The sequence below is a fragment of the Pterocles gutturalis genome, unplaced genomic scaffold, assembly GCF_000699245.1.
Source record: "Pterocles gutturalis isolate BGI_N339 unplaced genomic scaffold, ASM69924v1 scaffold25206, whole genome shotgun sequence".
Taxonomy (NCBI): domain Eukaryota; kingdom Metazoa; phylum Chordata; class Aves; order Pterocliformes; family Pteroclidae; genus Pterocles; species Pterocles gutturalis.
Window position 1 is genome coordinate 69,875 of NW_010103774.1, and position 66,771 is coordinate 136,645.

At 36.4% G+C, this 66,771-nt stretch overlaps 1 protein-coding gene across 2 annotated transcripts; it reads right to left on the bottom strand.

The window, feature by feature from the left end:
• Window positions 1-16,928: 16,928 nt before the first annotated feature.
• Window positions 16,929-60,188, bottom strand: DICER1 (dicer 1, ribonuclease type III). 2 transcript variants are annotated; one of them, XM_010086834.1, is made up of 28 exons: window positions 60,121-60,187; window positions 59,110-59,210; window positions 50,998-51,187; window positions 49,894-50,056; window positions 49,344-49,474; window positions 49,098-49,232; window positions 48,100-48,260; window positions 46,562-46,730; window positions 44,050-44,522; window positions 40,043-40,175; window positions 38,815-39,057; window positions 38,562-38,716; window positions 38,260-38,392; window positions 37,696-37,771; window positions 36,433-36,572; window positions 33,863-34,042; window positions 32,792-33,005; window positions 32,268-32,421; window positions 31,293-31,475; window positions 30,931-31,036; window positions 30,663-30,838; window positions 29,589-30,369; window positions 27,991-28,146; window positions 23,263-24,145; window positions 20,983-21,251; window positions 18,208-18,370; window positions 18,046-18,121; window positions 16,929-17,747 (listed from the first exon to the last, which is right to left on the bottom strand). In XM_010086834.1, exons 3-28 carry the CDS (start codon window positions 51,139-51,141, stop codon window positions 17,582-17,584), a joined length of 5,763 nt encoding a protein of 1,920 aa, XP_010085136.1. In that variant the 5' UTR covers window positions 51,142-51,187; window positions 59,110-59,210; window positions 60,121-60,187; the 3' UTR covers window positions 16,929-17,581. The 2 variants fall into 2 exon arrangements, with proteins under 2 accessions (XP_010085136.1, XP_010085137.1); XM_010086835.1 differs by having other exon boundaries at window positions 16,936-17,747; window positions 50,998-51,190; window positions 60,121-60,188.
• Window positions 60,189-66,771: the final 6,583 nt, after the last annotated feature.

Below are 66,771 nucleotides of genomic sequence, written 5' to 3' on the forward strand. Positions count from 1 at the left end.
TTATAGACTGGAGCTTCTCACCCAGGTCTGAGAGACGAGACAGACACAATGTCCCTGCTAGACAGGATGGACATTTTTTTGCAGACCAGAACACCAAAGCTGTTAGCTGTGCTTAATGTCACCAACCTTTCAGTCTTATCTTAATGGATAGGAGGGTCCTATTTTTAGAATCAGTCAAGAATCTAAGAAGATCAGCTCGAACAACGGTTTCCTCCAGCATTACATTGTTCTGACTTTGAGGAAAAAGAATAAACCCAGAGACCACAATTTCAAAATAGAAACAAATGAACAGGGATATTTTAGGATATAATTTTCACAGGTCATGGAGTGCTTGATGGATGTGGCTGAACGTGTGCTAGCATCAGAACTGCTGGCTTCTGACCCAGTAGCCATTTCTTTCCATATTTCCAGATGCAGAACATTTTTTTCCATAGTCTTAGTGCTACACAGAGGAGGGCAGCACAAGGGCTGTGCACCTACTGGATCTTTCCTAGGGAGCGAAGCAAGGACAAATTTACCCATTCCAGCCTCAAAGACAAAGGGACAAAGTCTGAAAACCTAGCCTTAATTCTTTCCCTCCGTAAATGCTGGGGTTTTTTAGCAAGCTGAAAATTATGGCACCTAAATACTTTGGGGAGAACAGTCATTAAGAACATTATAAGCACTTCTGCTACACCTTGGCATTAGTAGTGGCTGCACTGTTTTCTTTAGAAGCTTCTGAGTGGCAGAAAAGTGGATATAAAAAAGAAGAAATAGTTAGAAATTGTACAATATTCAAGCAGACTGTAATAATGTTAAATACCATTTTAAAGCCCCTAAACTACTTTAAAAACAACAAAAAAAGGACTGATTTACAATCTGCTTCACAGCTGAAGGGTGGAGTCCAGTAGGAGTATTTGCCTTTGGATATGCTAGTAAAATAACAAACCTATATTAATCCAGCCTTGAACATAACTGCCAACATTTTGAGTGTATCTGTCTGTTAGCAGTATAGCAAAGCAGTCAAAGCAGACTTTGTTTTAAAAAGGAATAAAAAGATGAAGGCACCCCAAAGAAAGAAGTTGGTTATTCATTATAATGCTTTTGCAGCAGTGCTTCACATCAGAAGCTATGGAGCTGGTTGTTTTCTTTTTGTTGTTGTCAGGTGGCTTGACAGGCAAATCATATATGAGTAAGTCCCAGTTAGACACACTAATGATTAAATTAGCAAACTCTTTTACTTGGGGAAGAAGGATGATGTTCCAACAACAAAAAATCATATTTTGGTCTTGGTTCATGGGCACACTGGTAGAATAAGGTCACCTACCACGTATCCTCTTTTGACCAGCTTACCCCAATGTCATTAGCTAATGGGCATTAAGCAGGAAAGCAACTATCTTCAAAGTAATTGTATTGAATAAGCGTGTTTGAATTGAAATATTACATGATGGGGCACAGCCATCATTCGCCAGCCGAAGAGGGAATAGTTACTTAATACCAGCAGCTCCTGCATTACGCTGCCCTGTAGGAAGATGAGAACTGCAGGAGTGATGTGGCTGTGAGCAACAGAATGGCTCAGCAGTGTCTCTCTGTAAAACTCAGCTGATCAGATCATGGTGCTAACAGGCTTGCTCAAAATTACTAACAGCCTAGCAATTATTCACACCATTCAGGCTATTACAGGGACCGTGCTGTCTCTTATGGAAACCGTTACAGAGCAAACCGTTGGGCCCTATGTGTGTAAATGAACAGAGCTCGACTCAGTCAGCAGAGGTTCTCCTTTTCACAAGAGCAAAGAATGTGGCCCCTCTGCTTTGAACCCTCCAAATGGTCCAAAACTGTCACCTTTGAGATCTTAGTGATCAAGGTTTGCTCTTTGCATCCAAAATGATTCTTCCAGCAAGTCCTCGAACACAGGTAAAATAAAATAAAGTAATTGAAACATTCCAACCCATACTTAAAAGAAAATTAAATAATAAAAAAGGCAGACTTACAGCAAGAGAAAGGATTGTTCCAAAGTCTTCCTTAGTGAGAAGTTTAACTTTTGACTATTTGGCACATAGTTGCAGACAGTGCGGCGGAAACTCAGGCCTAACCCAACACCAATACCTGGCAACATACACAAGACATGGGAGAGGAGGAAAACACTTTCTGTGGTACACTGGGGTCTTGGAGAGTCACATTGCTTATTGCCCCCACCAGTGCTAGTCATTTGTGAATAAATAATAGCATCCAAAGATGTCAGTAATAGCTTTTCACTGCACAGGTTACTCTGCAAACATGAGTGAAGAAACCTGCCCTGCACAACATCATTTCAAACACAAAAAGCAGAAGCCTAAGGGCATAAGCACGTGCAACTATAAAATAAAAACATGTTTTATAACAAACAGCTGACCTACATACCTGTTCCAAAAAGGACTTGTTGGACATCCCTCATTGTCCATGGCAGAATAGGTACATTCTGGGTTGAAGACGACTGCTATCACCATGCTTTTGCTCTGCTTCATAGCACAGAGAAGCAGCCCTCCACCCCAGCACCATTCTCCAGTTAGCTTTCTGCTGGTACATCTGTGTTAAATTCAGGATGACACTGACAACCCAGCTAGCTAGCTCAGTCAGCTCCAAAATGAGAGCTCTCCTTTTAATGAGGAAAGCTTATAATTTTGTGGCAACTCAGTCATGACTTGGGATCCTGAGCTCTCTCCTCATGTAAAGCAAAAAATGTGCTGGTGAGCTCCTGACAAGACTGAAGCCAGTGGGATTCTCACCATCAGCATCAAAGGATGAGGATTTCAGTCCAGGATTTAACTCACTCTGTGTCTCTGTCTGGGCAAATCACTTAATGAACAATTTAACAATTTATTGCTTTTGGAAGTTACTTATTTGCCTCTGCTTTTGTTTTCTCCTCTGACAGGGGTAACACTGGGAGCTTTATAAACCATAATTAGCAAGTTTTGAAGGCACTCTTGAGATCCTGAGATAAGATCACGCTACAGGTGCACAGTGTATTTATTTTTAACGCTTCAGGCTAGTGGTCCCTGACCTAGGAGCTGCAAAGCCATAGCTTACAGAGAGGGTCTGTAAGTCCAGTGGAAGTACAAATGGCGAATTAGTGCTCACAAGTAGAAATCGTGACACGAACCCAGAAGTGGTATTGGAAGTGAGGTCATGAACCTGGTAGTGAAACCAGAAGACAGGTCCATCAGCTTTGCTTGTTCCAGAACAGCTTAAAAAGGCATGCTTTGTACTGATAAATATGTTTCCACTCAAGGCTAAAATGTAAAGTCTCACAGATCTGCTTTTCTGTTGAGCTCTCCCTCAAGAACAACAAGAGAAAGTTCCACCTATGCCAGTGATCTACTCAATTAGATTTTACTTCAATATGTGTTAAGAGATTGGAATAAGATTTTGAACAGATGTTTACCCTGAAAAAAGCCTTAACAGGGTCAAACCTATATTCGCTGAGGGTACACATAATCTGAATAATAATAATTAAAAAAAACCACACTGGGACATACTGTGAGCATCAGATTGGCTACAAATTTAACTGCATTGAAAACTTCCCAGCAGGTGGTTGTAATCCTTCTAGAAAGGATCAGGGCTGGATCAGCAGCACCTTGGGGAGTGAGGTGCCCATCTCTTATTGGATTTGCACTATGATAATCTAAGCACAAAACTGTTGCTTCTTGAGTTACTTCATTAAAAAGCTGAAATTTTGTGTCATCATGCCATTTCTAATCTAAGCACTTGGCTTGCAGTCAGTTTATTTTTTGGGTTTATCAATGGTAAATGATAATTGTCTCCAACTTTTACAAAGCCTCCTGGGTGCTGGACTCTCTTTTCATCCTAAAAAGCATATTTAATTTCTCAGGAACATTATGTTCTGGAAAATGTTTTTCATAGGGCAGTAAAAAAAAAACCCCAAACCAAAAAACAATCCCCCCCCCCAAGGGTTTTCATTTGTCTAATATATGTCTTTTGCCCACCTAAGATTCATTCCTTAAAATAAATACTGAAACCTCGGAGAAAACCCTTCTGTGGGGTTTGCAAAGGAAAAAAGTGCCGCGTAAATGGGAGCAGTGGTTCACTGCAGCTCGAGCCCCGCTGGTATCCTCAGCAAGCAGAGCAGCAGACCGGGGTTTTTACTGGCCTCTGTTGTGTCTGTTGAACTGTTGCTCCGTCTTTAGTGAAATCTCAAGCAACAGCAATCCTCTATTAAAACCACCTGCGCGGCTTTGTCAGCCGAGCTGCGTGCTGTCAAGTAACTTAGCTTCTTAAGCCAATACAAGTCATTAAGAAGAAGGTGAATTAGAGATTTAGACGTTGCCGATAGTAACTATCTCTGATCAATTGATATCTTCCTCTGATAAAGCAGCGCTCCTCGGCCGACCCCCTCCCCTGCCTCATCCGCGCAGACCCCAACCACTGGATCTAATTACGGGTGAGGAACACCAGGCCCTCGTCAGCGCTGAAAGGCCATCAGTAGGCCTATCCATTAATAACTCTCCTGTGCGCTGTACATTGTAATTGTCAGACTGCAATTTACAGTAATCCTCCAATGCAAAAACTTAAATAGCTGCAGCTGATTTGAAATTCATACAACCAGTTGAAAGAGAGAAAAACAAGATGCACGGGTTAAAAGGCCAAATTGTGCAAGTGTGTGCGCTGAGTGACAGACATTTTAGTACTAGCCTGGGACCATATTTTAAAAGGTCACTGAAAACTTTTGGCTTGGACCCTCTGACAAACAATGAACTTTCCATATATTTATTTGCCATCTCTTTGTTTTTACAGCAAGCAGAATAAATGAGTTAAATGACGTTGTGCGGGTCTGCACATTGTCAGCACAGGTTATAAGTCATTATTAAACTCCATCAAATCAGACCAAACCCGGTCTAGGCAATGAGACTAAAAGTTATTTGCATTCCTTCTGTCATAAAAAATCATATCCCCTTACCCAAGACTTTCGTTTCTTTATTAAATGCAGCCACAAGAGTATTTCAGGTCTGGCAATGTGAGCTCAGGAAAACCTACTCTGTATAACTCAGTGTAACAGCTTAGAACCGATTCCACTAAAATGTCCCAGTTGAGTGTATCTGGGCACTCAATCAAGACACACATATTACTTTTAAATAAGATTAGCCTTTATATTTTGCTGCTTAAGTTAAAACTTTTCATGTCATTCTCTCATTTTATGTAAACTCCAACATAATTCGGTTTTAGAGAATACTTCAAACAAATTAAAACCCTCAACTCGAACGTGTCTAGCAAAACTTGCCTAATGGCATAGCAAGCTGTTTGGTGACACTAAAACACTTTTAAATAAGATGAATTTTCCCTGCATTGCCCTGGCTTTGTAATTACTGCTGCTGAACAGCATACGCCTTTGGTTACAATGGCAAAAGCAGCGGCTCGCCCTCTGAAACTTATTTGACAAATAACTTACAAGTGACCTGCAACATCTGTTTAAAAAATTGTCCTTTGGTATCTGCCCCAAGTTGAGTTCAGCATTAATTATGAAATGCAAACATATCATCTGGGACCAAAGGCAGCTTTTACACATACACAAGGTACGATGCGGGGAGGGGGTGGGCTCCAAATGCCTTCCTTACACCAGTCAAGTGGAAAGAAAACGTTTAAGTAAACCTCCATCCGAGCTACCAGCTTGTAACGTTGCACTAGTGAGATCCAGCTCTGCTCAGTGATGGGCCTGGTCCCAGTGGTGCTGGGCTCCTGGGCGCTCAGGGCGACACAAGCCGCAGTAGTACGGGGCTTGGGGAGGCAGGCAGTGACACCCAGCACCTTCAGCCACCGTGGACATCAGCTGGAGCTGTGGGAGCCCAGCACCTCCGAAACCCGGCCCTGAGCCTCGCTCGTCTGGAATATGCCAGCAACAGCTTCGGAGGTGCGTAAGTCATGGCAAACCCCCAGGAGCTGCAAACACCTATGTGAAAAGCAAAGGGCTCCACGCCCCAAAGAAAGCCAGCAATAGGCTTTAACAAAACTAATGACAGCTGTATTTACATTCACAAAATCCTTTAGTGATGGAGAAGATGTGTTCTTCAGTCGTTAAGTTTTAAAACCTCTACCTGGCCCTACCTCTAGATAGTTTACTGCTCTGCTGCTTGGTGTAACGTCAGCTCGGGATGAGATTCAGCTTGTAGTACAAAAGCAGATGGAAGAGTGAAATAGAGCACTTCTCTCGTCTTTGGAGAAGGGAAACATTTTTTCAAGGTCTTATAAGTCTTTTTTATGTGGAAGTCAGTAAAAAATAAAAATAAGAAATTCCAATCGTATGTAATCCTGAATTACATTATTTTGGATCTGATTTAAAAACTATACAGCAAGGTTTGATTCAAATAACATGTGCAGTACAGATATCCCTTCACATCAATAAATATTAAAAAGTATAACTATTGAATATAAACTTTTAGAGAACGATTTCATTATTGCAATCAAAATAAACTGCTTCTAGCCTATATGGAAGCACATGTAAAAGACAGTTGGACAAAACCAAAATTATTGATTTCTGCTGCTTTAAAAGATATTTGCTTGTAAGAGATCACAGACAGATCTAAAAGTTTACTTGTACAGATTTCTTTTCTCCATGCTGCTGTTTTCATTTACCTTCTTATACATGAACTTAATCAGCATCCAAGCTCAGCCATCAAGTGATAACATTTCTGCAGCTAATTGTGGCATATTGGAGTCTAGTAAGGAATATTATTAAACTGTCCTATAATTCACATTTTGTGTGAAAAACTGGGACTTGAAAAACACCTGCCCAAACAATTCATAAACACACTGCACAGCAAATACCTATGGTAATTCACTGGATTTACAACCGTCATATCGTATTAAACATACAGTATCAAAATTTATCACCCATTACACAGATTCCTGTTTTAATAATATCTTGTACAATAGCACCTTCTCTCCCAAAGGGTCCCAAAGCACTTTAAAATCATACGTACAGGAATTGCTTCATTCGCTGTGCAAGTACAGCTGCCTCTGGGGTGGAGCAGGGGTTAGGGGAGGAGAGCAATTGTGCACAGCGGTTATAAACACTGACAATTGTGAGCCATGGTTGGGATGGGGAGTGGAGAAAATTATACCGAAGTCTCAGGAGCACCATATAAACGGCATAACCCCAGTTGCAGGCGAGAGAGGTGCGCAGCAGCTGTGGCAGGACACGCGCTGATTCAGGGTATCCTTGCAGCAGCCATCACTGGTGAGCAGTTCTGACCACAGGGCCAAGCTGCAGCCTTTGGCTCCAGCCCTCGGGCGGGGGGTCAGGGAATGGGATGAGCCTCACCATGGTGCAGTCCCTGGCTGCTGAGGGAGTTGAGCCAAAGGCTGGAAGGCTCTGTCTCCTGTATCACTATGCTGCATTGCCCCAAGATAAACCCAGCTGCGCTTCCCTGAAACCACAGCACAGTAGGATCCCACTGACCAGAGACCTCTGTGGTGGGCAACTGGGTGAAAGTGTCCAAAAGTAATGCAATATTAGGAAAAACCAGGCAGATGCATGGATTTATGGCTAGGCTGTTGACCCAGTTAGAACTTGGCTGTCAGAGACTGCTGTTACCTACACTACTGAAAAACATTTCTGTTCCTCAGTTGACTGCAATTGCAGCTTCGTCTGCTTCTTCATACTCGCCATAATTGCCAAAGTAATCTCCTGTGGCTTCGTGTCATCCCCAAATCTCTCCAACCTGGTCTCACTCAGGACCTCAGAACCTCTTTGATCACAGTGAGGAATCAGCCTCTGAACATCAGATTAGATTCAGCTTTACTAGAAAATCAGTGCAAAGCTTAAAATTGTCCCCTGAAAATCACCACTGATGGGCTTACTCTTGCCTGATAGACTTCAACCACAGAACCGAAACCCTAAGCTGCAATTGCTTCTCTTTAGTTTGGGACGTTATCCTGGTAAAGGCTCAGGGCAGAGATGCTTTTTCAATAAAGATCACGCCAATGTGGGGTATGAGCAAATGTGAACAATCGCAATGATGTGAAGAACAGCAGGGGATTGTAAACCAAGTGGTGCCAGAAGGTCACAGCTACAGTTTTACCTCTAACAACAAAAGCAGTTTCCTACCTTTTGAACACAACCCTACCGTGCCTGCTGTCTGTGGCATGGCTGGCACAGACACTGAACCCTTACTGTTGGTACAGTGGACAGACCACAGCTCTTCTCACCACAAGCCTGCTTTGGATACAAGGCAGAGCTCTCACTAGTGCAGTTAAGACATGGAGTCCTCAAAGGGGCAATGTCAAAAGAGTCACAAACTCCACACAACTTGCTTCAGACCTCAGGACTAAGTCCAGGGACACTTGAAGCTTAAAGTTTGTTGGAAGTGGCAAAAACTGAGAAGTGACTTCTGCAGTACACAGTGGACAAGCTAAATCTCTGCTTCTTGCAAGGCGATACTTCAGTTGGCCTCTTCTTACCAGTCCCTCCTGCACATCCCCCTGTCACCTTAAAACTTGACACTGGAATAAGCAAACTTTGGCTCTGCCTGTATCCACCGCTGCCCAGCCCTCCTCCGCCATGCTCACCCCTTTCTGGGAAGCTGATTTAAGAGCCGAGTTGCCCAGGTCTGTTCCCTTTCCTCTCTGTATTCTAGGTGTCTCTGAATCTTGGCATTTCTTCCAAAATATTTCCAGCCTATAACTTTCTCTATTTGTTGACACACCTCAGGTGTTTATGCAGGTCCCCCATCACTCTTTGCCTCAGTCCCTGCAGTTTCTGGGACTTGCTGACACACATCAATGTACCATATCCTATGCAGAAAGCAGCTGCTATATATCTAGCATAGGCCATGTACTCATGCTTAGTTTAGTTCCTGCAGCCTGTGGGCCATAGGCTCTGTTATGACTTATTTAGCTGCTGCATTAAGTAACCCTTCACCTCAGCTAAACTACCAGTAAACCAACATTACTTTACAAGAAACCTTCCACAAAGGTTGCTGTGTGGTTATTTTCACTAATTTAGTGACTTGCAACTAAACTTTAAGTAAAATAAGGAGTATCCTCGCGATGCACACACACAAGGACGTGTGCTTGATTCAGCTCTACAAGGTGGGCTAGGAAGGTTTGGATTGCCCTTCTCCACCGCCTTGCTGTACCTGCTGGGGACGTTGGTCCTCTCTGGGAATTCAGCCCTCCACGGCAGGCAATGCTCCGTGCTCAGCGCAGGAACCCTTCTAGCTGATGGATTCCACAGAAAGGGCAACTTTTTAAAGCCCAGCAACAGCATTTGGCCCAGGAAAAAATGGTTACTACATCTTCCATAGATCCCTTCCCACCTCTAGCACCAGCAACTTCAACACTGTTGTTGAGGCAGAGTCCTGGGAATTTTTGCTTGTTTTAAGCAAGCTTTTTGCTGGCACAGCCTTGCACAGCAGCCAGTTGGCCAGACAGGGAGTAAGCTGCTTGTGCCATGCTTGTTTGTATAATGAGATCTCTTTTGCCTGTAGCACATGTGCTATGTAATGCTGGGAGGAAGGTGATGAGTGTTGCTGGCAGGAGCATAATGCCCTGCTATTCCAGCAAGAATCACCCTGAAAGCAATAATTTCTAAACTTAAAATTGGTGCTGCAAAATACTATTAATTGCTATAGATGTGTGAGAATAGGGCAGATCTTTGCTGTCAAGATACTGAGGCTGTACTGAGTTCAGGGGGGGGTTTGTTCTGACAGCAGGGTCTTGCCTAAATTCAGGTGACTGAAATACATGAAAGCAAAAATAATTGCCAGAGGAGGCTGCAGCAGAAGAACGTGGAAGCAGATTTCTATGCTTAATGATCTCTGTGTTCACTGATGGTGGTAGCTGTAAAATAGGCAACCATAGCATGGCTCCTCTAGGTTACTTAAGACTCTCATTTTAAAACAAAGTTAAAAACCTTATGCTAAAATTGATGCCAAAGTGCCACTCAAGTACTTTTGTGAAAACTGCTTTCTCAAGGGAATATCTAGTTGAGGACTGGCGATACCCCAGCCCCCTCCTGTAGCTCAGCACTTCAGGGTTAGGTGAGCAAAGTCTGCAAACGGCATGTTTGTTACAAATGCTGGAACGGCTGTGACAGTTCATACTCACTGCCCTGTTTCAGGCTAAGTAGCAGTAAAGAAAAGGGGGTCATCGCCACCTCGGCAAGAGATGAGCATGACCCTGGAGCAACTAGTGACCCCCTGGCCAGGGTGCAGCTAGATGAAATATCCTCTTCTCCTTGCCCCATCACTTTTCCTGAATGAACATTTCCAGCTCCTAGCTACAGTGTGGGATTCACCTCATTGTCTGATTGCCAGCCCTGGGTGGGGATGAAGGGTCCTCTTGCTCATGCAACTCACCTTATTTTGCAAGGGTCAACTAAGGGCACAAAAACCCAACAGTGCCCTGCAGCTGCTGACCTGCCTCCACCGAGAGCAGAAGAAATGGGTGGGAGTCAGGCCAGACGCAGCCGTCTGCAAAGCGCATGCCTGAAGTTAGCTGAAGCACCCTCGATATTAGTAAAAGCTCTGAGGAAGACGGCCCTTGTTCCTCCCCTCTAAATCTTGCCCACCTGACAAAAGAAAATAGAGCAAGCAGTTGGATATTAACCACAATAGGTGGGATGTTGCAAAAGTAGGTAGCTGGCAAACGCGCCACCCTTTTTACTTCAGAGCCTGAAAAACAGAAGCAAAACAGAAGAGGCTGCCTTGCACATAACTGCATTTCTCAACTTTTGCTTGATGTCTGGAATTTACAGTTATTATATCCGAAGAACTTTTAAGTTCAAATGCACACAAATTACAGAGCCCAAGTGGATGTCTTCCCAATGACTTCAGTGGGAGCTGGACAGGAACCTAAAGTACAGGAAATTTTCAAGTTAACAACAGAAAATTACTTCAATTTAATAGTTAGCATGAAGCTTCCAATAAAATATTTATTAAAAAGTTAAAAAAAAAAAAAGAGTATAAGCCAGGTAAGTGGACGTGGTTAAAGTAAGTGATACTGTTCTCATGACATATGGAAAGTCCTTGGTTATTTTACTCACCAAAATTAAAGTATTGTTCACCTTCTACAACAAGGAAGGACATAATCACAGCTATGAGAAAAATAAAACCCACTGACATGTCAGTACTGCCTGCATCCACTGACATGGAGATTTCCTCTAAGGAATAGATCCTGCATGTGGACTCTAGCAGAAGTCTCAGGGAAAGCCCAGCCAAGCATCAAATTTGCTCTTTTATGCTTCTGGACTTGAAGTTATGATTAGCATTTTAACTACCTCTTTTCAGGACAGGCATATTAAAAAACTTATTCCCCTCCATTTTCACTCAAATTCCTTTTTCTGTATGGTTTTACAGAACAGCAGCTAACCAAATATGTATCTTAGCTCTACTAATACAATTATGAAACAGATTTATTCTTACAGTATTACTCCTTACAGTAAGGAGATGAGAAAGCAGTACCTGTAAATTCTTCTTCAGATAGACATAGGAGCATTATCTTTTCCGTTCCTACAGAGTGGCTACTGAGGTTTGTCAAGATGACAAGTGGTAACTATCCTGAACATTTGTGTCTTGATGTTAATAGCTTTAATAAAGTTAATTATTACTCTTTTAAAATCAAGCCTTATGTTCCTGGGGGGGCAGGGGAGGGCAGGAAGAATCGTCATTGCATTCTGAGCAGCTTAAATTTTAAAAACTAAAAGGATCTTTATGTTAAATGGTTTCAACACCATTGCTAATAAGCTGTACTCAAAATCTGCAATAAGTAGGTGATGCTCGCATCCTGGCAAAAAAATGCAGTCATCTGCTTTTGATGCAGAACCTTTACTGATTTTACACTTTGACTTTCCAGAGAACCATGAATGCTTCACATTAACTACCCAGCTTGGGATGGACCTCTGCCTTTGAGACTCAAGTTTAGATGGCCATCCCTCATCTCATTCCTCCACAACAAACAGGAAGATAACAGCATCTTCAACTATTTTTTAAATTATTATTTTAGGCCTATTTTCCTGTAGAAAATTTGTGTAGTTTTCCAATTTGACCCATTTGCTGGAACTTGGAGGGTGGGGGCTGTGTTGCCATCCCCTACTATGGCTTATTAGCCTACACGCTGGAGCTTAAAGGGCCAACACCATCAGTGTCAGGGTAGAACACAAAGTGGGGGGGAAAGGAGATGGAGAGCCATAGAAGATCCACAGGGTTCCTCAGGATTCTCAGCTAAGAATTACTTGCTTCACTATAGGTGAGACAAGGAACAAACTGACTTTTCTGCAACTCTAGGTTGCAGAAAAAGGTGCCATCATGCCTATCAGCAATTCAGCAGGCTCTTCTCTGTAACCTAAGAGAAAACATATAGTAGAAGTTGCCCATTGCACATGCCAAGACACTGACTGCTGCACTGGGAAGTTTCCAAAAAGGAAGATTTCCTGGTCTTTGACTGGCAGGTGTGTCTCACCCCTGTAAAACACAGACATGACACCAGTGTGCCAGTCAGAACATTCTATAAACATGCCTTCAATATTCAGGGTAAGTGAAATACCAATGGAAAACAAATGGAAAAAACATTATTAATTTTGAGACTATTATCAAAGATTAACATGTTATTCTTAAAAGATATGTTGAACTGTGCAAACCTGTGTTACTGAACCCTTGTGCTCTGGGGCCTCCCAGCTCCAACAGAAATAATGCAGGTATAATGGTCAACAGATCAAATTGTAGCACGTACATCACAATTTTTAACCTGAGTGTCCCTTAAGAGTCTTCACATAGCGATGAAGACAGTTCATTCATGAGAGGAAGGAGACAAACAGACTTGTCTTTAAACAAGGTCAAGAAATAATGTTTTCACAATTATTTCTTTTATTTAAGACTGAGATTGAAAAGTAATTTTTTGTAAACTCCAAAAGACTTATGGGAAGATTAAGAGGAACTAGAAACAAAAGCGAAAAGACAATACAGGGTGAACAGAACATAACTTTATTGGAGATATACTCAGCTACAATTATTACAAAAAACTATTAAAGGTAATTGTGATCCATAAGGTGCAGATTGCAAACTTCTGCAGCATGATTACAGTATGAATGAATTACATTTTATGTCCCTTAAAGACAGCTGCAGCATGTGATGGTAAATATTTTATTGTCCATCAAATTATATGTTATTCATTCTACTTGATTTTAACCATCTTTTCAGTCAAACTATTTACAATAAAAATGCCTGCAATTTCCAATTCCTGTTCACAAACATTTTTCTCTCCAACTTGCTGCTGCAGTTAATTCTGAGTGCATCTACAAAGCAATTAAAGTAGTCTGTGGTTGCCATTCAAATAAAAGAGGGAAAAAACCCAAGGGCTTTACTGGATAAAAGTTTATTTTTAAGACATGTAGTTAGCTTTGACAGAACTTAATTTTAACTGCTAGTGGAGTATACTACAATGACCTCTAGATATTTGCTAACATAATTCAGACTCAGTTACAGTTGATACTTAGATTACATTTCATGGTCATGAACTGTAGTGTTTTAAGTTTTAAATCTAATATCAAAGTAAAGAAATTAACTTCTTGAAAATTAGAGCAATTGGAAAAGGATCAATGTCAGTAATTAAGTACCAAAAATCAAAATCCTTCTCGCTTCACTCATGTAATAAATACATAGATTTCCATGAGAATGTTATTGTAGGGAACCCAACCCAAAACATTCAAACCCAGAATACTGTCAGAGGCAAGCGCAGTATCACAGCAGACCACAATGCTATTTGTCATTTTCAGATTGTATGTGCTGCTGTGATTGGGATACAAAGCTTTCACTTTCTACACAGACAAATGCATGTAGCATAGTTATGTCATATGCAGCAACATAACCACATTTTCCAGTTTATGGTTCTGTACTTGCTTACAAGGAGGAAAATCCAAACTCTGTAACATACATATAAGCACAAGATCTTCAGGTATGTATAAGAACGCAGTTCCATTGATTAAAATGATACCACATGAATTTGCACTAGCTGAGGATTTGGCACCTCATCCCTGGGCCACCATTATATTCCTCCCCAGCACGGACATTGGTTCTTGTCCAAGTTCTGTACTTTGCAGTCACAACATATTATCGTGTAATGAGACTTAAAAATAGCAGGCTTTTTTTTCTGTACGGACTTTAGCAACATCAAGCTGAACAAACACTTCAGAAGTCGCTACTGGGCACTCAATATTCAGAGATTTAGTTGAGGTTGACCAAATTACTAGGGGCTGTCTTCTTGCAAAAACTACATTAGACGCATAATATGTTAGTTTGTTCGGAGGTAACTACTGGAGTGTCAGAGGTCATTCTAATTTTAATTACTTCACATAACAGTAAAACGATGTAGTAGAAAAACAATAGCTTTAAAATACAATCAAGAGTTGTTACACATCTTTGTTGTATTTTTTCACATACAGTAAAAATGCCACAGACATAACAAATGACCTATTTAAGTTGTGCAAGTAAATGACACATTGCAGGCATTATAATTATCTTTTTCAAATTCAGTAAATCAGAACAGCAGCAAGGCCAAACCACATTTTTCCTCTCTGTTAAGCATTTTTTTCCTTGAAATGAGGTAAAGCATGGTACCAAGTGCAATGCTTATTTGTGCTACATGAACAGAACAGCGCAAAAAAAGCCATAAAAATAAAAACGCAGCATAGTTAGGAGGACTGTTTAAAGTACAGTATAACAGGACTTAGATAAAAAAACAAGGTTCATGCCAGCTAACCCCCACACTATTTATGACGAGCCTGTGTGGTTGCTTTTGAAGATGGGTTGCAACAGTCTGCTTACACTTGTGCTTACAGCATGTCAAGTGATTTCTATCCCAACCTTCAAGTGATCTGATTTAGGTCTTTAATAGCATACACCATCCAATATCAAAATCATATCAACTGTAGGGTAAAACACACAGATGTATAACATGGAAACTAATATGAATTTTCTATCTCAAAGGATAAAAAAATATTTCAATGAGGTCACACTGCAAAAAATTACGGCATTTAAAATACATTTAAAAATGCATCAGCAGCAGAAACTACTTTATAGTCAGACACTACACATTTCAGATTTCCAATTCATAGACTTTATCTAGTAACAAAGTGATCATTAAACTATTCTGAAACACAGAGCAAGTTCAGTTAATTTTCTTTGCATCAAAACACCCTGTAGCACTTCACTGCAAACAATTACCTGAAACCCCTGAGAATCTAAAACCTTGTAACAATTAGTATGAAATTCTAGGCGTTCAAAACCTACCTTAAACTTTAGTTTTTCATAACGCAGTTAAAACTACTTAAGACTTTCTAGATGGTCTGATTTTATCTGCTGATTGATGTCTGGCCAGAAACACAAAGTTGTTAACATTAGTAATCATGTATTTTCAGTAAGGAACTTCACTCCTACCACGAAGAACGAGCTATAACTTAAGTCTGTGATTTATTTATTTTTTTTTAAACAGCTAACTCAAAGCAATTTACCTTTGAAAATTTAGACGGCATGTTTTTACTGTTCCATCTCATTTACATTTGTTTTATACACATCACAACTTGCAGGTCTTATACTTCCCTCTTATAGTTTCATGACTGAAGTACTAAATAAATGCTAGAATTTTTTATAAGCTAGTATTTTAATTCTTGGTCTGACTCCTATAACAACGCTGCTTTCAAATACAGGAATGGTCCTTTTTGAAGACTGAAAAGTGGTTGATATAGAAAACATATGAACTTTTGAAAACTGTATTTCAGAAAAGCTTAATGTCTACCCCTTGTCACTAAGGCATTTATTTTCTTTTTTTTGTTAAGAAAGCAAGAGCTGACAGTTTTTGTTTTGTTTTAGTGTGCATTTGTGAGGACAGGAATAGGGTTTAAAAGCAGGAAATACAGTATTTATTTGTAATTTAATACATAAGACACAGCATCAAGTTCAAACTATTGTGCTGGAAAACATTAAAACACCTTGCTCTGCTTTCTCAAACTTCAAGCATAATTAACAGGGCAAAATTGCAGCAAACCTCTACTGATATTGGTGGGAATACGAGACCCACAGCTTTTTTAAAAGGTAAATTAAGAGGTATTATAGTTACAGTGCAAAAAATTAAAATTTCAAGCATAATATATAAACATAGCACCAAAACAGAAAAAAACAATGCATGCAAAAAAAGAAGGGAAAGAAAAGAAAAGAAGAACTGAGGTATTTAAGTGAAGAGTGCCTACAAAAATCTAATTAAAGAAGTATAGGCAAAGCCTAAAAAATAAAAGCATGATTTCCTCCCCACCCCCAGTAGACCAAACCACCAATGAGCTAGTTTCTCTAAATTAAGGACCTAAATCACAGATGTATCAAAAAGTACGGCAGTTATATCTCAAACATCAACTTTCATGTTATTTAACAGCACAGCTTTGGTAGGTGAAATATGCATGCAACTCCGAAAAGTACAGTAAGAAATTTACGTGGAAATATCTCTAAGTGTAAAGGTGCTCTGTTTGTTAAATACATAACCAATTGACTATAAAATCTGCAGCATATTTTAGGTGTGATATGTCTAAGGTTATTTTGTTAGAGTGACAGTTTGCACTGTGCAATTATTCATTACTGTTTCCAGTATTGGAACTATCTAGCTTGCAGGTTTGTGTAAAATTGGAATTTTAGCCAAAGACCATATTTTGCTTATGGTATAAAAAAAACTGTAGACTAACCACCTCCTCAGAATTGTTAAAAATAACCTAATTACATTTATATGAATACAATTTCCATTATAATCCTGTAATAAGTCACAGCTATAGTAATGAGTTGTACTGTAAATATAGAGCTGTATCACTGTAAAATGCATAACAAAATGAAGGGAATGTAAAACAGTTTGTTTCAAAAAAGATCAGAAATTAAAGATTATTAATGAGGGTTTGTTTATTTTTAAGGCAAGAACCTTTTTTTAATGCAAGACTGTGTGGCATAATGAAACTGCAGTTTCATTCTACCAGTATGCCAGCCACTTCAATTAAAATCTGTCCCTAACAAATAAGTGCAATAATGATTGGGAATGCCATCTTAATGTAAAAAGATGACATGGAGAGAACAAAACAAAACAAACAAAAAAAAAGGAGAATACTGGCACACTTATTCTTTCTTATACCCAATCATCCAGTACAGTTTACCAACTGCTTTATGACTGGCACTAGTGCACAGATTGAAGAATTTCAAGATTACTATATATAAATCTAGCAACTGCATTAGGCATAAGCTCCCTGGCCCTCTAACACTAAGCAAAGCTGTACTGACAATAAAAGTAAACCAAAAAGACCTGACAACAATTACTCTGAACACTTGCTAAATGTCATCATTAAAGCACTCTCGTGATTAAACAAAGCAGAAGTGAGGAAAGAAGACAAGATTGTGTTTGCGCAAAAAACTATAACTACAATTAGTTCCAAAATTTTATACATGTTAAATGTTCTGTTATCTATTCTGTTATCAAACTTTAAATTCTGTCTTCCAATTTGTTCCTCTCAACATCAACATTTTTTAAAATTTGCTTTATTTGTATGTGTTTTTTTTCCCCATTTTATTTATTTTTAAGAGGAGTCTCAGCTGTTTGGGACCTGAGGTTGATTTGCTTTGAGGCTTCGTAGTGCTCTTCTCGCAGCTGCAGATTTGGCAATCCTGTAGCTTCTGCCAACACCTTTAAACTTTCCCTTTCCTACAACTTCCACTGTTACTCTGACCTTTCCATCGTAAGTTCTTTCTGCAGGACTGCAAAAATACACACAAGAATTACTTACTGCCTAGGCAAGTTAATGTGCAATAAGAGACCTACATTCTCTTTTCCACAGAAGTTAAAGCAGTACAGTTAAACAGAAATCATTACTTTTCTCAGAAAGTTATGCAGGGAAAAAAGATAAAAAAATCAGTGAAGATAATGATCATTCTAGCTGCTTAGTGCAAAAAAAATTAAAAGTAATTCGTGACATTTAAAAATCCTCAGGAGTTTAACGAAGCACAGCTTAAAAACATTTTATGGCAGTGTGCACCAAAGGAAGTTTATTCTTACCTAAATTTGGCTGTCTCCGGCTCCATCTCCAGCAGCTCTCGCACTGGGGAACGGGGCACATTAGCAGAAAATTTTTCTATTTGGAGAAAAAAAAAAAAAATCAGCTTTGTTCTCTTCATAGCAAATGACAATTATTAATTTTTTTCTGAAAGCTGACAATACCTATTAATGGCCTCATCATTGGATAGTACACTTGCCAAACCATTTCCAAAGACATTCCACTATCCATATAAATGGCACCAGCAAGGGACTCAAATATATCCCCCATGGCCTTTGGTACTTCAATGTCTTCCTCTTTTTCTTCATCTTCTTCAGATCTTCTGAGCTGTTTGCAATTAAAAAAAAGCCAGGGGAGGGGAGGGAGGGAGAGAGAAGGGGAGGAGAAAAGAGAGAAACAATTGCTTCTTTTAAAATAAAACAAAGATCTTCAGAAATGTAAGCTCTCTTATATCCTATCCTGAGCTGCCTCCTTTAAGTTTTTCATTGACAACTTTCCAGAGTGAAATGGTTCTTTTATTCCCCAATGAAACCAAGTTGCTGGACATATAATTTTTCAAATGTGAAAAAAAATCCCAAACACCATTGTGTACAGAGACCTTAAAATGCATTGTGAATTCCTTCCGTAATAATTCTGTAGGATTTCACCATGGGTTTGTTTTTTTCCAATAAGAAACAGACTTGGCTCTATCTGTTAATACTAAAAGCTACTCGTAACTAAGAAAGAGTTCATACTTTAAACATCGTCTAGAGGAGACTTTAAAATCTGTAAAACCAATCTCTGGATGAAAGTCAAATGTACCATTCCTTACCTCATCTACCCCAGATGACAAGCATGCAACAAGCATTCGTAAATAACAAGACATTAACAACTCATAACCAACAAAAGCAGACTAAGCTAACAGGCACATCTAGGTATTTTTTAAATGTAGCAGGCAGTGTTTTCTTCTATGCTACTAATTTAAGACAATAGTCTATTCTCACTATTAAAACTAAGCTTTCAGTGTATGTCTTAAAGGCCTTGAGTTAATCTAATCCTTTACTAAAAATACCTAAAATACATATACTATACATTCACCTAAGTCCAAACAAAGTAACCTGAAAACAAAGTTTTTGACCATTACTCTCCTTTGCCTAAAGAGAAATAAGCTTCTGTCAGTCTTCTCCCCCAGCAGCTACCCTCTCACTCCGTTTAGCCCCTATTTGGGGTTTAAAACCCAATTCAGTCACCATAATACTTCATAAACTAGTCCCACCCAATATTTCTACCTAAAATAAATCAAACAAGAAGTCAGACCTGATGTGTACACACTGCAAACGGGAATTTTGATGTTAAAAACCAAATCCAACTGTTTTGAATACCGTATTTCATACCAAGTGCAAACCGAAGCACTTTTGAGTTATACTGAAATAACAGAAGAAGAGAAAAAACTAAGGCAAGGGACAACAGATGTTTCAGGAGTGAGATTTGAAAAAAAGAAAAGCAGATGATGTGGAGACACACATGGAAACCAGTCTAGCTGGCATGAGCTGGAGAAACAAAGACTCTTGCGTTAAGTCTGATGAAATAAGAGTTTCAGTAATTCAGTGCCAGACCGAGATAGGGAGCAGGCGTAGAGAGTGAAACAAGAATTTTATTCGAAACAGCTATCACAGAATTTGGTTGCAACTTTGGTGGAAGTTTATAGGCAATCTTTTGCATGCTAGCAAAAACTGAACTGAGCTAAAAATCACTACTATGAGTTCTTAAAATAAGTTTTTAGCCTTTTCACTTATATTGTGAAGAAAACAAGACAGTTAAGAAAGTTGGATCCTCTGATGTAATTTATATTATCTAAATTTCAGTGACAAATTTCTTAGTCAACGTTTTCAGGATCTTCCCATAAAACACATGGATTGCATTCTGCAACAGAACTCAAGGGCTGTAAACACATATATGTAATGGAAGTATTTTGATTCTGAAGCTTTTAAATTGTATATCAGAAAGAAGTAATTACTAAAGACAAAGATAACATGTTTATGTAGTGCTGGAGTCTTCTCAGACACAATTTTCTAAGAGATTGGTCACAGTCTTTCAGAAGACAAGCTATTAGGGATATCTACTGGATAACACTTTTAAAGAAACGACAATGAGAAAGTCCATCTCTTCCATGACCCGTATTAGAATTTGACTCACAAGGCCCTCACTCTCATACACCGTCTGAGCAGCTTACGTAAATGAATTAGTTTTAGTCCATTCTCCAGTAAATTGATGCTCATTATCATTAGCTTTCCCGCATAGCACAGATATGATCTGTGTTTGCAGGTCTTCAGTTAAACTGTATTTGAATCAGCTTCTTTGAAAGATGCATACAATGTTTCCCTAGCTAGCAGATATAAAGCCTTAAGGAGCATGTAAAACACACAAGTACAGTGCAATAACACCTGCTCCGGCAGAAATCATCAGAAGAAAAACAGTGGAAATCTCTGTCAGTGTGCTACATTAAATAATCCCAGCACTGTACCAAGGTACTATTGTTCATGATATTGCATGGATATCCTATCCCAAGTCAATATCATGTGACTTAGTAACTCTTTATCACAATTTTATGGCATAGTAGTACTTCCAATCAGTAAGCAAAGAAAGTAAACTGTTACCCCCCACCCCCATGTTGTTCTAACAACAACACAAAAGCAAAATAGTGACTGAAATCAAGTGGCAGAGAAAAATCTAGAAGCAAACTGGTTTCAATTTAATTATTTTCTGAATGTTCCTATTGACTTTATCCTTTCTGAAAATTCTATTTTACTTTGCATATTGCATGCTTTATTACTGGCAGCCTGCTTCTTTGGCTGCTGTGTGCATAAAACAAAAACATCACAAGAATGCACATCATGCTAAGAAATCTAGTGACATGCTTCAAATCAGATAGTGAACACATTTCTTTTACTTCCACTAACCTCAGAATCCATTCCTTGCATTTCATTCTTTTCCATTTGAAACTGCACAAAGTCATCAATAACATGAAACAGTTCAGGAGAGACAGCTTTGAAGTACTTGTGGTAGTCATACTTTACAGCTAATGATGCAAAAATGGTATTATTGACTAGAGCAGATCGTAGGTCAGTAAGAACTCCTGGAGAGTGTTGTCGTGGGTCTTCATAAAGGTGCTTGGTTATGAGGTAGTCCAAAATTGCATCTCCCAGGAATTCTAAGCGCTGGTAACAATCTTAAAGCATTGGAAATAAAAGAATGTACAACAACACAATTAAGTTTAACACACACATTCTTTCCAGGCCCTTCTGGATAAGAAGTTTGGTACACTGCCATGTAAATTCCACAAACTAACCAAGGCTCAGAGAAGACAATCTGTTTTAAAAAACAGGTATCTTTGTGTTTAAAGGGTTCGTTACTGAATTACGGAAAAAAAAATATCAGAAAAACCATATATTATATCTAATAATAAAGCCACTTTTGAACCAAATGTTACTTTGTCAGGCTAGCAAAACACTTGTGTTGATAATCAGTTAATACTTTTACTCAAGATCTTCACACTGTGCTGAGAAACCTCAAAGAAGTAAAATCAAGAGATTCCACCAGCAGGCAGATCTGAAATCAATAACGATTAAACCTCCAAAAATTAATAAAGAAATGAACATATTAAAAGCAGGGGTAACACACAATTTTTCATCTAATTTGCTACACATTTAGATTTCTCACAAAGCATTGAACAAAGATTCCCATGCAGAATGGGTCTTTTAAACTGGAAACTAAAATTGTTGAGCCTTTACTGTTTGGAAAACCGACAGGGGATGTGGGAATGGAGAGTCTATTTTTTTTAGAATATAGACAAAAGCAAAAAACCCTCTTGAAAACAAAGAGACAGGTGGGTAGAGAAGAAAGGAAGACAAAATTACTACAAAAGTAATATGAGAGTGAAATGGTTAGTTGCTTTTATAGCAGCTGAACCTAAGATGCTGCCAGATCTCAACAGCTAGCTACTCCTTATAAGAAAAAGTTACAGGTAACAGCAATTCATAATTGTCTTACTTGGTAAATTGAAATGGAATCAAAAGTCTCTGCTACCAACAATGTAATTTCATCTAGACAGTACACCTTAAGGTTTGTTAGTGTGTGTATATTGAAACGAACCATCTACCTTCTATATGTTTTACATATTTACTTTTTAGAAATATTTCACATGTGGGTAATATTACCTACAACAAAAAAGCAAAGGAGCATTTCAGTGTTTTGTCAGAACTGTTTCTCAAAGTACTAACATTTCAAAATGACTTATTTCTTTAATTAAAGCAGAGCTTTCTTACTCCTTGGAATAAGGAACCAATTCACTATGGAGAAAAATTGGGACTGCTGACTGCACAGGAATTTGCTATTTACTTCAAATAGGATTGGAATTTTACCGTAGTTTGTTTTTAATTGCATATTATCGTAGGAAAATATTTAAAGTTTTAAAATAAATGAAGAGTAAAATTAATTAGTATAAACAAAAGTAATTCAAGAAGATTACAGAAATACAAATTTGCACTGCTGTGAAATATTTTACGAGATCATGTACAAAAACATTAAGCAGTTAACCTGAAATTAATATTTAGTCTGATTTAGTCAATTGCTTCAAACTTTGACTTTAAATATTTACTCAATAAAATGCCTAGGCTTAAATCAAGCCTTCCAATTCACAACTTCAAATGGAAATCTCCATATTTTGCTCTCCTATAGACTGTTCAGCTAATAAAAGTTGTATGGTCTACTTTTCATCTTCAAAAGTACAAAGAGAAATATTATTGGGATTAAATTATGGGAAAAATTTGCTAAATGTATTTGCAAAACATGATTGCTGCTTCTAGAAGTACACTGCAGTTTTCCAGAGTTGTATAAGAACTTATTTCAGCTAAATGAGGATCTAATGTCAGTCATACACAACTAGTGATACAGCAGAGATGAAAAATGCTGCTCTTTCCCAAACTTGGTTAGGCTTCAGTAAATTTTCTATCTGTATCAAGTCAAAATATGAATAATCATTGAGATACAGCCCTCAACAAGCATCCCCCTCTAAATAAGGGACAATATATTATTTTCTAAGATTTTGTATTCAGACTATTCACTTCTTAAAGTAACAGTGATGTCTAAAAAAAAGACTACATATGGGAACACAAACTATATACTGCTTCTCTTGCATTTACCATACAGGAAAAAACCCTAGTTTCTTTAAGACAACTTACCAGTAATGGTATTATAATGGTACGAGGCATGAGTAAATGCCTGAAGAAGATAAGCCTTGTTCTTAAAACTGTAGTTTATTTTCTTCTCAAAGTTTTCAAAACCAGAAATAAGGTGATTTAGGGTTTTTTCAGCATCTGGGTGATCAAACATACACCTCGGTGGAATCTTCAAACAGCCATACTCCAGGTCTTTATACAGAGAAGGCTCTGAACTAGCTACAGAAGCAGAAACAGAGTTTGGTGAAAGATTTCTCTGCTCACTGTTACAATTCTCTCTGGTAGCACACAAAGTGCCTTCCCAATCAGTCTTTTTAATTACAGGGAGCACCTTCAGCCCCAATGAACACAGGAAAAGCTGAGCAGCTCTTTCACCACAGCTGGTCAGATAGCAGCCCAACAGGGCTTCCACACAGTCTGCAATGCTTTTGTCAGCAATACACTGCTCTGTATGCAAGTCATATGAGATAGACTGTTTTCCTGCATCAACACCACAGTTTTCTTCTGATGGATTCCAGAAGCCCACTACAAAATCATCCTCTTCAACAGCCTTGCTAGGATCCAGATAGCACATAGCATCCCAAGAGCTATAGTCAAAATCATCAAAATCTGATGAAAACTGAACATTACCCAGGGATGACTTTTTGGGTGCTTTCCATTCATAGTTTGAATCAGTGGTTGAAAAGTGTGAGAGAGAAATTTTCTTCACAAAAGCCCCTGATCCCATTAACATATTATCAATGAATTTTATATGCTCCTGATCATACTCCAGAAAGTCATCTTCAAAGTCTGTTTCTTCCTTGGGCAACCTCCACATTAAGTCTTCATCCTCTTCATCGTCATCATAATCATCAAGTTTACCATTAGCCAACAAGTTCTCCTTTGTCTAAGAAAGAACACAAAAAATATGTACTGAAGAGGGAAGTAAGAAACTTTTATCCCACAACAGTCTTACAAGTGCAAGATTTGAGTAGTGTCTGCTAATAGTAAGTTCCTAATTACATTGTCTGATCAGATGCAGAATACAACCTCAATTAACACCAGCATTCTAAGATAAGAATAATTGTCTTGGAATACAAAACCTTTATTACTAACCTATAATAGTGTATGTTCTACATATAACCAATGCTGCATTTCATTGGAACAAGTGCTTATATTTGAATGTGATGCACCTATGATTAATTTTAAATCCACTAAACATTATACACTTGCACATCAAAGTAAACAAAAGAAAGAATTCTAAATTAACAGATTTAGAGAAGTACAAGAAAACAGTTCTGGGATACACCATTCTCTCTAGCTGCTAAGTAAGGCTATTACAAATGTTATATCAATGTAATTTTGAAGATTCTTTCTACATCCTTCAATGGCAAATACTAAGGGACTTGAAGGGTTTACTTGCAGTCACAATCACGCCAATCTCAGTTTTGTGACACACAAATGGAAAACACGTTCAATAAAACAACTGTAAGAACTTCTTTACCCTAGTTCTTCAATAATCATCACCTGAAGCAGCAAAATACATTTATCTATGCTCTCAAACACAGTTAGCTGCAAATTAATTCAACCTACTTGGCAAACCGCAGAAAGTAAGTTTAGTGCATCAGTGCAGGTGGTTTTTATACTACATATCAAAAAAGAGACCAGTTAGTCTGGCAAGACTACTAATACCAGTTAGCTGGAAAGAATTTCATGCTTATGTAGGGGACAGTCTTGACTGCATGTGCTGGGGATTAAGTGATCTTGCTCCTAGACATAGGCTAATTTTTTGTTCCATAAGAACCACAGTACAAGTTAATAATTCTTAATTTTAACAAATATTAAATCTCTCCAGTTTGTAATACATTTAATATCACCAAGATTTCCATATAGCAGGTCTAAAAATGGAAAAGCATAAAAATGTCACATTTCTGTAATATAGGTTTTTGTTGTTTGTTTGTAAACTGAATATTAACATATACACTAGACCATGAAGTAGGATAATAACTCAATGCAAATGCAACTAATATTAACCCTATCCTTTAAACAAGCACATATTTGTTTAAAGTTTTGTGTTTTTTCGTACTATACTTATAGCCTTAGCTAATTAAAAGAAAAGCTAAAGTTGTCAACCAATTTTCTAATACTTACATAGCCACCCACAACAGCAAAGCTAATGATGTCTCACGTCTTTTCCCTGCTCATATTGAGGAAATTGCTATGGACTAATGAAAATTATAAATTGAACACAGATATGCCCAAGCTATACAATGCTGTAAAATTTGCCACGTCCCCAATCCAGGGAAGGACTTAAACATACTAGCTAAATGCACACGTAGTCTTCCTGACATCAAAAGGACTATTCACAGGCTCAACCTAGCATCACTGATGTATGCCACTGAATTTGATAGGAGCAAGATCAGATTCAAAGTGCTTTTCTGGATTGGGTCCTAAAAGCCAACACCATTTTGAATCAAGTGAAACAGCCTATATCTGCCCTCAATCTATGTATGTCATATTGTAGGTCTCGGCCACTTCATCTTGCAAATCTGTGAACCAGATGCTACCAATGAGGATCTTTCCCTTTGGGCCAAACGCACAGCTCCCTAGAGGTGCGGATGGGTGGCAGCTGTAGGGTGCACTAGGCAGCACTTGAAACCATCTAAGGATCAAACAGATCATGATGTTCCTCATCAGGATGGAGAAGGCTTAGTCAGGTTTAGTAATGAGAGGAGAGGAAAAAAAAAAGTGGCTACAGAAATTCATAGTTTAGACATTTTGACAAAAGAATTTCTGTTGCTTTAATCACCCATCTCACATACACACAGCAGGGATTTCTGTAACTTTAATTGATTAGAAAGTGATAGTAAAATATGATTATAAATAGCTACTTTGGATACTAGTAGCAGTATAATGCTCAAAATAAGACTGACTGAACCAGTTCCAACTAGAGCTAGTGCTGATTTTTCTCTTGTTCCACACACCTGTCTTACCTGTCACTGAAATAAAAATACATTCTCTGAACAACACATGTCTGTATGGACAATTCAAAATAGATTTCAGTGTCTGTATTCACAAAGATTAACAAATGATAAACTTCATTTTTACTACAATTTCATAAGTTTCTTAGAATAAAATTAATTTTAATTAGGACAGCTACATGAACTACCATAACACTGTCTATACATCTCTTTTTGTATAAAAAAAATAATAGAATTCTAAGTTATGAGAACAAACAGCAGGTAAAGGAGCCAGCAAGCAATTCCGATAGTTTTTTTTTTCATTTTTATACATCATTTAAAAAAATAAATCAACAATGAACCCCAGAAGAATCAACATTTTCTTAAAGAATACCTGATTGTTTTTGAATAAATTATGCCCATGTACAAGCTGAAGTTAAATAAATCTAAGTGCTTTTTTTTTCCATGCTTTTTGGAAATCAACTATTTGATCAAATGAACAAAGGAAGATATTTCCCTTTAACAGAGCTTGAGAACACAAAAAAAACTATCAACATTTGACTAGGATGTTTCAGTAATAATTTCTCATAACAATAAGAGATTCCTAGCCCCAGTCATAGATCATCAGCCCATGGATAGAGAATGAAATTTACATCTAAGAAAGCAAAATGTCTACTTGTCACAAAATATCACTTCTTAGTTGCATCACTGTCTGCATTTCTGTCTGAAATTGTGTGTTTTATTCACAAATGAACAGTGACTACCAACGAGGAAGAGGCCACTGAACAGTTATGGAGAACTGAAAGCTTTTTAAAAGCAATGATTAGCTCCTGTCCCAAATGTGCTATTTAATTTTTAGAAAGCTATAGCTGTAAGTCTCTTTGAAATGAAGTCTTGGCACAATAGAGAACCACAATAATCAGGTTGTTTTATTCTGCAATAAACATTTATTTGCACAGCACATCTACCTAACAGTCCTCTCATGTGCCCTCTGGTGGTTCTACAATACAACCATGGTCTTTAGAACTGGGAAAAAAGAAAAAAAAAAAAATCCCTCCACTTCCCTCCAAACCAGTCTCACTTAAAAATTACATTACTGACTGCTGTGATCAGTGATTTCTCATACATGCACTTCTACTCTTGACATACAATTACTTCAATCAGAAAATAATTTGAATCATTCCTCATTAAGATTTGTCATTCTGAAGTTTTTGATGACAGACAGTGAGGGTGTCTAAGTCAGCACTGTATTCTGGATGAGAAGTAGCTCTCAGTCATACCCATGGTTTAGCTAACAGTAATAACAATGAACATTTTCTCAAGACAGCTCTGATCTTCATTCTGCCTCAGCGCTATGAAAAACAGCAAATCCTTTTCATATGTTCTATAAAGGTGAACTCATTATTTATTAAAAAGCAGTCTTCTGCCTGTACATACCACAGCAAAACCAGTAATGGCAATTCCATTTAAAATTTCCAAGAGAAGTATAAAAGAAAAACTACTGAGGGCATGCTAACCACAAGCAAAAAAGTTTTTCCTCTCTGCTTTTCTATTAATATATACACCCATTACTGGATGATGTTCAGTAAATTTCCTTACTTCGGGTTATATTCAGGAACAGTTTTCCTCTAATTTTCCATTAGTTATAGTGAAGTTTTAGAAAGGAAACAAAGATACAGATTTATATTTTTGCTGAAAACACAGCTAAATATCTGGGAGGGTGGAAGGAAGTAGAGGTGGAAGAATACAGACACACAAAATTATTCCTCAACATAGTTAAATAAAGTCTTACCATTTCATCTTTCTCCCTCTTATCAGTGTTGCTCTTGTCCTGGTTTACTATGTAACCAGGTGGAAGCCAATTGACCGGGGGATCAAAAATTGATACCACCATACGACTTGGAAGTCCTTTCTTTTTTCCAAGGCGATACAAGTTACAGTTGCTGACCTTCAAGAAAAACATTCCAATAAACCTCTGGCCATACATTTATGTAAAAAACAGGTTAAAATGCAAAAGGAGCAAAACAATTTCACATGTCAAACCAGATCTTGTACCATTTGCATTTTCTCTAGTTCTCAAAAGGAAGTTCAGCTTTCTTAATACAGTATAACCAACTCACAGCAAGGTACAGATTTTTTTTTTTTTAAAGACCAAGCACATTAGGTGTGACAATTTCAGTTAAAGAAATCTGATATATTAAATTTTCTTTGCAAAATAAAATTATTGCTAATTTTAAAATAATAGTAAATATAACCTGTACAAGCATCATTAATTACCAGTATTAATAACCAACGCTCAGACTAGTTTTGGAATGAAAAATAATTGCTATTATGCATAGATTGACATAGACCTTGGCAGTAGAAAGTGTTAAAACAGTTCCATATAACAAATCTTATCGAGTCATAAATCAGATGTTGTTTTGACAGCCTCTAAAATCCTTTTAAATATTTTAAAGGGAAGGGAAAAAAGCACTCTCACATACACAAACATACTTCCTTTTCCTTTTTAACTATCAACTTCTGATCCTTGTTTCTAATTTTAAACACACTTTCCATGTTTCTTGTTAAAGTCTTGAAATTTGAATTTGAATATTTAATCACTTTATTTGAACTGTGCAATTTACTTAGCCACCTTACTTTCCAAGATTAAACTACTCAATCACTTAATTCTCAGTGATGCATTTTATTAGAGTTAGACAATAAAATATTCAGCATTTAATTCAAGTTATCACATTATGTGAGGAAAAAGCCCAAACAAAACAAACTTTCAAATGATTGATTATTCCAGAATTTAAAAACAGCAGCAGCAGAACTGAAGACCCTGCTCACTACTGTTTACATTTACTTTAAAATACTTTCAAAGGTTTTGATACAACAGTTCTGTAAGTTTTTTTGGTTGTTTCATTTTAGTGTTCCTGTAAGATCATGCTGAAATTTTTCAAGGAAAGCAGCTTATCGAGGGAGAAAACCCGAAAGGTCAAATAAAGCTACAACCTGAGGCTCTGTGCTCCTAACTTTCATGCCTTCATTCAAGCACTCCTGTTAAAAAGAGTTTCTACTCAATATAGCTCTCATGTTCAGTCCATCACATGTCCTCACTAACCCAGAACTTTTAGTTCTATTCAGTCCTGTTCTTTCTTATGCTGGTAATCAGCTGGTTTAGATTTCAAAATGAACTGTAGAAAACAGTTTCAATCAATCACACTTATGGCAACATTAATCTTCTAGTCCTGTATTTTCATTCCTAATATGCATGCTACCCAATGCATAATCAGTAAAGCAGTGGAATTAAATCAACCCATTGCCATTCAATCTTCTATTAAAATTTTTCTATATATAGATTGTTACAGCATGCCTTTTAGATAATATAATTGGATTGTTACTACTTACTTTTTTGCTTCTCATGTATGACAGCCGTCCCTCATGAGCATCAGGGTAAGTGCAAAACAAGTATGTAGTGATAGCATGTTTTAAAAATGAATCACCAAGCATTTCTAGCCGCTCCAGATTAAATCCATCACTAGCATTTGAAAGAGTCAAAGCTTGAAGAATGAGACCAGGATTAGGACCGAGAGTTTTTGAGGAGTATGCACTGGAAGGGTTCTTTTCAGTATCTGCTCTGTCTTTTGAAATAATAGCTTTAGAAGTACTGGTGGTCACTGCCATTTTGGGGCATCCATCTGAGGTAGATCTGTTAGCATTTCCATCAAGGTATTTATTACTCAGTAGAGTACATTCATTGCTGGGCTTGGGCTGGTTCTCACTGCTGTATAAATTCTGAATAGGATACGAGGTAGTTGGTTGTACAGGTATTTCCTGCCTGCAGTAATTCAGCTGATTTCCTTGGCAAAAGTCTCTGTTAACTAAATCACAATTGCCATTGGCAAGATTTTTATTATAAGAAACACCATTAATTGCTGCAAGTTCTGCCGAGACATCAATTTGGAGTTTACTGGGTGACTCATTGAGCAATGTTCTGTAATTCACAGACATTTGGTCATGGTTTTCTGCAGAAGGGGTTCTATTAGCACCTTGATGTGCAGCATTTTCAGGGACTACAATTGTGCTGTGCTTACAGTAATTTTCATTCTCTACTAAACAGGAGTTAGGAATAGAGATGAAGGATTTGCTGTCAATAGATTTTTTCCATCCGAAGTCCAAGTTAGGATATCTGTAAAGACACATGCTGATTTTGTCAAAAAAACCCCAAACATTATCAGAAGACAAGAAGTCTATATGCACATACACATTTTAAAAAAGCCACATTCTTCTGAAAAGAACAATGACTGCAGCATCTAACTTCACCATTCACAATCAAGTATTTTTAAACTATGTTTCACTGAAAACTGACACGAGTCAAACAAGGGGTATCAGTTTTAAATTCATGCAGTAACAGTTGTCACCTTGTTTTCCAGTGAAGTAAGATATCACATGGAAAAACACGTGGAAAAAAAAAATACATGCCTGAAATCTGCAGGAAGTGATCTGACCCCTACACCAGCATCAGTAGCTGTTTGAGCTCTTAGTTCCTCTGCTGTCAAAAGGCAGTGCAGGCGATAAAGTATGCTGGGGAGGCAAACTGCTTTTCTCCACAATGATGCTGGAATAGGATGTATAGCACAGAGCTCTGGAACAAGTATCTGGGGATAGGAGGGGAGAAGAATTTTACCTATAAAAGCAGTCATCAGATCACTATGGAGAGAAGCAACTTAACTAGATACTTCTATTTTACCTGCTTATTCTGCAAACTTTCCCACTTTGCTTTCCTCTTCTCAGCACTGCTTAGTGGAAGTGCTTTCCCTTTCTGATTCAAATGGCGAGGAGTCAAAAGATTAAGTCTAAAAAACATGTGAATATACTTTAATGTAAGTATATAATTAACAAATAGAACTTACTAGCCTACACTAGTGATGACTTATTCTCAGTATTCAACCTTAATGCACTGTGAAGTGACAGCATACTCAAGTACAGTTATTATAGCATAAGTATCCCGTAAGAAAAAAAAATCAGTAATTATTTTGCCCATAATTAAAAAAAAAAAAAGACAAGTGTATTGTCAAATTACAAACATCAAACAGAAACATGACTTGTTACCTTGAAGATGTGTGGTCCACATCCAGCAGTGGCTGGTTGAGATTGGTCAGGTCAAGGTTATACTTTGTTTTATAGTATTCAGCAAAAGTTTCATATTCAGGGGAAGGGAATTTACTGAGTGGAGTAAGATCAGTGTATACATCAGCTACATAGAATCGATGAGGCTGATCAAAATTTCGATACCTAAAAAAAAAATTTTCGAAATATTTTGGAATGTTATAGTCTTAGGGTAAAGCTTGTGCTAAGTTCTTCATGTTCTAATGTGGTCAGGTGATAAATAGCTCATTTGAGGTTTTTGGTTGGTGGGTTTTTTTATTGTAGAAACCATTTGTTTAGCTAAATGAGAAGTGTGGTATAAAATAAGGAAGAATAAAGTCAATCAATAATCTACAGAATTCCCTCTACAGAAACCTTTACATTAAATGCAGGATTTATATCTTCAGTATCTAATACGTAATCAAGCTCTGGACAACATTCTACCAGAGTAATGATGCAAATGATAATTTCTTAATTCCAAACACCTAACAATTAAACTTCAGAATTTGGCTTTTTAATCTCTAGTCTTCTATGTGCTACAAACAGTAGAAATGGAGTTCTACTCCATAGAAAGATTGTACCACCTCACATGTAAACTGGCATTTTAACCAAGTCATCCCCCAAATAAAGTTAAAATATAAAACTCCAAATACCTGGTAAAGTAAATTCACAAGCCTTCCAAGGACAATGCAGTTGTTGTGTAACACAGGCAGAATGTTAGAAAAACAAAGCCAGAATGCTGCAACACCTTTATTGTGGCTACTGATGCTCTTTTGACTAAAAAATATCTTTAAATTATTTGAGACACCATCAGACACCTTCACATTAATAGCATACTTTTCTTAGAAGCATTTCTGCTGCAGATACTAACATACCCTTATTACAAGTGTTTGCATAAAAACAATAGCTACATAGCTGAAGTATGCATACAGTACTCACCGTGGAATGATAACCGCATCCTGGTAATCTTCTAACTTGAAAATAAAAGGCATTTCTTTTGTATATTGTGTACTGGGAATGCCTGTACGCGCCTCAGATTTCTCAATGTCTTCCATAAACTTAAAGTCAATGTCCAAAGTGCTGGAGTCATCAACTTAAAAAGGAAAATGCGTAACTCAGTTAATTCAGGGGAGAGTTTTACAGGGTGAACTTTTCTGCAAAGTTCTAAATTACAAAATTTTTTTCTTATTCTATACACGTATTTGATTATTTACAAAAAATTTCAAAGGAAACATATGACTTTAGACCCTTAAGGAGTCAGCTGAAACCTACTGTAAATCAACTCACATCACCAAGACGAAACTCATTTAGAATTGTGAAGAAGTAATAATAATATAACTGACAAATTTTCATACCATCACATTTGGTAGCTACAGCTAACAGCTGAAATTTAACATAAGCATTAACAAACACGTTGCTAAAGGCATTCAAAGTGAATATTTAAAAAACAGCTCTGTTCTTACCAACATTAAGAGGTAGAACACAATAGGCTGAATCAGCTTCTGTGGGTTTGAACTCTAGTGCAGGTTTCTCAAGACGAAGAATATGTGAAAAAATGTACTGGTGGAGTCGCGTTATCAGCTCAAGCATTTGCAGAGACAGAGTAAAACCAGATTTCTTAAGCTCAATAGATATTGTAACCTCTCCAGAGCGAGTATACACAGGAAAGTGAGGAATCTAAACAAGAAAAAAACATAAGAAATCAAGACAGAAAATCCAGAGTAGGATTTCTCTACAGAGTACTGGTTGTTTAGTTCAGATCCTGAGGTAGCACTCGCCTGACCACACAGCAAACTGGATCAGAATTTTGACCTTTGATGACCCTCAATTATATATGAGATTTTGAAGGCATAAAGAATGACTAGTTGTTGTTGGTTTTTTTTGTTTTTTTTTTTTCCTCCCCCAAGAGTTCTTGCATTTTACAGCTCTTAATATAAGATCAAGTAAAAATGGAAGTCTTTTCCATCACGGGGGGAAGAAATGTGAAAACCAGCAACATCCCTGATATTCTTCTGTGGACAACAAAAATTATAATTTGAAAAAAATCTTCCTCAGCTGAGTCTCATCCACCGAAAATGTTTTTCTATTAAAAATTTTCCTAAGCAAGAGGTGCCAATTTCAATTAACATGGCCTACTTTTTCTGCTGCTGCAGACTAGGAATTTTGAGAGGACTTCTTACTATAGCTTTCATATAGATAAAGTAGTGCTGCAGGCCATCGCTGTAGCTCGTACACCAGTCCTATCATACCTCATACAAAACAGGAGGAACATTTTTAATTTGCCACTGCAAAATAATAAAAAATAAAGTTGTAAAACAACAGTCTGGCAAAACCAGAACAGATTGTTCCATCACTAAAGACAGAAAATGAAGTGGTGACTTGACTGGATAGATATTATTGCTTATTTTCTGGAGGTTACTTTACACAAGCAGCTCTTAGGGTCATTTCCAACTCTTTAGTCTACGGGTCGGGAATAAGTGTAAAACCACAGGTTGTAAGGCATGTAGAACAGGGAAAGAAGCTAGATTCATTACCTGAGGTATAGGTTTGGCTGTCAATATGCCAAAACATCTTGTTGTATCCTCAGGAGGATATAGCTTTCGTCTCCTGAAGTTGAGCTCATCAGGTAGAGGAGTCGTTAACACCATGCCTATTACATACAAGTAACAGGGTTGATCAGGTTTGGGATAACTATCCCTTAAACATTCCGGAATCTGAAAATCAAAAAAGAAAGAAAATAGTAACATGACAAAAATCAGCAAAATTCACCTTACAACTATTCTTTGAACAAGCCTTCACATGTTTATTTGGAACATTATTGCTAAAAATGATGAATGAAAGAAAAAATAACACCCCCCTCCTCCTGGACATAACTAATTTTTGTCTTTCTTAAGCAAAAATGTTTGGTCAGCAGACTGGCCTGGCAGCCATGAGATCTGTCTGAACACTTGTATCAAGGGAGCACAATGCTCCCAGCTCTTCCTATTTGCCAAGAGGCAACTTCTATTACATCCCTAAACTTCCTCCATTTCCACTCTGTGTTAGAAACAAGTCTAACCACAGAACACAGACAGCACTTCACCATAAATACAAATGAAGTTTTTATGCCAATTCCCATATTTAGCCAGTAACTCTGGAGCACCACTTTATATCCAAGCATTTTGGACCTTAACAGTAGGGGCTGGGGGGGAAGGGCAAGAAAAAGAAAAATGTATGTGCATAGAAAAAACCTACATCCCATTAATTCAATTTTCATATAAGCTTGGCTGAACTTATAGTTTCATTAACACAGATTCTTATCCCCAGGAGAACAGTTTAAAAAGTATAAAAAATGTTTTTTATACACTTAGGTCAAAACAAAATTCAATACATTGTCCCTTTGCCCAGGCACTACACTACAGAAGCTTTCAAATAATTTTAGCTTGCAGATGTGAATACTCTCAATAGCAACAAGCATTTTTAACCCTGCTGCTCATATTTGTCACAGACTTTAAGAAAGCATGCTTTATGTTTGGTAGGAGTTCATTACTTCGTAGGTCTCAAAAATGATCCTCTTGTTTATCTAAAACTAAATTGCAACACGTAGTCCTGGATTTTAAAGTCACACCGCAGCAAAACTATGGCCTTGGCTTAATGGAAAATTACTCATAAGTTTAATAACTATATTAAGCCCAAGAGGATCTTGTAGACCTTAAACATTTGCCAAGGCTTCTTTTCCAGATGTGAAAAGTTGGGACAAAAGCAAGGGAAAGTATTCTTGGATTCTGTATTAAAAAAATAACTGAGAAAGAATGATGCATCACTTGAATGAGAGATACCATAATTGTGCATTTTACAAGTCACCCCATTCCAAAAATCACTAGTGAGGTAAGAGGACTGAGAAAGGCACTTGTAACAAGAAGTACCAAGAAACATCGTGCAAAGATTGAAACTGCTTGTGAAGTCTTGCAAGAAAAAGGTTTTCTCATCTGTCATTCCCTCTGTAATATATACTCTGTGATGCCACGGTATCCTTTCGTAAGCTTTCCTAATAACCAGTTATTTAAACTACTAATAAAATTGGGTCATGAGGAGGATGCCAAGAATGGAATTACTTAAGGGCTATCACCGTAACTGAGGTTGCACATGAACGTACAATACAGCACTGTAACCAACCACAGCACTGAACCAACCACTGTTGGTTTCTTTGTGAAATGCCAATATTATCAGAAGCTACTATGCAATCTGTTCTGAATGAGTTACCTGTCCTATTCAAAAGACCTTAGACAGAACCTGTAATAGCTACAGGGGAAGAAGGAAGGTTCCAGAGTATTTGCAAAATACTCTGACAAAATTCCTTTTCTCCCTTTGCTCTTACCTTTAAAGTATTTGACATTTCCCCATAAATACTATCTAAGAAGACCAATTCTACAAACTGATGTGGATGAAACCTGTTGTAAGAGATCTTTGGATAGCTGACTCAATAATGCTGAGCTAGAGTAAGTATCTTATGTGACCCCTTTACCATATTAAGTATAATATTTAGAACTATTTTAATACCAAAAAATATTAAAAGCATACTTATTTGATATTCTAAAGTTTAACCAAAAATAATGAAATTCTGTTTGACCAGTGAGGTCACCAAACTAAATCAGGCACCTAAAAAAACCAAACCAAACCAACCAACACCTTTCTGCGTTTAGCACCTGGCAGATAACTTTGACCCCCTGGGCATCTCCTTCAATCTTCAATTATTTGCTAGAAAGCCAATAACTCTTCCTTTGCTCTACTATATTTAGCAGATAACTTAAAGTTTTCACAGATTATTAACACAGAACAATTTTTCCTCCCTGTTATTTCTATACTAGGCAAATACAGTCAACAAGCTTTACAAAAAGCGTGCATTCTTTGAACTACAGACATGCTTCCAGAGCATATGGTCCCATAAGCTCATTCAGGTAACAGTGCAAGTTTCTATACAGTTAAAACTGCAAAATATTTCCACTATAAATGCAATACTTGTTGTAAAAGATTATAAGATAAGATTAAGAGTTGGCAATTTTGTCTTCTTAGCAGTACATAAAGCATTTGATTGGAGATGTGGACAGGAGAGAGTGATACCAACAGCTTTAGGATAGCACTGTCTTCGTTTTGTAGAGCCTGGCCTTCCTGGAACACTTGTTTCCTCTTCATCATGTAAATCAAGCTCCTCCTCATATTTAACCGTTTCTTTACCAACTGGCATCAAATGATCATCCAGTTCACCTGAATATTATGAGAGTACAAAGAGCATTATGAACATCAATACTGGTTCTTTCAGATACTACTCAGTAAATGTGAAAATATTAAAACACCTCATCTAAGTTTTTAAAATACACTTACTACTGCAGGGCTCCAGAAGCGTAACTTTGTGGAAAGAGGGATAAAGGTTCAATTTTTGGCAAAAATACTTATTTATAGTAAAAATATCTGAAATTTTAATTAAAAAATTGAACTTTATAATGAAAATATCAAATTAAAATAAACTAATTTTGCCCATAAAAAACAACCAGCAACTGAAATACTCATTTAAAAATCACTGACATGGAGTTATGCCAAGAAAGAGAACAGTTATATTTCTGTATCATTCTAAGAAGGGAATTACTACTGTTGAATGTGCACTTTCAACACTGAGTTGAGCCATTACAGTGTTATTCTTGGATACATTTATTGGTATGAATTCAGTGATCGAAAGGTTTAACTCAGACAGAAAAAATAAAATACAAACTCCAGACCAACAATTTTTTTTTGCTTAAAAGATACATAAATAGTTCTGTGCTTCATCAAAGCACCCATAACATCGAATCCTCTTTAAAACATTCATCAATAAAGAATATGCTTCATTATACTTACTAGAGACAAAAGGATTACATAATCCCACAATGTCTTATTTTTGGTACATGACTTATGATACAGTAGAGAATACAATAAATTTAGGCCTGTGTACTTTATATTTTGTTATAAATCACTTTTAAAAAACAAGTTAATTTTTGGCTGCAGGATGTAATCCCTTATCTATAATAAAAATCTTCTAGAGAGCAAGACTCTTTTTCCCTTTATTAAGTATATGCAATGTCAAAATCTATGGGTCTTGTTTTAACATTGCATTTGCCATTTAAGACAAAATATGTTAAATAATGAGATTCCCCTGGAAAATTTAACTTTAGCTTACAATGTGTAAGCTAAATTACTAAGTACCTGATCATATCACAAAATAAGGCAAGAGAAAGGAAGCTACAGTAGATGGCCAGAGCAGAAATGCATGTATACGCGTAATATCCGTACCACGTTCAATTTCTCAATTATAAAATATTCTTTAGCAAAGAGGTGTTGCTTTTCCAGTTCTTACCAATTTTGTGCAGTTTTTCACAGCAAATAAGAGCTACAACTCTCTCAGCCAGTCTTGTACAACTCATTGGAGGACCCTATAAACATTTAAATAGTTCATAAAAAATTGGGATGATTAGCAGATTATTTATTATACATGTATAAATGATTAGTTTCATTTAACACAAATGTATTAAGCAAAACTGTAAAAAATTACATTGATGACAGTTCTGTGAAAACATTCAGGCTGACGTCGTTTTTCCACAGAAGCCAAAATTACAGGTTTTTGAACTCAACATACTATTGATCAAAACCAATAAAGGACGTTCTCCTACAACTGATACATAAACTTGTGGAAAAAAAAGGCACTGGGAAGAATACCTAAATATTTTTGCCTTTGGAATAAAATTAGCTGCTGGAAACCACATTATAACAGATGCAAAGAGGGATTTAAATACAGTTACAGAGCACAATACAGGAAAAGAAAAATCATGTCATTTTCATTAGCAACAATGAAACTAATTCTAGAAACATGTATACCAACATATTAAATTATTTCCATGCTTCTCCTTTCCCAAATACCTACAACAATTGAAGCTCGAAGAGGTGAGTTGATTGGCAGGTAGAGAGTAGAGTAAAACGTATGATCAGGTAGTTCTCGGGTTTTACACTTGGGAGCTAGGTGTGTAAATGGATCACTTGGCAATCTAGCGCAGTACCTAAGTTGACAAAACATTTTACAAATCATAAGAACCTGCAAATTGAAATTTAAACACATTTCAACAGAATCTTGCCTTACTGTAGAGTGCCCCAGTCTGTGCTTCCATGTTGCAAGACAGCCTAAGAAATTTTTTACTCAAAGAAGTAAAAAATGAATATGTCTCTTACCTATTTATGTGTCCAATAGCAGTGTTAATAGTAACTCTTGGACTGTTCTCATCTGGCCTCAACACATAGGGTGGAAATATATCATCATCATCAACTATGGGTTCAGTCTCGGTTTCACTGGTATCAACAGATTTTGAGCATTTGTTTCTGAGGATCTTAACATTTCAAGAACAGAACATGATGAGAGATTTTCCCCTTAAAAAACAGTATGAGAAATTTAACAAAACCAGGCACATTCCTTTGACATTCATACCTTCTCAATTGCTTTGTATGTCTTAAGATCTTCTTCAAAACTTTTGATTTTGTCTGTGTCCGCTAACATGATGTAATTGGAAATTGGTGCTCTTGCTCTTCCTTTTGACTGCACATAGGAACGGTATTCTGTGGGCAAATCAAAACGCACCACCAAGTTGCATTTTGGTATGTCAACACCCTCTTCTACAATACTAGTAGCAATAAGCAGGTTGGTCTCATGTGCTCGAAATTTTCTAAGAACCTGCAAAAGTAATGAAGACAAAATTGAGAGATTAGTCTGAGACCTGTTTCCATCATCAGATTCATCAAAAGCCAATAAAAACAAGGAGAGTGGATCAGACATTCCAAAAACTTGTCTAGACTGGCAGATATAAAACTATTAGAAAAAATCTTTTCAGAAACACAGCAAGACTATTTATCAGAACAGGCAGATTTCTAGGAATCAAATGTGGTATGTGCAAGTACCTGAGTCCAAGCAGCTACTACAGCCACTAGCAATGGAGAGGATCCCATCTGTTTGCTTACAGTTTTTCAGCTACAGTATTGAAAAAATGCTGCTTTCAAGGACAGCATCTTTTCCAAACATTTCTGAGGCTGAAACATCTTTGGGGGGCAGGAGACACACATTCTAGAGCTGGTACTTCTGATATCTATATTATTTACTAAACAATACTGGGGGGGGGGACACGACAGTAGGGGGAAGGTCAGAAGGATAACCCACCCCGGGATAAATGCATTTGCTTTCAAAATACATGTTTTATGGGAGGTCAAAAACATGGAGTTTTATATTTATATCATTTCATGATTTACCAAATTCACTTTTAGCAAAGATAAACATTAAAACCAGCTAAAGTGTTGAAGATGTCAGGAACCTTGATTTTCTTTACAGTATTACTGTACTAGTAGTAACCCAATGCTGAAAAATTAAGATGGCTGCTAATCTGACTAGACACAAACATGATTTTACATGAAGTTTTAATTTCTGTTTATGTAACGTGACATAGCAATGTCTCTAAATGCGTTGGTTTGGTTTTTTTAATGAAGAACATCTCTATCTCCAGTAAGTATGCATATTTGTTAAACCAAGGGTATTCTCTGAACTTCCAACAACTGTGACCCTGACTAGCCATCGGTTTGGTTTGTTTTTTTAAAAGACACTCCCCCATCCCCCAAGAAAAGAGGGTTCTGAAGGTACTGTTAGTTGCACTTATTTTTCTTGAAGTTACCTCTTCCTGTTTTCTGAATTCTACTTCCATCTGCTTGTTACGAGGCTGGTTCTTGCCAATGCCATGTCCAGTTATAAAATTGCTACTGATGTAAGCCAGTTCTGGATCTTGCTTGCCAGCTTCTTTTATCAACCTAAAAATATTAAATGTGTTTTTAGAAGTCACACAATCCAGAAAACGGAAGACAATCTTTTTTGTTTGCAAGGCTTACATTAAAAGGAAAAATTAAGCCATACTAACGCATAAACTGACTAAAAACACTAGTTCTAATGAAAACCTCTGTAAGGATAGTAAAATACAGACTGCACACATACACAGCATGAGCGTGCATGCATCACATTCATTTCAGATCTATCACAGTAGAACCAGATGTTTTCAAACCAAAATATTACTTTAAGGTTCCCTGTTTTTAAGGCACCTCACAACTGCTGTAAGTTAATCTAATTTTCTGTAAATGATGACTGATTTTAGCAGAAAGACCTGTAACTGCTCCCTCAATAAAATATATTTCCTCAATATAAGGTGTTAATTTTTAGGTTAAAACAAAGAATTGTTATCCTCCTTAATATTAAAATACATATTCTGTTCAGGTATACTAATGACAAAACGTTGACCTGTTTTTCTAAAGATCAATGCCCAGCCTACCCAGTGAGATGTTTACTACTTTTGAAATTACCCGAATGTAAAACTTGAGGATTTAATCCAATTCTTTAAAAGGAATACTGAACGGGGAGGTGAGGATCACCCATGCTCTCACTTTACTCCTCTACATCCTTCTTTAGATTACAGAAAAGGCTGGCTTCTGCAGTGTTTTGATTTCACAGACAAGGTAGAAGATTGCTCATATAAATAATGCACTGAATCCAGAACTAGGCATTTACAGATTTAAAAGCATAATTATATCATGCAATCAAAGTAATTATGCTGTAGCATCCTTAGTTCATCAGTTTTCAGCACGGACAGAACCTCAACCATAACAGGTTTTTGAGCATCAGAGCCAATAAAAACCAAGGGACCACATACAAAAAAATTACATCCCTTGCACATCTCATTAGAGCCAGCATAGTACCACTTTGCTCATAGCACATCCACCATGTCCATCACCAGGTGCTCCTCATATCCAAGGGACAAGCCTGCCTCTGTATACATCCAGCAGTAATTCAAACCTCTCCCAACTACATCTCTAGCAGTTCTGCCTTACATAGAAGATGGGTGCTGTGCCAGTCCCCAGCTACATGCCTACCACCTGCCCTGCAAGCTGCTGCCAAACCAGATGGAAAAATGGCAGTGTTCTCCCTGCCCTTTATACCCTTGGAAAACTACTGAAGTCTCTCCCCTTTACTTGGTCACTGTTTTAAACGTGATTTAAAGGAACATAAAACACCTTGAATACTTCCTTCCTTTGCAATCTGTTAAAACTGGAATGGACAGAGAGCACAGGAAAGAGAATAGAAAAGTGGCAAATAGCTCGGGATCCTTACGGAAACAGACTAGAAGGATCCTCCCAAACTAAAATACATATGATTTGTTAGGTCAAGGCTAAATGGATACATGCTTCTGTATGCGGTCTAGGCTCTTGAGACAAACATACTAAGAAAGTATGGGTTAACAACTGGACAAAAACCCTTATTTTTTTTTTATATTTCATTTTCCACATGGCATTTCCGTCAAGTCATATAACTTCAGTTTGAGTACCTACTTTGCATCTCAAACATTCTTACAGTATCTCACTTATTATAGACATGGACAATTAAAAACATCTGAAAAAACATTTCACTGTGCACATCTTTGGCACATTCTTAAGAAAGATTCAAGACCTCAACCTTGTAGTTAAAAAAGTATTATTAGTGGTAGGTAACAGGAGCTGTTTTTCAAATAGATACAAACAAATCTGAGACCCCTCTTTAAGGCAGTTGAGAGGCACTGCAATGATGATGAAAGGGAACTGGGCTTTAGAAAATGTTTTCTCTTCTGACAAGGAGCTTATAGGAACCAGAACTCAACTGTATGCACCAATAAAACAGTAAATGAGCCACATCATCAGTGGTGTGTAATAATAATCCAAGAGTAAACTGGAGGTTTGGGGGGTTTTTGTGTTTGTTTTTTCCTAATTTGAGGTATTTACATTATGTGCAGGGGCTGTTGCTAAAGACCTCTAAAGAAAGAGATTAGCTCTAATCACTACGCGAAAGAAAATTCCTACCCATTTTCCCAAAAAGTACAACACATGCCATTAATTTTGCCCTTCCTCAGTCATCATGAACTATGGGCTTCAGAAAAAGGGATTCTAATCTTTAAATATTACCACAATACATGTATTTTAAGAAAAAATATATTTCTGCTTTAACTTAGTTCTATTTAACAATCCATACTGCATTACTGAAGCTTGAGTGGTTTTGATATACTAATTCAAACACTCATGACTTCTTTATTTGAGAGACGGTCTTCCACCTGTATATACAGCAGAAGTAGAGCTACTATCAGCAGAAGCCCTCAAACTAAATCCACTCAACCCAAGTGAGCCTACAGTGAGGTTCTCCACTGAAGGCTTTCAGTCTTAATTCCAACAACTTGGGTCTGTTGATCATCCAAGTATTTTCAGACTGGGTGTGTTGCATGAGGTAAAGGAGCATTTGAGAGTCTGCAGGCTAGCTTTCAGAAGTGGACAAAAAGTTACACATAGTTTCACTTTTCGCTGGCAATAACCTGTACCAAAGGTGCCTAAAGCTTAAAAATGGCAGAATTTGGTTACCTAATTGATCTAAACATCATACTCCATCAGGTTCAACAGCAGTTAGGATACAGTATAGTGCATAAACCAGTCTATAAGAACACAGTGGAAAAAGAGTATAATTTATATCACACTCTAACTTAACAGAGAAGAAAAAACCCCTCACAATTCTGTTCACTCCCTTTAGGATAATGAAATACTCATTTCAGCTCAGAAAAAAATTTATCAGAATCTGTTAATGTTATTTCTTCAGGAGTTATTAACAGAACATGTTCATTTCCCTGAATAACTTCATTGCCCTCATATTGCATATTTATGTAAACATATTTAAAAAGGCAAAAAAGGCAGAGAGAAAAGATGAAGTTCACAAAAAAGACAGAGGCAAGTCTGCAGATCAAAGAATACATTATGCACTGGAACTATTGACTCAGGCAAAAAGGTAACAACAGAAAGGTCAGATTCAGAGGTATCCAGAATGCAGTAAACAAATTGTACAGGACATTTAGTACACTATCAAAAAATTACCAAAAAATCCAATAGGCAAATAAATCAGATGTCATTCATGGCTTGCAGCAAATACATAACACTTTATTGTTAAATGCTATAACTAACATGGATCACATTCAGGAATAAGAACTGATAAGGAACTGGAGTATTGCATTCCAAAGTATATCTTGGCAAATACTCCAGGATTCATATTTTTCTTGGTGGAGACTGTAAGAAAGTACTTAGTGTTTGACTGAATAGGTATTTTATAAACACCAACTGTTAAAGTAGTACTGGTAAATCTTAATAGATATTTGTTCAAGGCAAATTTGACTTTCTGTGGACTTGGATCATATAATAATGTGATTTAGTAAGGTAACAGTAAAATTTCCAGAAGTATTGTACTCATGAGGTTAGTTTCCAGCATCCATTGCAAATACAAATTTAAAGGCTGATTAAGACAAATCAGTATATGGCTATTTTTGAGGTTAAGCACAGTATTTCACATTTCGCCCTCTAAAGAAATCAAATTACAAACTCAGGTCTAAAACAAACCCTTGAGCTCAATTTTCAAAGACACATGCTCCTCCCATCTACCCCATATAAACACAGCCTGAATTTTTATTCTTTACAGAGATCCAGCATGATCTCTTAAACCAACTTCAAAATAGAGGTCTGAAAATACAAGACAATCCCTACGTATCCATAATATTAACATGCACATCCTGGCAGCTGAATCTGCCCTTTTTCTTTCTTTAAATCATTTTTTTTTTAAAACAAAAAGCTTTACCTATTTAGAACAACTGCTGTGTATCTTCTTTCCACAAAAATAATTCCACATAGAATATTAGTAAAGGGAGATGGGAAATTAGTCTCTGGCTTCTCTTTCTCCTCAATTTCTTCATCCTCATCATCATCTTCAGAATCACTCCAAGATACGTAATTATCCTGATTCCTATTGTTATACCATTCAACACTTTCAAACTGCTGCCGTTCATATGGTTTATATTTGCGTAAGATTTCAAGCAGCTTTATGACTTTTGGGGTTACAAATTTTAGGTCAAGTGAGGCAGGCGAGAAGTGCTCTTCACAGAGTGCATGTATTTTCCTTAGGAAAGTGTCTGTAAACAATAAAAATTTCCTGTGCAGCTCCTCTTGTTCATGTTTGATATACTTCTGTAGCTCTCTCACCATCATCCCAGCTACCTTATCTGCACACCAGGGTCCCAGAACAACCAACACAGCTCGACAGTCTGACAATATCTACAACAAATGAAGTCAAGTATCAGTTCAAAGAGCACATTAATGAACTATTCATTTAAGACTGGGATCTTGTTTCTAATATAGCACGATCTTTGTAAGGATTATGACAATTGTTCTATTATAAAAATATTTCAAAATCTGCTTTGTTATTTAGATGACCTTGGGAAGTCTGGTGTTTCTAATGGAGTGAGTTTTCCCCTCCCCCCTAAATTACTACAACTTAACTTTGAACTTTGTAGATTTCTGAATCTCAAAAAAACCCAAGTTTAAATATTATTTTACAATTTTTTGGAATTGTAATTTGAAATTTACCTTAACATAATTATGCTAAAAAGGAGAATACTTCTTGAGGCAGCTAAATAAACAAAGCAGAAATTATTATCTTTTATACTTAACACAGAACTAATAAAATAAACACTTTACTGGGCATTCTTACTTTATTTGTTACTGATACTTGACAGGTTTTCAAAAGTATCTAACTAGAAAGTTGTACAGTGGCCTTAGGATAATCTTAGCAAGTTTAGCCCCTCAAAGGAAAAAAAAATTAGGGGCTTGTATACGTGGGTGGAATAGGAAAAACAGAGAGAACTATATCCTATTCAGACAGTACAGCACAGGCACCTGAGAACCATCAACATCTTATCTGATGGGAAGTTGTCTCCCCTGAAGGTCAAGTGGTCAAACAATAAACCAGGAATCCAGAAATGGAGTATGTTTAGAATACTATTAAAAAGACTCATGATTTGGACATACTATTACAACTGAAGAACCACGACAGAACTGTAAAAACAGTCAGGATGATACAGTTTCCAGTTGGTGCTTTAATTTATCTTCCATCTTCCCTTCTGTGAGTCAGTAAAGAACAGCTTATCATCCTCTTTACAGTATCCTCCCGGAAGTTTGTTAGCTCTAAGACTTAATTAAGGGCAAAATGTATCTAAACTAATTGTAACTGCACACAGAGGATTGATGCTCTCCAGTGCCAAGACAAAAGGCATCTCAGGCTGAAAACTGATTTATTTTTCTTAATACGGGTGCATCAATCTTCTTGGAGAGCTACTGGATCAGAAAACTCATCTGGACTGTCCAAATCCTAGAGACAGCCCCCAGATGCCAGCATTCCTTCTATATTTTAGCCTACTACATTTTAAGCTTAGCACAAAAGTAGTCAGGGCTTCCTTTTCCCATGCAGGCTTCCTTATGTATCATCCTGCCCTATGTCCCAAATAATCTTCTTCTGGATATCAGAGTGCTGGGTTTCTAAGAATGTTAAAGGAAACTGGAATACTTTGAGCTGAAGAAAGAAATACGTTCTCCAACTTCTTCATGGACTGTTACAGAAATGACTCATTACTGACTTCTTGTTAAACAAAGACTTACACACCTACATAGTTGTACCTTAGGAGGCAACTCCAAACCACAGAGGCCAAAAGGGAAAAAAAGCTGCCTGGACCCCGAACTCCATTTGTGACAAGTCCCTGCTCAATACTCTGTGCCTTCTGGACTCTGTCATCTTGCATGACAACATAGGGGCAAACACATAGAAAGATAGGGGCAAGTTTGAGGCTCAAGTTCCATTCCAGCAAGATGTTTATTTACAGCTGGAACTTTCATCTGAATTCTTATTTTATCATTTCCTAATACACCACAGGACAGTTTTTCCAAATACTTCCTGAGGCTTTATTTCCTCTTATGTATTGAATTATTCAGAGGTCATAGGAGATCACAAAGATGTCAAATTCTTGACTTCAGAAATAAGAACCCACAACATCAGAGTGAAGAATTATTTTACTGCCTTAAGCAAATTTGAATACAAGATTCTTAAAATAGATGAGGTTCTAATCAATATTTGACACTCATGCCCCACTCATTTATGAAAAGACCTGCACTGTTACTGAGTACAAAAATCAGAAGTCTGCTTGCTCAGATACTCTAGGCTGGCTAGCTTAGAAAGTTTCAGTAACGTAACATACATGGCAAATTAAAACACTAGTAAGATTTCTATTCCCCAGATTTTTCACATAGCTTAATGTCCTTACCTGCTTAGAAATTAATGTAGAATCTCTTTCTTTTGAATGTACAGATATGTTGCAGTCATTTAGAAAACCAAGCGCTTCATCCAATTCCTTTAATAATCTTCCATACAGCCCACTTTTGTCAGTATATGGTCCACAGTCTACAACAATCTCACACGGCTGAGAAGTATACCTTAATTGAAGGCAAAGATCAAGTTAAACACAGCTTCTGAAAGTCAGAGCTATTTCAGCCTGTTAAGGTTATACAGCAAATAACAGCAACATGAAGTGTATTCAAGTGTATCTATTTCCCCACCACGAAATAATAATGATGAAGAGTTACACAGTTAAATGCTTCAAAAAACACCACCACCACCCCCAAATACTAAACTACTTCATTCTAAAATACTTTCATTCTAATACACTCCCTACAAAGGTGGTTGATATCACTATCTTCATTTCAAATATTGGAAAATTTAAGGCAAAGCAAATTCAATTTACTTGACCACCATCTTCACTTTTGGTTTTCCAAAGTGTACTCTTTTGGTATGCCAAACAAATAAGGTCCACGTAAGGTAAATTTAGGTCTATATATACATTTACACAAGTAACATAATTATACTGTTCTTGAATGGTAGAACTATAAGCAACAAATTCTTAAAAACAAATGGTTCACACCAGTTCAGAAAAATGCATTTAAAAAACACACCCCAAAAACACCTGTTCCAGAACATGAAATAACCATCTTTGACTTTGTCCAAAATTCAGTTCATACAACACAGTACAGCTAAGGCAAGAAAATATGTGACATATGAATCATTTTTACACTAATTTTACTCTACAACAAATCATCATATTATCACCACCTTTATTTTAAACAACATTCACACGATTTTACATTTTGTAAGAATGTAGAACAAAACATTCACTTGGTCTGCTATTTAAATCTTGTTTTTACTACTTCCTCTCATCTCCCTCTGTCTTTCATCAGCCTCTAAACCCAAGCTACTCATCTGAAAAAAAAAAAAATCATGCCACTTTTCTGGCATTAAGAGCATCTTGTACTGTGGATGTCACAACATTTTTCTAAATTAAATAGCAACATTATGGCATACGCTGAACATGAATCAGCTACTCTCCAAACATAAGACAGTGCATTTTAAAAGTTCAGAACTGTGTTAGGTAATGTGAATTTTCTAGGTTGGTGGTATGTTAGGGTTTTTTCACCTCGTTGGTTGGTTGGGATTTTTCCTTTGGTTGGTTTTTGGGGGGTTTTAGTTGCTTTCTCGGGGTTTTTTGTTTTGTTGTTGTTTTTTAACAACTACAGAAATTCTCTGAATATCAAGGCCAATCAGCCTTTGTACTCAACTTTAAGGAAAGATGTACTTCAACACTGGTTTCTCAAAAAGCAATTTAACACTCCCTCCCCACCCCAAACAGAAGTAATGCCACCACACACACACTTTGCTAAAATTTAAAAGATTAATATTTCTACTGTTTTATTCCTCTATCCAAAATGAAAATGCAGGCATGAATTTAACAGCCATAATTGTACAACATACCTGTCTAAAACCACCAAATCAGTTGCAGTTTCAGCATTACTCTTTAAAATTTTCTCCAGTTTCTGGATCTTCTCCTCTAACTCAGCAGGATCACATTTCCCATTTAAAATGGAAGCTGTTAATCCCAAGATTCGAGGACATGATGGATAATCCTCACAGATCTGTGAAGTAAAAGAGAAAGAAATACCTTTAGGACAGTTACCCTGCAAATTTACCATCAAGCTAGCAGACTGCAAACCTGAATGCTTAGCTGGAAACAAGTATTTCAATAGCAGGTGTTGGAAAAGGAACTAGATGTTGCATGAATATTTTCTACTCTACTGACTGGAAGTTAAACTAGAAATTGAATAACATTTAACAGCAATAATCTTTAAAGGTAAATATTTACAATGTGGAAAAATATAAGGACAAAAACAGTTAGCATTGCACAGAATATCCTTGTCACATTTACAACACACATATACTTCCACACCACGTAAAAACTAAAGTATAATCTAAAAAAAAAGACACATGCTGGTTAAACTTAAAGAGAGATTCAGAAAGACATCTATTATACAATACAAGAAACCTGTATAAGACAAATACCACATGGAGCCAAGAAAATACAAAAAAAGCCCTACAAACTTCTCCAGAAATCAGTATTTTAAAAATAATAAAAACTGGTTAGTAGATCCCACTCCCAAACCCAAATATTTAATCAATGAATTTATGAAATTCCCCTAATTTCATAAATTTAGCTTTTCTTCTGTTAATGCCAGATTTTTCTTTAATCCCCACTGTAAAATACAGTAAATACACTATTTTTCTATCTCATAATATCACTGAAGTACTAATTCATTACAGTAATTTCACAGTCCCAGAACATGATAAGACATGGTTCCACCAATATTTCTCCTCGGTAGCAAAAGCTGCCTTAAATAGTTCTCACTTCTTCAGCCCTCCTACCTGATGACTCCTTCTCAACCAAGTATTAAAACATTCATGCAATGGAAACCCACCTTCATAATTTCACGGTATGGGTGATCCTGGATTGCAAGATGGCACTCATCAAACACCAGAAGATTAATATCTGACAGGGATAAATACTCATTTCTCAAAACAGTCAAAGCAACATGACATGTCATAACCAGAACCTAGATTGAAAGAAAAAAAAAAGTGTCAGCATAAGAAAAGTGCAACCTTCTGATTAAGCCTAACTTACTGTAGGCTCTGCTTATATTTATAGTTTATCCTTAATACATTACCTGATGCTTACAGAATTCCTCACTCCACTTCTCTTTTGTCCATGATTCAGTTATCTCTAAACTGGAATACTCTCCCACTTTAAGATCTGAATGTGTCCTGACAGCTGATACTTGTTGAACAACTTGATTTGCTTTAAAAAAAAAAAAATCTCAATGACACAGAGGGGTTTTCATAATTAACTTTCAAGATGTGTGTCATATGACCTAGCACCATGTTTCATAACATGATCTTTAGCTTAGACTAATCCTAAACCAGGTGTATGTGGCAACTGCCTCCACATAAAACCACAGCAAGGAAACAGATCGGTAACTAAATTGCACTTCAGACTCAATGTCTTAATTTTAAACCAGGAAACAGAAGATGTCATAGAGATAAACAGGTTGTATTAAATGGATTATAAGCAAAAGATATCACATTCTTTAATCAGTTTAGCATCCTTGTTGTTGAAGACTTTATGCAAAAGTTCTCCCAACTTTGCTTTCACACAGCTTCTATAAGGAATATTCCATGTTTAGGATGTTTAGGAACTTAATATACTTTTCCCCTTACCTGAGTTGACCAAGAACACAGTTCTTTTTCCATTTTTGTTGAAATCTCCCCTGATCTGATAGGACAGCTCTTTAGTGAGTAGTACTGCAATAAAAGTCTTCCCTGAGCCAGTGTTTAAGCAGACTATTGTATTGTGATCCAAAGCTGCTTCAAGCAGTTCAACCTAGGTTTAAAAAATAATAATGTCCTTACTTACAGCTATGCAGTGAAAAAGCTGACAAAAAAATAACACAAGTGGTAAATAAACTACAGACAAGTCTCTAGTATCTCCAAAGATCTTTCCAGTGCCATAGAATTGACATCTCTTTCATAAAAATGTATCATCACAGTCTTTCAAAAAATATTAATACACACTATATATAGTCTAAATCTGAAGTCCTTTAATATCATAATTTGTTGCTACTTTAAGTAGCTTTCTAACTAAATCTTTTTAACAGATTATTCCGTTGCTAGGTACACTGTGTAAAGAAAGAATCTAGTGCTTTTAACTCTTAACTGCATACATCAAGTCAGCCAAATAAGCAACTATATTAACTCAAGGTGATCTAAGCTCTTCTAATACTAACCAAATGCTAGCTTTCGGGCACCTCTGCAGTGCAAAGAGATCTGAAATTCTAGAACTCAGAAACAGCTTTACTTAACAAACTGAAAATCAGAGTGCCCTGATGGGGCTTTCTGACATTACTGAGCTGCTTTGACCAGTATGTGAACCAAAAATCAAGATTTATCACGTAGAAGATAGAAGGTCAGAGGAGGAAGGAGACATGATTGTATGCATACAATCGAGATGTACAGTGCAACGTTTACCGCATTTCAGTCTAACAGCGTTTTGCAGAAAGCAGCAAGAGAATACTCAGCTTAAAACTTGTTCTGCTTGTTAGAGAAAAAGGAGAAGAGGGAACGGGGGATATTACAAATATAGAACACAGCCAAGCTAAAGAAAGAGACACAATTAACTCCCAACAGGTGGAGCTGTGAGAGAGACGTGACTAGACTGAGTGCAACACTGCACATTCTCCAGCTACTCTGTTTGTTTTTCTATTAAGTTAACTGATGGAATATTACCTTTTTATGACATTACTATATTAGTAGTATCACCAGTACCTGATATTTTCTTGGCGTGTAAATGTTATCATGAATTGCTTCTTGTTGCCATGGTAGTCCAAAAAATGGACCCATTGGGGAGGAAGCAGGGGTCATGAGCTGCAGTCCCGCCATGCCGAGGGATTGCAAAGCAGGGCTTTTCATTCATTCATCCAGTGTTTCTTTAATTGCATTTTTGTTCCAGCAAAGCCTACTATGAGAAGAAAAAGAAACAATATTAGATACAGTCACACAATAAAGCAAGAAAATAAAATCTGTTCTAAGAAAAGGACATTACTTGATTTTACTTCCAGTAGGTGCCAAATCTCATACCATTTTCAGGAGAAAATGTTAACTTTAAATGTAGAGGTACTTGTCCACTTAAGGACGTGTGTTTATCAAAGAAATGCAAAAGGAACTGTACTCTACAGGGCAAAGTCTGTTCTAGCCATTTGGATTTATGCACGTACATTTCAGAATGAAGTCCCATTTATGTTCTGACAGAATCCCATTTAAAATATTTTTAAGAATAGATTTTTAAAAGTAAAACTGTTTTAACTTTACTTCAGAAAACAAAATTATTTACTTTCTAGAGCACATGCATAAGTATCACATTTTCCATTTCTTTTTCCAACCAAAAAGTCCCTATGACCAGTCAAAGCTTTACATACATACTCACAACAGGAACTTTATTCTAATCACGGGAAAAAGAACAGGAACTACACAAGAACCTCAGTATTTTCAAATCAACAGATTCTGATAAGGTTATCTGTTTAAGGAACTTGCAAAAGTATTACAAATAATTGCTGATGACTCTGATAAGAACTAGTGGAGAAAGGGACCCTTATCAGGTTAACCACCAACTCCCAGAAAGATAGTCTAATTGATAAACAATCAAACCATTCAGAACTTGATGACAATTATGCATTGGAAAACACTTTCCTAGGGAGGATACTAAGTCCTCATCACTGGGGTTTTTTAAAATGTTTGCTACCTATCAGGAATGATCAAGGTAAAACAAAAAAAACCAACCAAACAAAAAAAAAAACAGTTCTACCTTGTCCAGGGAAACTGATTAAGGCCTGATGATGCAGAAAAATATTGCTGTAGCATAATACAAACACACTGTCTCAAATGTAAGAATTTTTGAACACTTCCCCTCCCTTCAAATCAGATACATACCCTATTCAATAAAACAATATTTTCAAAAGTTAATTTTCCTCAAAATTCCTAGATTCTCTATATTCATTTTAGCATCCATCTCAAAATGAGAAATGCATAAAATTTACAATGCTTTCAAATTTAATAATTAATTAGAAATACATGAGGAAAAGCTAATTATCATCCTATTGCATAAAAATGTCCTTGCTTTTCTATATAACAAGAAAGTTGGTTAAGTTTTGTAAATGTGCAGTAGGGAAAAAAAACTGAGATAAGTATGATATGGTATCTAATAGAAAATATTAACCACTAATGGCTATGAGAAATAGCTGCTTTGAGAGATGGCAAATAAAGCAGTACAATTTTTTTAAAAACAAGTATTTAATCTAATAGCCATTAGTGGTTAATATTTTCTATGAGAAATAGCTGCTTTGAGAGATGGCAAATAAAGCAGTACAATTTTTTTAAAAACAAGTATTTATTTATTTATTTTTGTACCAGGATGAAATTTTATCTACCATAGTCTTCAACTAATAAAACACTGTAGCTCTTTGTTGTATATTCACATTTTTAAGTTAAATATTATAATCTGGGACTTATCTAAACACTGATTTATATTCTGACTTACTAATATTAAATAACTATGAGAAGTTCTGACAACAAAGATCAAAACAATTCTCTTTAGTTTTCCATCTCAGGTATACTTTGTAAAATAAAGAAAAAAATGCATTGAATTACACAATCACTCCTCTTGCAGATTCATGCAGAGGTAATGCCATTTTATAGAAAGCAGTCTGAGATAACGCTTTGACTCAGTTTTTTCCAAAGACATGGGGGAATTCTGAAGCACACTGTGGTTAAGTTGAAGTAGCATTGTTCTGTTCCATTATAAAGAATTATTCCTTTTTGAAGACAAACATTCAGTAGTAAATGCTACTCAGTGAAAGAGCGTAAATATAACTTCATCTTTCACTCAGCAATCAATGTAGTTTCCTCCATCAAAAATAGTATTTCTTTACTAAGAGAACTGTGTTGATATTGCTGGAATCTTGTCTGATATTTTAATTTGAGCTTCACAGAAACTGTCAGGGTGAGAAGACTCCAGAAAGAAAAGATGTATTCAAATTTTTTTTTTTTTAAAAAAGGAATTGATGTACATTTTCACAGGACATACTAAAGAATGCACCTTACATTTTATCTGATTTTTTTCTAGTTGCTTTTCAATTTGCTTCTTTTCCTGCTTCTCATTTACTTTTTCAGTCCTGTAACCCAATCTACCGTTTCAGCCTGAGTCTTTCAGATCATCTAAACAGATAAAATGGATCACTATTATATTGCTTTATTTAGCTGCAAATAGAAAACGACCGTCTACACACATCATAAAATCGGTAATACATCATTATTAATTTCAGTTGTAACATAAAGACTCCTGTAGATTTTTTAATTGTTCAAGCAATGCATACAAGCACATGCAGGCTCTGTTCTAACAGTCGAACTAGTAATTTTAGAGCGTTCAAATCTGGCACAACCAAAAGATGTTTTGGTTCAACCCCTCTCTGGAACTAGTGGTTTAATGGCTGCTCCTCCACTGGGACTCCAGAGCTCTGGGTCACGGGAGACAACCAGTGGGAAAGACGCGTATGTGCTCAATAGCCACATGTACCAAAGATGACCATCCTTGACAAACTGATCTACTGAGTATTTACACATCAAATGTACCGATGCTTATCAGTATGTGACTAATCAAATTAAATCAGTCATGGGGCAAAGTCAGTAGCATGATACGCAATCTTCTCCAGCCACTGGCAGAAAGCACATGGAAACTCTAGGCACTGCTAAAGTAAGTGAAGCTTTTGTATGAACTGACAGGTTAGGTGTATCAGAGCAAGCGGGAAGGGAGAAAACACAGGGAAAGGTGTCATCCCTGACCTGTCCCCCAAGCTTATATGTGAAGCTTCCCTTTAATATATCTAGCTACTCTCTTTATATCAATGAGTATCATGTTAACACATAGAACACATACAACAAATCCTTTGAGTAACACAAAAGTCTTTTATGATGACTAAAATATTTCATTGAAATGGTCACAGGCATATTTCTAAGTAAATATATACTTACATATAGCAACCCATGTGGAAACAAAGTAAATATTGGTTTTGCTTAAAATGAGACCTGGTCACAGCCATCATAATTGCTCAAGGCTAGAAGAGACCAGGAAAAAAAACCCAAATCTTTTGCATAACCAAAATCTATGGTTGAATCCTCAATCATTCTTGTATCTAAGTCCAGTCACTTCAGTTTTATAAATCACTTGAGATCAGCAGTGCCTCCTCTTTATTTACTATTCCATCTATTTTGTGTTTCTTCTCCAAATCATAACTACAGCTTTGGGAACACATAAAATAGCTATATCACATCACGAGGAGGGAATTAAGGAAAGAAAACCAACCTTATTTCAGAAGGCTGCTAGTAAAAAAAACAAGTACATGATCTAATATTTACAAATAAACATATCTCCTCTGGTACACACTTCATGACAGTGACACTAGGTTAGCTACCCCACTGCAAGAAGCAAGGGGATTTATACTTACACATGGTTCCAGCTTGATCTGGAGGAGCTGTGAAACAACATATACTCTAAACTACAAGTTTAGTTTCTATGTAGCTTCATGAAAGACCTGCCCTAAAGTATAATCATTGCATCAAGATCAAAAAGCATTCTCAAAAAAAACCTTTGAAGTGCAAAGGAAGAAATACATGCACATTTTTAACTTGGAAAGCATAAACAAAACAGCATTCCCCACCTCTGATAACCATACCGTTACTACCCTGCAATCCGACAAAAAAGAAAAAAAAAAAAAAAAATTTAGCTATGATAAACTGCACAATTCATTAGCAGAAAAACAGAGTTAAGCTTGCATGAAGCAGAACACACTTGAAATAGCTTAAATTCCCTCCCACTGTATTCTAACTCAGGTAAAAAGCAGAAGTTGTCCTCCCTAAACCATCAATGCTACTTCCTCCTGTGCTAAAGTTTCCTAGTTCTGGCCTTCATTTGTATTATTTGCAGTGGGAAATAAATAAGTTCTGACAAGTTCAATGTCAACATTATTACAGGAGTAAGACAGAATAATGAAGTAATTGTATCATTCTAAGTCTCTATTTCAATAGCAAGAAAAAATATCAAGTTCTTCAATAAAAGAAAAGCAGTACAGGACCATCTAGAAATAAAAAAGGGAAAAACACACATCTACTTGAAGAAAAGGTTTTAAATTTAAAACATTTGAGATGTAAGTACATGTGTTCAGAATTTGTGGACAGAAATCAAGTGAACCTGGCTACACTGAAACGAGCTTACTGAGAGAAAAAAAACAAGCTAGTACTGCTCAGCCAGCATGACCAACAAAGATACATGCTAAGATGTTCCACCTTTAACCACTGTGTTATTCTGAAAATTGATAGAACAAGAAACTGTAAGAACTTGCCGAAGCCGAATTTCGAGGGTGAAACACAGGAAACAAGTCCTGCTTCCTGTGGCTTTAGACTAGGGTTACAGAAGCTGGACAATGCAGCACAGTGCCCAAGCTTACCTCTTCTACTAAAATAATACTGAAAGGTCCAGTTTCACAGCCCCCAATCTTGATAGCTTTAAGAGCAAAATCCACAACTTGATGTCCTTACTTTAATGCACATTTATGTGAACAGACAGTGAACTGCAGAGCTAAAACTAACCCCTTGTTCTACCATTTAAAGAACTTTATTCCAGAAAAGCATAAGGTTGGGAATGAACAGCCACCAACATTTAATAGCAATTTCTTCCAGTTTACAATAATTCTGGAACTGTGGTGTAAGTTTTTCAGTCACAGGACTATGTCCAAGTTCAAGGAATCCCCCTGGTGCACAAAAAAAATTTCAAGGTTTGTTGCACCAAGAAATACAGGCCAAACCAAGTAGGGCACTCACCTGGAATAAGACATCCTGGATCTAGTATTCTTCCAAGGACTGTTTAAAACATTTATGGAATGACACTGAAGTAAACAGAAAAGAAACTAGGGACACATATTTCAAGTTTTTACCACCATCCGTGTGTATAGTATGTGTTATATTCATACTAAATTATGCAAAACTACAACTATCTTCTATTAACAACAAAAAAATTATTACTGCCATATGCAACATATTTCATCTGCTTTCTTCACTAATGTTGACTTGTAACTTTGTACCCAATATAATCCTTGTGATACAAAAATTATTTAACGCTGTAGATTTTAATCTTTGTCCAAATGTCTAATTTATTCTCTGAAAACACTCTCAGCATGAGCCATAAAAAAAGTTTGACTCAATGGGTGGAAAAAAAAAATCCACTTACTCTAAAGTAAATAAACTACAATCTATACAAAAAATTTTAATACAATCTTGCTGCTAGAATATTCTCTTACATTAACACCTGAAGAGTCTGAATATTGCACTCTTTATAGTAAGCTTTATGTCTGAATGCTACATGAAACATTAAATTGCTGAAAGATCTAACACTGGAAATTTTTACTTTGGTAATGAAGGAACAAACAAAAAGAAAACTGTAAATTATCACAAATATAAAATACAGAGTAGAAAATGAATATACATGTTAATTTACAAAATGTAAAATATTCACTGAGGATGTTCCATACCAACTACCACAGAAGTCTGCAGTAACGTGACTTTTACTTACACTATAAGCATTCAGTGGCAAGAATTGTTTTTCCCCAAGTGAAGGTCAACATATAAGAGTCTTACATTCTCCGGTTTGTAAACCTGTTTTTAGAAGTACACTTTTTAAAAGGATCTGACTTTTTCTGTGACAGTCCAAAAGCATTACACAAGCGTATTTTGTGAATTAGCCCTGTAACTTCATTTTACTTAGAGAACTTAAAAAAAACAAAAAAAAACACAAAACCAAACCAGTTTTACTTGTGGGGGGAAAAAAAAGCACCCCAAACTCAAACATCTCAGGAAAAAAGTGAAAAAGTTTCATTTTCATGGGAAAAGGGGTTTTTCCCCTCCTTTATTTAGCACCCAATATCTAGGATACTTTGAAATTAATCACTGAGATTTCTGTTCCCAACTCAAAAGTCAAAGTTTCTAAACAACATCATTCGACTCAGAAAGCCTAAAGTAAAGAAATACTGTAAAACAATAATCAAGATGATGAACCAGAAACCTCTTTTATATTATGGTATCTTTAGCGTACAACACAGCTGCATGAGACATTTTCTTATCTGTTATCCTTCAAAGACCTTCACCACATGCATTGCCTAACAGCAGTTTTTATATTTGGTCATATAATAGTCCTAAAAGTAAAAAAACCAACAAAACAAAAACCAAAACCAAAAAACCCCCCATATTTTCAATCTGTTTCCTTTCAAGAAGGGCAAACAGAATGCATAAATGCTTACAAAGCTCAAATATAAGCAGTCCTATAAGAATCAGCTTCCCTGGTTTCCCTAGCACTATCATCCATGTTCACTGTGAATGTTCATTTTGAACTAGAAGAATTTTATTTGCTCTATTTTTCCGATACAGAACCAGTCTTAACACCACGAGCAGATCATTGGTCTCTAATAGCATACCAAGACACACCAAAGCAGCAAAGGCTGAAAAGTTTCATTGAAGAGTTTATTAAATGAAGATTACATTGAGGATCTACATTTGAATAAGCTGCTTCTGAAGTATTTCTACAAGCAATACAGTATAGTTAACAGCTGGAATTCCTGCCAGACTCCTAAATGTCTGTATATAGGAGAGAAATGGAGTACAACATGACACTTAGCAGACTCAGAAAAATCCAGTCTCTTAAGACCTTCATCTAGCTTTCAGTCACCAGTATGACCAAACCTGGATTTGAGACAGAAGCCTAATAAACACTTTCTGTTGCAATTAGTGTAGTTCTATAAACAAAGCCAGCAAGATAGAGATCACACCAACAAAGTTATGCTGCTGAACATTGTAACAGTTTCTAAAGCAAAAGGATTATACCACTATATATCTGCGTAACATACATGGGCTTTAGGGCATTTAAGAGTACAGAAAATGTGAAAACAAAATTCAGTTTTCTAGCGTATCTATAGTGACACCAGTACACGAAGCATTCAGAATAAAAGTTTAGAAAGGGGATGTTTCTCCTGTAACATATACAGACATGCAGCAGATTACGGAACAAACTGCCTTTTTAAAACTATGTGTATAAAGCCCTGTGCAACAGTCCTAACTATGTAGCTGGCTTAATCAGCGGTGCAGAAATGGTGCTATGCAGATTCCTCTTCTTCTACCTCCTTAATACAGAGGATAAGACAAAACGTGACGTGTATGGCACCTAACATGCACCAGTGAAACTAGACACATTTCTGTCTTCACTATGTTATCAAACTACGTATCAATTTTTCTTCTGCATAGCTTTAATTGGATATTCTCTTTTCCTGTTTTTGCTGAGCTCATAATTCAAACTGAAGTATAACAGTGAAAGTAAGGCCTTAACAATTTACCTGCCATTTACTTTCCTCACCATTCATTTTTTCTCTCCCATGTGGAACAACATAGAAATTCAACTCAAATTCCAATCCTCTGTATCTCCCCTCTTCCCTTTTATTTTTGATTTATTGTATTTCACCAACACAACCACATTCAAATAGAAAATCCACAAGAAATATTTAAATGCACACCCTTTTAAAAAAATGAATACACTTCCAGTAATTTTCAGCTTCATAAGAAATATCAAAGCATGTGTTTCATGACAAACATCTTTTTTATCTACGTCATGTTGTATCTAACCATCCATGGATAAAAATAAAATAGCTACTTTCATTATTCTTTCCAAAGAAATTCACAGTAAATTTCTATAAACTCACACATGGAAGTTACTTTACTCTATGGTCCTGAGGAAGTGAAGTGATACATAAAAACCTTCTTCTCCCACACTACAAAGCATAGTCTTACCGTTTTAATTTCCGCAGTCTCTGTGTTTATGCTTCCTGAACTGCATTTTGACATCATGATATCAGCTTGTCGATTAATCACATAATTTGCAAGCTTCTGCTCTTAAAAACAACAACAACAAAAGCTATGAACTATAAAAGTGGATCGAAAAGGGAACTACAATAGCAGGGTTAATTGTGGCAATTCAGTTGCTTACGAACATTTAAAAGTGTCAACCCTACACTCTAACTTGCTGACAGAAAATGAACTATTTAAAGTCGATCCTGAATATGAATTATTTTAGTTTAGTATTAAAAACAAAAATTCAAGAGTGATTTAAAAGCCAATTCTTGTTAGTTTAAATGTGCAAGTAAAGCCTACTTCCCTAATCCTATTTAGCAGGTTACTACGATTAATGTTAATAACTCGTTCATGTGAGAAATACAGTAGTAGTACAATCTACAGTTTTACTATGTTCTGTATAATTGCACTGCTTTTTCCATGTATATGTATTTTTCACTTCATTGACTTAAACACCAAAAAAATATATTGGAATTCAAACTTCTTTAAAGTATTTCAGTTTGAAGTTGCAGTACAATAAACTAATGAAAAAGAAACAACTATTTCTTCCTAAGTACATTAACAGCGTTTTTAATAAAAGTAAAAATATTGTGCAATTAAGATGGTAATTTGCATAAAAACACATGTAACTATACAAGTAAAATTAGGATAGTTGTTCATGACAAAGACATATCAGCCATTCCACAAGACTACAACTTAAAACTAAAATACCATACCTAAGCAGATCGACAACGTTCTCAAAGCTCTAAACAAAAAAATTTACACAATACATTAACCTACAGTATGAGCTTTCCCAGACTTAAAAAAAGAGAGATTCTGAAGTTAAATTTTTTTAAAATCAATACTGAAAACTTAAACGCAAAATGGATCTTGATGAAAATTTCTACTCCAATCAGTTCCATAAAGTTAACAAGGACGCACCCAAGATTACTTCAGTATGTTCATTTTTACCTCAAATGCTGATGCTGAGCTTTTCCAGAGTCTCCAAGCCTGTAATTTTGTTTCACCCTAGGTAACCTAAAAGGCAATATAAAAAGAGAGCATTTTAACATGAAATGCCATAAAAATCAATTGTGCCATGTGGCAGTCTGTTTTCTTGCATTTTAATATTTAGCTCTGTAGCAACAGCACATGGTCCTTCAAAATCTAATCATGACACGTTCTTTTTTGGCTATGGATACAGACAGTGTCTGAAATATCACCCTTAAGTGCTCAAGAGATATTCGCGTATTTTGTTTTATCTGCTAAAGCAATTGCTAGCTGAGTCCGACTAGATTTACAGTTTTCCTGCCCTGTGCTCCCTCCACACATTTCACCTACAACAGTAATGAAATATCGAAGAAACTTATAATTCAACACATTTAAAAAATCTTGAAGAACATGTGTTTTGAGAAAACAAAATAAACAAACACTGTTTTATTTTACAACAAGAATTTTTAGAGAAGGCAGCACAGAAAATCTGATTAATACTGTGTTCATGCACAAGACAGACATATAAAAAAATGTATTCCCAGGGCTACTTTTAAAAGTTGTGTTTGCACCATACACACATTCTTTTTTCTGCACATAATACAGCAAATTGCTGCTAAGATGCAGCGAGTGGAACTTAAATTTATTATTATAAATAATAATAAATGTTCCTGTTATGCCTTGGTTATTCATTTATTCACTGCCTCTAAAACATGAACCAATAATATGTATCCCATTGAACCAGAAAATAGCCTAACAACAGAAAACTGTCACATCTCCTGTAAAAACACAGAAATATACTCCACTTTATTGTTTGCAAGAAAAGCAAAAAGGAACCATATAGCAATACAGCAAACAGGAAAAAAAAAAAAAAGAGCTATAACTGTCAGTAAAGCTAATGCCATATGTGGCTTCACAGAGCAAATGTCCTCTATTCCCTAATCGTAGATGGCAAACAAAAAAAACACACAAATCAGTAGGTAAGACCTGGGAGAACCAAAAAAGTATGTAATTCTCCACCAACCCCAACAACTTCCTTTGGCACATCAAAGCCATAGAACAGAAAACTGCAGCTTTAATCGATTGGCAGACATGAATTACAGTAGGCCGTTTTAATGGTGAAGCCAACATAAAACCAGACAGGCCACATTCCTGAGATGCAGTCAAGTTCTAGTACAAAACAGCGAGCTTATATCACATTAGCATCTAAATGGTGTTGGTGCACCGGCTTAGACAAAAGCCTATTGCGGTAGAGGGTAGAAGGCCAATCCTATCCACAGACCAAAGGCATCTGCAGCTTGCCAATGATCCTGGCCAAACAATGGACACGGCCAGGGGTTACCACAGCGAATAACATAACCAACCCTTCCAGCATTTATTAACACTGGAGTCCAATTCAGAAAATATATTTTTTTTACCACATAACTATCTCATTTTACTCTACAGTGACTGGGGATCTTGTTAAATGAAAGCAAAAGTGACAAAAAGGAAAAAATTAATGACACCAACATTGCTAAAAATTAGATTTCTAGCATGTCTTCTATTCAACAGCAACACCATATTTTTTTTTAAAAAAGGTTTCTATTCAGACCTCAACATTCACATATTTTATCTAAAAGTAGAAGGTATGAGTTCCAAGACAACTAGCCATCTGGAGTGTCTAACTAGCCACACCCCAAACACATCAAATACTCAAAGAATAAAGCAGTGACATGGAAAAAAAAAAATCAGTTCCTATAAAGACAGCAAGAGAAGCATCCAAGAAGTGACACACCAGTCACTTCTGCAAATCTCCAGTGCTCTAGAAATCTGCAAGCAACCACTAGTTACTTCTGCAAATCTCAGCCAAGATCTTCAAGTACCTCAGCTGCTTGCTACTTAAGTGTTTGCTAATAAAAAACCCAAGTATCTAAATACATCAAAGAGTATACAGAAGAATATATCAACAGGTTTTATTTTTATTTCCTGGTTTTGTCATTCAGTACTTGAAAATAATCATGCCAATATGGTGCCTTATCATTGCTATTACAAAAAGATCGTCAGAAAAAGGAGGGCTGAAATTTACAGTAAAAGACCTACTGACACACTACAGGCAACAGACTGAATCTGAAACAGACTACCAACATTCTTGCTCTTCAACATCTTCTGCAGTTTGAAATTAAAAAGAAATCCCAATAATCACGTTAATTTTTAATTAAACCATTATTCAAACTGTTAACAACTTGAAAATCAAGTTCTTATCTTGCAAGAAGATTTATGCAATGGGACTCTTAAGTTCACAATAGAGCTATAATTAAGTAAATTATCTCCATGCAAATACAAATTAATTTCAGCCTGAATCAAAGTCCTGCAGCATCAGAGGGGGTAAAGTTAAAACTACTATCATGACTGGGAGGAAAAAGTCTAGGCTGGCAACCTGTCTCTCTGTAATTACAGCTGGTCGCATATGCGGGAGGGGGGGAATGGGGGGACTATAAAGCAGGCCTCATCCTTCTTTTCCATGTGTTATTCCAAGAACCTTCTATTTCAAATCTTTTACTTTGGTTTATTATGGTATGGTACAAACAATATTAGTCAAAAACCACAGTACAAACTCCCTACTGCCTCAGATTAACTACAAAACAAAATACTCTCAACATCCAAGCAACTAAGCCTTCTTCATGGAAGTCAGGAAAAAAAAACTACTCAGGACACATCTCTCTAAAAAATCTGAGCTATACAAACACTCTGAAACACATTTAATAGATTTAACTGCAATTAGTATTGAATTATTCCACATAATGTTTAATTCAATTTTTTTCAACCTGCTGCTTGAAAAATCAACTCCCAGAAAAATCACATCTAAAGTTCATAGAACCTAATTTATGTAGGTAAGTACACTATTATTATATCACTCTCACAAGTAGGGGTAACTGACCACATCTGCGAATTTATTTATCATTTGGTTCTTTAGTTGTGTACCAAACTATTTACTTGTGATTATTTAGTTTATTTAAAGGTTATGGTCAAGCCTTTCAGGCACCTATGTCTCACAGGAAGGCAATTAAGCAAACATTAGGGCAGGGTTTTCTCTCTTCCTTAATCTGAGGGCAAACTGTGAGGTAAGTACAGTTCCAAAGCACCAGTTATTCTTGCTTATGATTAGTAAGAGCAGCAGCTGCCCCCTGAATATAGCCCCATGGGGGGATTTCAATCCCATTATTTGCATAAACATAAATCCTTTCTCTCCATGTGGCAAAAACGTCAAGCTCCCCAAAACATGGGTGTTTGACAGTTTTCTGTTATCTCTGTGCCAGAACATCCAAAATTACTGAGAGTCCTACACCACAAAAGGCTTCCTCTGAAGTCACTAATTGTATGACGCAAGACATGCAGGTATTTGGGTTTTAAAGTCACCCTCTAGAATTTCCACCCATTCTAAAATTAGAGTTCAAATTTCCTATAGTTGGTCGTAATATGAATTTATGTATCACCCAAGAATCAGGGTACAACTGATAGGCTTAGTTTCAAAGAAGAATGTAATTATTATTAACGGTGCATCAAACTAACTCATCCTAATGGAACCTTATAAACACAGAAGTACTGGTTAGCACATTATTTACTCCAATTACAGTTTGGGCTTTGTAGTCTTTAATTGGTCTTCCTAAAAAAAGAAAGGCTTCTCACCAGTTACACAACATGTCTGCCCTGCAAAGAGCTTGTGGGCACACTGATGGAATTTTCTTGTATGTGAAGCTGGGATGAAGTCAATATTAAGTTCATAAAAATACGTCATAATAAAGAGACTATTTTTGCTCCCAAATTCGGAAGACATTCAAAGCTTTTCAGATGCCACAGAATCCAATCTCCAGAGAGGTAACACCAGGGCAGGGGAGGAGGGAAACAATACCACCATACTTCATTGATTCTTTTATTTTGTTGAAGAAAATCAGAATCATTGGTAAGACACATCCACAGGTCCACCACTGTTTTTTTCAGAATACGTAAGAATGTCTAGAGGTGTAGATGAAAATGCTCTGTGGAATACAAACAGTACTGCAAGGGCCCTCACACAAGATGAAGAACAGACTTTCCCATGTTATGGTTGCAAGAAAAGAATACATGTGCCTGATTGTAAAATTATCTGAATTAATTCCAAAATGGAAAAGGTTGTTATAAAAGGAAATTCTTAGTAACTTAGCCAACATATCTGGCTAACTAACTTATTGTGCAGAACAGGCAGGCTTTTATGTTGAGCCATTTCTTGTTTTAAGAGTCAAGAATCAACCAGGCAGGTATTAATTATCTGTGTGATGATAATCACAAATAAACAAGTGTAGTGCATTCTGCAGCATTAATGGACCAATGCTAAAAAAAAAAAATTGTGCACCATGAAGCACTTTATATAGATACCAGGTATTTTGAATTTTATATTTATAAAAATTAAAATAGTGTTTAACTGAACAGTAATAATTAATGCTTTCTAGTTGAGTCAAACTAAAAATAAATGCCATCTTTAAGGCAGAGACTTTTATATCCTATTGAAGTGTTAGGCCTTGGTGCAGAAGCAGCTATTTAGATCATACACACCTAGTTGAATACAATGAACATCACATTAAAAAGTCACAGCATTTTATAGATACTGTTATTTCCCTCAAAGTAAATATCTGCATTTAGAATAGAACATGATCATTCCTTTACATTCTTTGCAGTTAAACAAACTAATGTAAGATTTCAGCAGGTCATCTCAATTACGAATTTTTACTTATATTAATGCATCAATCTTCACTTTTCAATATTGTCCAATAAAGCACATAGATTTGCATACTGCCTGAGGTTCAAAACTGGTGAGAAGCCATAAATACTAAATTTTAACAGTATAAAGCTAGAAGCTTCATTTTCATATCACAGGTTATTTGTGTAGCACTGTTGACCTTCAAGAACAACTGATGTGATATCAAAACTGATTCGGATATATTCAAGAATTTACTTGGCGAAAAGGTAGTGACGGGAGAGCTGAAGTCCTTATCTGAGGTAAAGCGGTAAAAAATAATAGTACATGATGAGACATGCTTGTTTTGTATATTCTCAGTGCTGAACTATAATAAGAAAAAATTGGAACAGTTTGCAAAGATTTGAAGACTTCATCTTGCGCTATATAACTTAAAGTTGTCACTGAAGAAAAAAAACCTTTATTTTTAAAAGATGCCTTAGACAGAAGTCTTATGTTTAAGAGTAAATATGGAATCATGATTGACTTAGAAAAATAAAAATATTTAAGGTCCACAAAATACTGGAACAGCTTCCTCTCCCCAATATGCAGGATCATAGGTGTCTAAACACTGACCGACAAGCTTTAAATTTTAAATCTTTTTTTTTTTTTCCTCCTTTGTAAGCTTTTCACATTCTGATCAACTATGAGAGCTAGTACAAGGTCAAACAGATAAACAGTCTACCATGTCAAGAGTTGTGAAGTGACATGTTCATGAGGGTCCCTTAGCTCCAATACTGAACTAAGCATCAGTAACTTTCAGTGCACAGACACAAACCAGAAAATGGATCCATTCCTGATTCAACCATCTGTCAATCTTCCACAGTAGCAGAACAAATGCAAGATCAAAAAGAATAACTGGAGATAAAATAGCTATCCTTAAGAGATTTCTCTGAATTTATATAAATATGTATCTTTGCCTAATGCCAAGTCTATACTACAGTTAAGAATATTTTCAGTCCAGTGCAGCATTAGTCTGACTTTTCATATTAGCTCTGCACATTACATGTATCAAAATGGGTGGCTAAGAAAAAAAAAAAAGTATCCAAGTTGCTCCTCCCTTTTGAATGGTAAAAAGCTTCAAAAACCAATACAGGCTGTGTTGCTACAGCTATCATTAAAAGGCTGGGAGGAGGAGATAATTTTTTATCCTTCGTTTTTCAGAATGGAGTGAAAGCTATTCCTGCATATAAGTAAAATCATTCCTAGCTATGCAGATGAAAGGATGGTTCCAGACATCAAAGCAGTTGTAGTTTACTGAATACAGACAGCATCACCCATTTAATGACTGAGGCAGGTTAGAATGAAAGATAGTGGAATATTGCTAAACAATTCCACTTTTTCTATATTATCATCTAAAATCACTCAGGGCTGAGAAATAATGTTTTAAATGAGTTAAATCCCTGTAAATGGTACAGCAGAGGGTTTCTGACACTAGTTTGGGTTCTGGAAGCAATGTAACTAAATTAATATAGTACCGTACCTGCCAATTAACTTTTCTGCCACGCACAACTCAGAATTAATATACTCCTATAGTTCTTTCAATTCCACACCGTGTCCAAATAACTGGCACAACATTGCAGCAGAAAGACAGACATACCTACAAGATTCTGGTCCACAGACATCAGTTGAAGGGAGTTCTTCTCTTCTGTAACACTAACATATAGTCCTGTAATTCAATCAGTTGTGAACTGCATTTTCAGTACAGAACACAAATATACTAGTTTCAGTAGAGCTTCTTTTCTAAAAACATCACTGTACATTTTGCTTTACCTGGAATGACCAGCTCCACAGCACTGGTTATCAAGTAACAGTAGCATCAAAAAATAGCAAATATGAAGCAGAATGAAGAATGAAGAGGAAGTGCGGTCTGGATGATAGGA

Excerpts from the sequence above, each read along its gene's own strand:
- DICER1 (XM_010086834.1), bottom strand. The coding sequence starts at position 51,141 with ATGAAAAGCCCTGCTTTGCAATCCCTCGGCATGGCGGGACTGCAGCTC. Across the intron at positions 33,006-33,862 it reads CAGCCAAACCTATACCTCAG|ATTCCTCACTTTCCTGTGTA; the intron begins GTAATGAATCTA and ends TTTCTTGTTTAG. Across the intron at positions 32,422-32,791 it reads TGTTCTACCTCTTAATGTTG|TTGATGACTCCAGCACTTTG; the intron begins GTAAGAACAGAG and ends TTCCTTTTTAAG.